The sequence below is a fragment of the Eschscholzia californica genome, unplaced genomic scaffold, assembly GCF_041429995.1.
Source record: "Eschscholzia californica isolate CP2 unplaced genomic scaffold, dmEscCali1.0.p SCAF_3, whole genome shotgun sequence".
NCBI classification, from domain to species: domain Eukaryota; kingdom Viridiplantae; phylum Streptophyta; class Magnoliopsida; order Ranunculales; family Papaveraceae; genus Eschscholzia; species Eschscholzia californica.
Genome location: NW_028238420.1, coordinates 52,285,287 through 52,354,564, shown reverse-complemented (window position 1 = coordinate 52,354,564; position 69,278 = coordinate 52,285,287). Strand labels below are relative to the sequence as shown.

General features: G+C 36.3%; 8 protein-coding genes across 16 annotated transcripts; 5 read left to right on the top strand and 3 right to left on the bottom strand.

The window, feature by feature from the left end:
- Positions 1-1,602: 1,602 nt before the first annotated feature.
- JAC1 (J-domain protein required for chloroplast accumulation response 1) lies at positions 1,603-7,424 on the bottom strand. Of its 3 annotated transcripts, none has more exons than XM_086672091.1 (9): positions 6,544-7,424; positions 4,731-5,488; positions 4,227-4,639; positions 4,004-4,115; positions 3,764-3,843; positions 3,509-3,574; positions 3,349-3,426; positions 2,585-2,761; positions 1,603-1,848 (listed from the first exon to the last, which is right to left on the bottom strand). In XM_086672091.1, the coding sequence occupies exons 1-9, from the start codon at positions 6,987-6,989 to the stop codon at positions 1,810-1,812; spliced, it is 2,169 nt and encodes a 722-aa protein (XP_086528217.1). In that variant the 5' UTR covers positions 6,990-7,424; the 3' UTR covers positions 1,603-1,809. The 3 variants fall into 3 exon arrangements, with proteins under 3 accessions (XP_086528217.1, XP_086528215.1, XP_086528216.1); XM_086672089.1 differs by having other exon boundaries at positions 1,603-2,394; positions 6,544-7,330; XM_086672090.1 differs by having other exon boundaries at positions 1,603-1,876; positions 6,544-7,330.
- A 7,579-nt stretch (positions 7,425-15,003) lies between these two features.
- On the top strand, positions 15,004-21,338 carry GBF1 (G-box binding factor 1). Of its 6 annotated transcripts, none has more exons than XM_086666863.1 (13): positions 15,008-15,128; positions 15,688-15,863; positions 17,135-17,241; positions 17,316-17,366; positions 17,625-17,723; positions 17,837-17,923; positions 18,100-18,275; positions 18,419-18,476; positions 18,905-18,953; positions 19,033-19,277; positions 19,813-19,890; positions 20,678-20,803; positions 20,938-21,338. In XM_086666863.1, exons 3-13 carry the CDS (start codon positions 17,182-17,184, stop codon positions 21,118-21,120), a joined length of 1,212 nt encoding a protein of 403 aa, XP_086522989.1. In that variant the 5' UTR covers positions 15,008-15,128; positions 15,688-15,863; positions 17,135-17,181; the 3' UTR covers positions 21,121-21,338. The 6 variants fall into 6 exon arrangements, with proteins under 6 accessions (XP_086522988.1, XP_086522989.1, XP_086522987.1 ...); XM_086666861.1 differs by lacking the exon at positions 15,008-15,128 and adding an exon at positions 16,198-16,278 and having other exon boundaries at positions 15,706-15,863; XM_086666859.1 differs by lacking the exon at positions 15,008-15,128 and adding an exon at positions 15,989-16,278 and having other exon boundaries at positions 15,814-15,863.
- A 4,190-nt stretch (positions 21,339-25,528) lies between these two features.
- LOC147551690 (RmlC-like cupins superfamily protein) lies at positions 25,529-28,176 on the top strand. Its single transcript, XM_086669224.1, has 5 exons — positions 25,529-25,952; positions 26,053-26,231; positions 26,305-26,385; positions 26,495-26,815; positions 26,888-28,176. The coding sequence occupies exons 1-5, from the start codon at positions 25,643-25,645 to the stop codon at positions 28,007-28,009; spliced, it is 2,013 nt and encodes a 670-aa protein (XP_086525350.1). The 5' UTR covers positions 25,529-25,642; the 3' UTR covers positions 28,010-28,176.
- A 111-nt stretch (positions 28,177-28,287) lies between these two features.
- Positions 28,288-32,342, bottom strand: LOC147551689 (putative protein phosphatase 2C 55). Of its 2 annotated transcripts, XM_086669226.1 has the most exons (5): positions 32,034-32,342; positions 31,151-31,540; positions 29,941-30,265; positions 29,510-29,659; positions 28,288-28,646 (listed from the first exon to the last, which is right to left on the bottom strand). In XM_086669226.1, the coding sequence occupies exons 2-5, from the start codon at positions 31,519-31,521 to the stop codon at positions 28,335-28,337; spliced, it is 1,158 nt and encodes a 385-aa protein (XP_086525352.1). In that variant the 5' UTR covers positions 31,522-31,540; positions 32,034-32,342; the 3' UTR covers positions 28,288-28,334. The 2 variants fall into 2 exon arrangements, with proteins under 2 accessions (XP_086525352.1, XP_086525351.1); XM_086669225.1 differs by lacking the exon at positions 32,034-32,342 and having other exon boundaries at positions 31,151-31,948.
- A 313-nt stretch (positions 32,343-32,655) lies between these two features.
- LOC147551688 (splicing factor U2af large subunit B-like) lies at positions 32,656-39,533 on the bottom strand. The gene is made up of 13 exons (XM_086669223.1): positions 39,027-39,533; positions 38,540-38,775; positions 38,135-38,248; positions 37,304-37,377; positions 36,629-36,696; positions 36,485-36,532; positions 36,265-36,324; positions 35,220-35,280; positions 35,014-35,126; positions 34,357-34,803; positions 33,992-34,133; positions 33,778-33,845; positions 32,656-33,072 (listed from the first exon to the last, which is right to left on the bottom strand). Exons 1-13 carry the CDS (start codon positions 39,114-39,116, stop codon positions 32,935-32,937), a joined length of 1,659 nt encoding a protein of 552 aa, XP_086525349.1. The 5' UTR covers positions 39,117-39,533; the 3' UTR covers positions 32,656-32,934.
- A 10,223-nt stretch (positions 39,534-49,756) lies between these two features.
- LOC147551687 (cytochrome P450 71A9-like) lies at positions 49,757-52,380 on the top strand. The gene is made up of 2 exons (XM_086671177.1): positions 49,757-50,899; positions 51,417-52,380. Exons 1-2 carry the CDS (start codon positions 49,979-49,981, stop codon positions 52,026-52,028), a joined length of 1,533 nt encoding a protein of 510 aa, XP_086527303.1. The 5' UTR covers positions 49,757-49,978; the 3' UTR covers positions 52,029-52,380.
- A 416-nt stretch (positions 52,381-52,796) lies between these two features.
- On the top strand, positions 52,797-57,205 carry LOC147551686 (cytochrome P450 71B34-like). The gene is made up of 2 exons (XM_086671842.1): positions 52,797-53,853; positions 56,204-57,205. Exons 1-2 carry the CDS (start codon positions 52,933-52,935, stop codon positions 56,813-56,815), a joined length of 1,533 nt encoding a protein of 510 aa, XP_086527968.1. The 5' UTR covers positions 52,797-52,932; the 3' UTR covers positions 56,816-57,205.
- Positions 57,206-58,429: 1,224 nt separating this feature from the next.
- Positions 58,430-64,387, top strand: LOC147551685 (4-hydroxyphenylacetaldehyde oxime monooxygenase-like). Its single transcript, XM_086671514.1, has 2 exons — positions 58,430-59,418; positions 63,505-64,387. Exons 1-2 carry the CDS (start codon positions 58,498-58,500, stop codon positions 64,114-64,116), a joined length of 1,533 nt encoding a protein of 510 aa, XP_086527640.1. The 5' UTR covers positions 58,430-58,497; the 3' UTR covers positions 64,117-64,387.
- The last annotated feature ends 4,891 nt before the right edge of the window (positions 64,388-69,278 follow it).

Sequence of the window (69,278 nt, the reverse complement as noted above, 5' to 3'; positions counted from 1 at the left end):
TCAGGCATGCCCAACAGCCCAAGCCACATAACAAGTGCCTATGGACTCGTTCAGGCTCTGACAAACAGGGTGGCGTGGCAAGCTCCCAGGTCGCTTTATTAACTCAATTGCTACTCCTGAATTTAAATCCATTCCCAACCTTCTCTGTATGCCTCTCAGTTTTTAATGAAAAGTCTAAAAAAACTGGTCCAAATAGGAAAAAAAAGTCACTGATATCAACTTTTAAAATTACTTCAAGTCAAACCCAGACACAGATCTCTGTATTGTTTTTCCCATCTGGAGATAGTCTTATTTTTACCCAATCCCTTTCTACCCTTTATTTTTGTCTGATTTGTTATAAAACGTTGACAACATATATAATTTTATTGTTAACAAGACTGACTATGTTAACTGTTGTCTTGACTTGTTATAAACTGTTGACGACATGTATAATTATGTTGTTATAAAAATAAAATGTTGACAGCATATATAATCGGTCTGACTTGTTATAAAATATTGATAACATATATAATTATGTTGTTACCAACATATAGCCAAAATATTATTTGTCGTTAATGGGTTGTCAAATACAAATGATAATATACATAACATTTTAATTTTTGCAAGAGACAAAATAAAAAAATGTATTAGACCAAATGTTTTTGTCGCAAGCAAAACAAAAAAAATGCAAAAACCATTTCTTTCTTCACAAGACAAATGAAAAAATGTTTTAGAAAAAGTTAGTGTCACTCAATGTGTTTGCCAAATGCAAAACATTTTCGCAAAACAATTTTGAGCACAAACGAATTTGTTTAAAAATTTATAAAATTATTCAGAGCAAATTAAGATTTGTTCAGAAATTTTCAAATATATTTTTCACGTTAATTTAGGCGGGAATTGTAGTGGAGAAGAATTCAAGTTCAAGTTTCATTTCGAAAGTAAAATTATACTTTTACGAAATGATTTTTTTCAAATATTATTCCTCATTGGGCCTAGTTTCCTATCATCTCTAAAATTATCCTCCCCTTTTAATTGGTACATCTTCATTTATTTTGATTTTTGTTGCAAAGGTACATCTTTATTTTCTTGCTAGTTTTTGCAATTTTCTGTCTCCCCCAAAACACAAATATGAGCTATAAGAGCATCTCCAATGCAACACACAATCTTAGAAACTCCGAGTGCCACGTATGATTTTTAGAGTTTTTTCTTAAAAATCATCTCCAATGCAACACTCTATTTGGATCTCAAAGATGACGTGTCGAGGGTGGAATAGAGATATCTCAATAGAGTGTCCTCTTGAGATATCTCTAATTGTCCAACTCATCAATATTTAATTTTCAACCAATAGAAATCAAGTCTTCTATATTTTCTAAAATAACTAATTATTTATTTACAAAAATAACTATGCCACATATGCCACATAAGTAAATAAGATAAGTTTAAAGTTTTGCATTGGAGATAAAAAAAAATTGAGGATCTCTATTAACGCCACGTAGGAGTGAGAATCTCAATTGGAACTTGACACATATGATGAATAAAGTTTTTTTTGAGTTTTGCATTGGAGATGCTCTAAATTCATCCCCATAATTTTGGGAAAAGAAAACCAAAAGTGAGAAATAAAAATGAAAAACTTCAGTTACTCCATATATAATTTAACGAATGGAAAAACACCTACTTAAATGTTCTTTAAACTCAGCTTGGCATGAATCAAATTTAATCTTAACACATCTTTTAACACTTAAAACTTGTATAAACCCTATATACAATTAACCACCAATATTGCTATCCCAGAGAGAAAATTAAAAATTATAATGAAGCATCATCCCTTTGTCAGAGTGAACCAAGTGAATTGTAATGTTCCCAAGCTTCCTGTAAGATAAAGTAGGTTAAATTTTGCCTGTTCAAAAGAAAGAAAACAATGTATCTGATAAGGAATAAATGAGTGAAGAATAAGTTTGATGTTTCTAATTAAAAACTGTCTCTAACAGCAGGTGGAAGAGGTTAAACAAAATTTCTCTTTTCATTAAAACAGAAAAGACAGCCCCAGTTCTCAGTTCTTCCCGAATATTACCAATAAATATGCATTAGTTTCTATGTTTGGTTATGTATATATATTTATATCTTATAGGTTTAAGAGAGAAAGGGAAGAAATGGCAAGCGAAACTGTATATTATTGGGGTAAAAAGTTATGACCCAAAACTTGAAAGAATGCGGGTGCTATATTAGGCCAGTTTTAGAACACAGAAATGAAATGAGATTACTAGGAATCCAATTGGTGATTAGTACCCTGAAGTGCATTAGGAATCGCACTTCCTGCGGAATAGGATACCTCCAGAGGGGGATTCCGAAATGCAGGGGGATGAGTGGGTACTGGGTTTGCGATTTTCTTTCCCTTGGATTCGTCAATCGAGTAATCTATAAACGAAATCAATTTGTACCAATCATATTCCCGACCAAATCAAACATTTAAGCAGAGTATTCGATTACTAGGAATCACATTATGAGATTGCTATTCCTTTCATGCGCGGAAACGTGGTGTTATAGTTATAAGATATCCAATTGTTTAATTATCAAGCAGAAAAATAACATATATATTTTCGTTTACCTGTAACATGTCGAAAACTTTTTCTGCTATATGTTTTTGATTTGGTGTAGCACCTTTTTGCTGCAGCTTATCTGGGTGCAAGCACAGTAAAGCTTTTTGATAAGCTCGTTTCACAGAGTTTCCTTCAATTATGTCAACTAGAGGCACTGGCTTCCATCCACTCTCAGGCCATAGAACCTGTGTTTCAGTATAAAACTATGTAATTGAACAACAAAAATTACTCAAATGAAAGAATCGATTCTTATATTATAAATGAAAAAGGAAAATAGAATCATTTATTGCCGCGTAAAGTAAGGTGGCCAATGTGCCATGTTGTGCCAAGCCCTTGTTCCCCAGATTTCGTAACTCTTTTTGGTTTTGTTTTTCTGGATTATTCTTTTTCTTTATACAACTATAATGTTTGTTATGTTAGATACTTTAGACATTTAAATTGATTTTCTTTTTGACTGATTTTTGAATTTTGATTTTCTTTTAGTTTGAAGTATTTTCACAACCCCCCTCCCACCCCCACTCCAATGTGCTTCAAATCAGCCAAGTATACTTCCATTGGCAGTGTCATAGGGGTCGTGCCGTATAACCCGTGCCCGATGAGTCGGTTACATGTCCCTGGGAACCTAAGATTCAAAGGCAGAAACAATACAGTTGGCACGGTCTGTGCCGTATCGGACCGTATTCGTGCCAACATGGCCCCTTGACCACCAATAATTAACAACATATATTCTAATTTTTAATAAAACCGCTTTTGAGACAGAGAAGTAACTAACGTATTGTAGTGTTGACAACAGCGACCGAATATTTCCCTGTTTCCCGTTTGACCATTTTCGTATCTTAGCATCTGAATTCTGCAATAAAAACACAATCCATCTTTCAGCAACAACTAAAAAGTGACACCATAAGAAAACAACTGAGTTTTTCCTGTATTACTTGGATTTCTTCAACATGTTTAGCAGTTTCTGAATGTTCATCGTGCTTGGGAGGTAGTTCTTCTGCCTGTTCGGTGTACAAAATTAAACAGAATCACCCAAAAGATACATAGGAGCTTAAGAGGTCACTTACTAAGATTTGTGTCGTAAACACGGCAACAAATCAAGTAACAATTGAAACTCTAACTAGAATTTAGAGAAGTAGCAGCTGGATAAAACAAAATGCAAATTAATCTATATAAATTGAATGACATACCAGGGAGTAAGGTTGAAGATCTTCGTAACGTGATTCATCCATGTTGTCAACAACAGATACAAAAACTTCAGGAATTGGTTCTGCCAAAAACGGATGATTTAGTGCATTGATGTATATATGAAATATTACATACCAATATGCACAATCAAGTTGAGTATTCGTGAGTCAAGAGAAATGTAGAATTCACAAACTTCTAAGCTAAAAAGGGTCTCAATTATAACTTGAAGTTATAAGACTAACCAGAACATGAGGTTGGGTTGCTATTTCTTTCAGGTGACGCATCATGAATTTTCTGGGGCGCTTTGTTTATTCCATCACGTGGTGTTTCTGCCTGTCTCATATCTTGATCCCCCTGAAACAATTACTAATATTTGCTGAGTTTCTTGATCAACAAAAAGTGATGGTCAAAATAAGAAGAAGGCGTATTAGTTCATAAATGTGTCGCTAAAATAAATGATTTTACCACAACTTGGGTATCAATTGATATTCTTTTGTTCTTCAGGTTGACCACCTTATCTTTGTTATCTGCCTTGGTTTCATCAACACTTGTTACACGATCCTCTAATTTACTTGCAACTGCACCTTTGACCCTGGTGGTCTCAATTGTAGCTTCATCACGAGAAAAGTGTTTTAGAGGAGATTCCTGATTGAAAACCTTGACAAATTCTTTAACCTTCCCCTTGACTTTGTTTCCAACAAGTTTGCTTTTTGAACTAGCAGCTGAATGATTCGAGCTAGAGATGGTCACTTCAGAAAGATTTGAGAGGTTCTGCTTCTCATTCTGTTTCTTCACCTTTTTACTGTCAGCATTTCTAGCTGACATATCAACTCTCTTCACTGTGCCTTCCTTCATTCCATCCTGTTTAACCATCTTTCCTACACACATACAAGAATTATTGAAACACCAAAATGCAGTTAGAAGATATCTAAGTGATTCGACAAAGTCAACTGAGTTGTTCTGAATTACCGTGTGAACTCCTTTCATCCTTGCCCACATGATCTGAAGGTTTCGACTCAGTTACGAGCGACTCTTCCTTAGGAACAGTGATGTCTCTCTCCGTAAACCTAGGTAAACCTATATCCATTACGACACCAGATGCACCAAAGTCAGGTCTAATGCCTATTCCTGCCTTGCGTGATGCAGAACTGATGATAGGCTCTGATTGATGTGCATCTTCAGCAAACTTAGATGAACTTCGTGTATCTTTCTTCATTGTATTAAGACCTGGTATGCCTGAAGTATTATCTTGGTTTTGGGAGGAAATCTCGATTCCGTGCACGACTGGAATAAATAATTTACTTTCTACCCATGCAGTGTTATCCTTTCCTTCTGAGATTATTTTGTTTCCTCCTCGAAGCTTCACCTCAATTGGTATTCCTTTGCTCGGCCATTTGTATATAGAGAAGTGAAATTGGTCATTGACATTGCTATTAACTACTGAACTACTCAAATCTTTTATTCCAGAGTTCTGCTTATCGGATTTGACAGCTTTAGATAGCCCCTCGTTCTTGAGATAAGATTCACGAGATGAAGTGGTTCTGCCACGAGAAGGAAGCACATCATTTCTCAAGTCTTGGCGATTTTGAACTATTGAAGATGAAATACTAGAGGAACTTAGTGAAGATGGACTACCAGGTCCACTTGAAGAACCTTCTTTGCTTTTAATTGTCTTAGTAGGGCTGGCAAATGCTTGGTCCACCCCTTTGGCTAGTTTTGCGGGAAGACTGAAAATTCAAAGTAATCCAAGTGAACAACAAGAACTCGATCAGAATATCACACAAATAAATAGTATGAAAGCAGCATTTGATATATACATGTACAACAAGGTAGAAACTATGAATAGAAAACGGTCATGACAGGCGTCGGTTGGTTTTGATTAAAGATAAAGACACAAGTTGCTATTAGCAAAGAATGAGTATCTGAAATGTAGAAATACCAACACCGGAAACCAGGGGCATTGAAAATCTTTCAATGGAAGTAAAAAAGTTGCAGGAAAAACAACAGAATTTCTTCTTTTTGTGAAATGAACAGAAGTACAGAACTTCGACCTAACTTAGTATATGTCAAAACTCCTTCACATGAATCAAAATTTTGAATCCAACAAATTTTACACTAACACTTGTGCTAAAGTAAGATTAATGTTTACCTTGAATAATATATAAATTCTATGAGAATAGTCCCATATGGACAAAGGGAAATCTCGTGACCAAGTAAATTATATTTAACGCCTCTCTACAAATTGCAAATTGATTTTGAGTTAAATGTCCACAAACTTAATAGGGTGTCAGAGATAGGCTAACATGTGATAGACAAAAAAGTCACATACGATTCACACCTTCTAAGGTGCAAAAAGAAGTGCTAGGCTCAAAGAACCACACATGTGGGGAGGCCGTGTGACCCAGTCCCACATGAACAAAGAGAAGTCTCGTAACCAAATGAACAATATCTAGGGTCTCTCTGGTCATAACCAATTTGGCCATTCACAAAGTTTATACAAACCATAACATCCTTCTCCCTTGGTGAAAATCAAAGAAGAATGCTATGAGTACAGATGCAGTATAATCTATTTCAAACAAGATTCAAAATCTGGAAATTTCAGATTTGAAACCCACTTTGATTGGGTGGTAACATGCAACACCAGGGCTCGAATCTTACTATCTCAAAGAAATTAGACAAATTAGAAACCTAGGTTCAGATTTTCTAAAAGGACAATATACAACATAGATGAATATAACTAACAAGATTAAACTCAATCAAGTATGAAACGGATATATATAACCTGAGTAATACAGGAAGTGATGAACCACCACCAAATGATTCAGATTGAGGAGGCAATGGACGAGCAGGACTTAGAATCCGAGAAGACGGATTCGAAAAGAAAGCATCTCTACTATGCCTACTAGGAGTTGTAGAAATCGAATTCTCATCACCTCTAAAAATATCATCAAAGAAATCATCTTTAGGGAAACTCCTTCGATTTAGATTTTCTTCTCCAAAAACTGGTTTCTCATTTAAACCAGACCAAGGAGTAAGAGATGAACTAGCTTCATCTTCTTCTTCTTCTTCACTATTACGCCATTCATGCATTGAAGAACGTCTTGGTGGACCACCAAACACATCATTGAAATCCATTTCTGAACTTTTTGATTGAATCTTAGGCGAACCAAATGATCTTCTAGGGCTTGATCCTAATAATACTTTTTCTCTAAGAGAAAATCTCTCCATTTCGATTCCAATAATAATAATCAAGTTAACTCAGCCCTGATTGGCGGGAAATTCAAGTTTCAGAGAACTCAGAACAAGTTTGAGAGATTGAAATTTATAAAATTGGGGTGAGGAAGAAGAGAGAGAGAGAGAGAAGGAGTAGTAAAAATATGGAGTTTGGGGAGAATAAGACGAAGGAAGTGGGGTTAGTTTAAGACTGTATAATTTGGATCCACAAATTGAAGATGCTTCAAAAATCTTGGATAAGGAGTGGAATTGAAGAGCAATAGCCATTTTTTTAGAGAGAGAAAGAGACAAGAGAGTTTGGCGCCCGATTTGCACAATTTTGCTATACCCACCCTCTTTTTCTGCAACTACACTTTTTCTTACCTCTAATTTCGTATGGCCGCATGTGTGGAGGGACCGAGGGACCATACTTGGTGTAAAGGGACACCTAAAAATGTTAGCTTTTCGACTTTGATGTCCATATGCCAATTGATTGAGGGACATCTCCGACGTCATCCCACCACCAAACCACTATTGCAGCCTCTACCGCCTCACCCCACCACCACCACCAGTTCACCACCACACTAGAAACAAAGGAATAAAGGAGTCAGAAAGAAAATAAAGAGTTTAGCAATAGTAATAGCAATTGTGTCTTATAATTAAATATACAATTCATGTAAATCGACCTCGGTCTTACCGAGTTTATTACTTCGCTATCTACACTTGGATTTAACACTTTTGTGACACTAGCGCCAAGGCCCGACCAATTGAACTTTTTAAGGGGCTAACTAGTTTCCATTTTTATTATAAAAAATTATACAAAATTAAAGATGGCACAACAAAGGGAATTCGACTCTACGATATCTAGTGCATGTAGCTTAGAGCCAACTGATTCACATCGTTTGTTTTATACTGAAATTATATGATGCAGGGAGATTTTCAGAAGAATTTCTGAAAATCTTATATATCATCAAATAGGTTATTTTAGTAGTTTCCTATTTTTTTTAGTAGAGAATTGTTAATTTTAGTAATTTTATATTTTTAGGAAACCTTCTAGGTTTCAGATTCTAGTATTTTATTTATTTAGAAGTTGTTATTAGTATATGATTAGGTTTAGGAAACTAGTATTTTATTTATTAGAAATTGTTAATTAGAGTCTGTTTAGGTTTAGGAAAACTCTAATGTCTATATAAAGGGGATTCAGTAGTTGTTTTATTCATTCAATTCAATCAATAAAATTTCAGTATTTTAGTATTACTTCTTATACTTTCGGTTCTATAGTCTTTAGACGGAGTTCTAAGACTTTTTCTGAGTTTTAAAAGTTTTAGACGGAGTTCTAATTCTTTCCGGAATTTTCCGCTGCGTTAGTTGGCATCAAGAGCGAGGATTTGCCTGGTTCGATATCATCTACGCGAAGATCACTTTAGAACACATCGATGGATTTGCCAAAGATGCATCTAAAGTTAGTTTAAAAAAAAAAAAAAATCAGATTATTATTAGTATTCTCTATTTTGTTATCAATCACTCAATATGGAGAATTACTATCATGGTAACAGTTTTTCAGTTCAAGTGTACCCACGTAGAGAGTATAATGAGTATAAGATCAACGAAGAAATACCAATTTTCGATGGGTATTCAACTATTGAAGAGTTTTTCGATTGGTTAGATAAGGTCGAACGACATGTCACTAATAAGTGTGCTACTATTCTCAATGAGCAGGTAGTTAAAATCATTGTTTATAGACTTAGAGGTAGTGCTGCAGATTGGTGGGATCAATTACAACTTCTAAGGAAGAGACAAGGAAGGGCTCCAATTCAGAGTTGGCCGTCTATAAAAGAGAACTTGAAGGAGTGGTTCTTACCTCTTGATTATCAACAACACTTGTTAAGGATATACCACAACTGTAGACAAAGGTTGCGTTCAGTGAGTGAGTACTATGAGGAGTTTTCAAAATTGGCTCAAAGAAACAATATGGAGAGCATTATAGAATATGAAGATGTTGTAGCAAATCGATTTTTAAGCGGATTAAAATTTAGTTTGCGAGAAAAAGTGGGGATAGCTACAGTATGGACTATTCAAGAGGCGTACAACTTAGCCCTAAAAATTGAAGCTCAGGAACGGGAATATAGGAAGTTTGGATTTCGGAGGGAAGAACAACCTCACTTAAACATTAAAAAGGTAAAAATAGCTCCCGTAGAGAATGTTGAACCACCACAAATTGTGAGCATAGAAAATTCAAGTAATATTACTCACGAATCAAAATCTAACATTATTGTGTTCACGGATAAGTCTCCTAATATCAATTTACACGATGAAGGATTTGTTTCTGAAGAAGTTGGTCAGAAAATTGAGTCAATTGAAGTCGTTCAAGACGTTGTTCAAGAAATTGAGTCAGTTGTTAACAAAATTGAGTTAAAGGAAGTTGTTCAGGAAATTGAGACAAAGAACGTTGTTCAGGAAATTGAAGTGGTTCAGAAAATTGAATCAAAGGAAGTTGATTCAAAAGAAGAACTTCGCAAGTTAGACTTTGATCCAATTGAAATTCCTTCATACGAAGATCCATTCTCAGAATTATGCGAATCTCAAATTGTTTCACATGGATTGACAAGTAATTTTATTCGAAAGTCTTCATCGAAGTTCATAATTTTCAATCACTATACTCATGATCTGTACAAGTTTATTTTTGGGCTGAAAAGTGAGTTTGGGTCAAATTACAAATATGGACCGAAAATATTCTATGTCATAATAAAATCGTCAGTCAAATCTGAAAGTTTGGAGCCCTTCCTTGTCTCTTCCTTAGAAGTTGTAATTGATCCCACCAATCTGCAGCACTACCTCTAAGTCTATAAACAATGATTTTAACTACCTGCTCATTGAGAATAGTAGCACACTTATTAGTGACATGTCGTTCGACCTTATCTAACCAATCGAAAAACTCTTCAATAGTTGAATACCCATCGAAAATTGGTATTTCTTCGTTGATCTTATACTCATTATACTCTCTACGTGGGTACACTTGAACTGAAAAACTGTTACCATGATAGTAATTCTCCATATTGAGTGATTGATAACAAAATAGAGAATACTAATAATAATCTGATTTTTTTTTTTTTAAACTAACTTTAGATGCATCTTTGGCAAATCCATCGATGTGTTCTAAAGTGATCTTCGCGTAGATGATATCGAACCAGGCAAATCCTCGCTCTTGATGCCAACTAACGCAGCGGAAAATTCCGGAAAGAATTAGAACTCCGTCTAAAACTTTTAAAACTCAGAAAAAGTCTTAGAACTCCGTCTAAAGACTATAGAACCGAAAGTATAAGAAGTAATACTAAAATACTGAAATTTTATTGATTGAATTGAATGAATAAAACAACTACTGAATCCCCTTTATATAGACATTAGAGTTTTCCTAAACCTAAACAGACTCTAATTAACAATTTCTAATAAATAAAATACTAGTTTCCTAAACCTAATCATATACTAATAACAACTTCTAAATAAATAAAATACTAGAATCTGAAACCTAGAAGGTTTCCTAAAAATATAAAATTACTAAAATTAACAATTCTCTACTAAAAAAAATAGGAAACTACTAAAATAACCTATTTGATGATATATAAGATTTTCAGAAATTCTTCTGAAAATCTCCCTGCATCATTATAATCACTAATAAACAAATCTGAAAAATCAACCTACGCACTAGCCCAAGCTAGTTTCTTCGTAAAGTCGCCCATGACCACCACCACGTTCTCTTTCGTCTCTCTCTCTCTCTTTATATATATATATATACTAGGGTATATCCCGTGCCCTAGGGCACGAACTTGTATCAATCAAATGTTACGAAATTTATTATTATATTTTATTGAGAGAGAGATTTTTATTAGTTATTATTTTTTTTGTTTCTTTTCTCTTAAATTAGTTAATATTATTTTATTAAGAGAGAGAAGATTTTAATTTCTTTCTTTAACCCTTGAAATTTATTTTGTTTCTTTTTCTTCTTAAATTAGTTATTTTATTTCTACGAAGGAAATGATTATTGTATTTTAAATAGGTAACTTTATTTCTACGAAGGACTATATTTTAAATTTTAGTGAGAGAGAGAGATTTTTGTTAGTTATTATTTTTTGGTATTATTTTTTTGTTTCTTTTCTCTTAAATTAGTTATTATTTTATTGAGAGAGAGAGATTTTAATTTCTTTCTTTAACCCTTGAAATTTATTTTGTTTCTTTTTTTTTCTTAAATTAGTTATTTTAAGAAATTATGTTACAAAATTTATTAGTTATCATTTTATTGAGAGAGAGAGAGAGAATTTTATTAGTTATTATATTCTTTTTGTTTCTAATAATTATTATTTTATTAAAAGAGAGAGATTTTAATTTCTTTTTTTAACCCTTGAAGTTTTTTTTTTTTTCTTAAGTTAGTTATTTTATTTCTAAGAAGGAAACGATTATTGTTTTTTAAATAGGTAACTTTATTTCTACGATTGTTAGTTATTTTATTATATTTTTTTTGTTTCTTTTTTTTCTCGTGCCCTAGGGTACGGACACTTGTATCAATCAAATGTTACGAAATTTATTGAGAGAGAGATTTTTATTAGTTATTATTTTTTTTGTTTCTTTTCTCTTAAGTTATTATTTTATTGAGAGAGAGAGAGAGATTTTAATTTCTTTTTTTAACCCTTGAAATTTATTTCTTTTCTCTTAAATTAGTTATTATTTTTTTCTTAAATTAGTTGTTTTATTTCTAAGAAGGAAAGGATTGTTGTTTTTTAAATAGGTAACTTTATTTCTACGAAGGACTATATTTTAAATTTTGAGAAGGGCTTCTAGACAATATGCATAATTAAAAAAGGATGTTTGTCCCAGTCATCGTTTTCCCTTCTGTTTTATATAATAGATATATATATATATCTCATTCTTTCTTCTTCTCTCTATGTTTATGTCTCTCTCGCGTTTTTTTTTTAATCTTCTTCAACATCTTCTTTCTTCTGTTCTAGAGTTGAATTCGGTAGACTTGAGCCGAAATTTGTAACAAAATCCAGCCCGAGTTCACTCATTTAATTTGTTTTCAATAGTTATCGCCCCCTTTGAAATTGGTGGACTTGAGCTGATTTTGATATCAAATCGACTGAAGTCCACTTACCTGATTTTAAGTTGAAAAAAATGCGAGAGTGTCTATTTTGAGAGGATGTGTTTGTATCCATTTTCTCGAATATGAGTAACAACAATAACCTGGATGTTGGGTTTTGAGATGGTGTATTTTAAGAGGGTCGACTCCTTGCTAAACCCTTGTGCATTTTTTGACGGATTTCTACGGAGCCTCAAGCCATGCTCACTTGCCCTTTAGTCAATTCTTCTTATTAAGTCAATACTCTGTGTGTAACCTAGGATTTAGTCGTCATAGTCGCGGAGCAACCGTTTGGACTGCAGATCGTAGTTGGTTTCTAGCTATACACCCACCACGATCCCTAAAATACCGAACTTAATGATCTTCGTTATCTTACTTCAGACTAAATGATCGCGCTGTCATCATATTGATCGAAGTACATCCCCTTTGCGACAGAACACTATTAGGAGGTGCATTTAAAGCTTCTCAAAGTAGGGGTGAACATCGGTTGGATAACCGACTTTTTGAGCCTATCCATAGTCGAATCCAAAGGGTTCGGTTATTCTAAGTTTCAATCCGAACCAATCCGTTCATGGTTTGGTTCGGTTAAAGGTAAAAATAATTTCAAGAACAAACTTTATTTTCAACTTTAAAACTAGCTACAATTATACTTAGAACGTGGTAAAAAATAGTATTATCTCACAAACCCGTAAGTCTACATGTACGTGATTAATTCGACATAGTTTATCAACATTCGAGGAAGAGAAAAAAAATGATAAACAATTGAATCATATATTCTCACATATATAATATATAGAAAGTAATAATAAATGGTTTGGTTCGGTTTCTTCGGTTATCCGTCAAACAAATCCATAGACCGAACCAAACCACTCGGTTTTCATATTTTAGTATCCAAACCAATCCGGATAACCATTGGATCGGTGTCCAAACCGGTCAAATCTGTTTGGATCGGATTGGTTTGGTCGGTTCAGATATTAAATGAAAACCCCTATCTCAAATAGGGGTGTTCGTTGGTTCGGTATCCGGTAATTTGGTATCATCCGTTACCAAACCGCTCATGGTTTGGTTAGTGATTTTTCAAACCATTACCAAACCATTCATGGTTTGGTTCGGTTACTAACCAAACCATCATAAGCGGTTTGGATACTACTGGATACCAAACCATCCATAAAACAATTTGTTCTCCATGATAATTGGCGAATCGAGTTACTTTCTTCATACACTGACTTATAAAATCAAGAAACACTCTTTAAAAATCTGGAGAAACAATCAAACTAACATAATACGTCGAAAAACGTTTGAAACATTAAAGACATGTGTAGGCCACCGACCGAAATATTATGTAGTAGCTAGTAATATTATCGATACATGAATTGTTTTAATATAATACTAGCTAGTAACATTATATTGTAGTGGTGTTGTTGTATTTGTATGAAATTATGGAGATATGATATATATATTTTAGAAAAAATATGTAAATATACAGTTATAAATATTAATTGAATTTAACTGGTTCGGTTTGGTTTTAATGGTTCCTAAAAATTACATCCATTTACCGAACCAAACCAGTTGGTTTTTGAAAATCTACAACCATACCAAACCACTCGTTGTTTGGTTTGGTTAGAAAACCGACTGGACCTGTTTGGTTTGATTGGTTCGGTCTATTTTTGCACACCCCTAATCTCAAAGTGTTATAGGTTGACTTGCAAATAAGTTGTCTTATTACCAACTTGATGTCCCTATGGAGTTAACGTCCGTGCCCCTATACACAAACTTGGGTCCCTATATTGGTTTATTCCCTTTTGCCCCCGTTGGAACCAATTCCTCATGTAACACCAATGTTGTTCAATGTCTTTTTCCTCCCTCTAGATATTTTTATTTATCTTACATATATCTTAGCGCCTATCGGGGATGCAAATCGTCTGTTTGATAATATGGGGCCAAAATTAGTAGTCGATCACATTTGAGAGTCAAAAGAATTTAACCTTCCTTATTCTAATTGGACTTCTTTTTTTTTTTTTTTTGTTGAAGGATTATTCTAATTGGACTTAACCAATGTCAAATTAAAGAATTATTTTTTTGATTTCCTGCATATGATATTGCATCTTAATTTGAGATATATAAGGATATAAGAGTGTAAATTATGAATCTCGAGATCAACCGTCTTCGGGATCAAGGGTCTTCAAGTGTTTACTGCTTAGAGCATTGGGTCATAAATCTTAGTAGAATACAAAATTAATTACTCCTACATGACAATATATTGTGGTAGGACAATGTCAATGGAGATATTGTCATAATAAGTTTCAAAAGCAGTAAATTCTGTTTTAAATATTGAGAAATCAAATTTGGATAGACAAATTATGTTGATGTATAATGAAATATTTATGACTTTAAAATCGATAAAAGAACTGATTCAAAATATATACTTGTATTGCTTGTAGTTAGTTACACATATACATCAAATAGTACAATCCAATGAATTGATGGGATAGTATGGTTGAAATCTTTTTTGCTATGATACATTTGTTTCCTATTCTTATTAAGAAACAAAATGTAATAGTGGGTGTTAACGTGTGGATCACAAATTAAATTACCTATAAATAGAGTTTAACATGGCAAGACACGCTACAATAACAACGCATTAATATAGAACATGCCACTATAGAATTTGTATTGCCTAACTATTTGATTGGTTTGGTATATTAATGTGACCCGCTAAGCCAAAATTAAATTAGACATGTCTACTTTACAGCTCAACACCCCACAGTTTGGTATGTTTGTTGGGTGCCAATAATAACTTATTATAATATGATAGAGACATAATTGGGCTTTTATTTATTCTTTTCAACATGTATTTTGACGAAACTACATCAAACTTGACCTTTATAGTCTTCTAATCAATCAAAATGTTCTTGTTTATCCATAATGCTCCAAGCAACAACAGAACAATAGTTTTTTTTTTGTTGATCTATGGAATATTATTAAGCAATCAGAGTACCATTACAATACATGGAAACTAAAAGGTAAGGTACAATTTTTCAAGTCTTAGATTTATTCTTCTTGCGCGTCCATTTAGCTAGTTTGTTTGCCTGGATATTGAGCGTTCTCTTGACATGAATGAATTTGACACTGTCGAGTCTACTCCTGATTTCTTTGATTCGTCATTCAAGGCTTTAATTATACATCCTCTAAAGTTTGATTTGGTGATTTGGTCAATGCTGAAACAATTCACTAAAGTTTAGTGTCAACTTACATTAACCTACCATAAATTTGTACACATTGTCTATATTTATAAAATCTCAGGACACTGAATATAACTCGCATACCGCTTTAATAAACAATTATCTTATTCTCGATAGTTATTTTATTAAATACTCGGAATAGGAACGTGCGAAAGTACTGTTTGATCATATTTTTATGGTAAAAAATTCATTTAATCTCGGTTATTTCACAAGAAATAATTCCAACAAATCTCATATCAGAACGGTAGTTATATAGTAGTTTCAAATTCTTTTGTCCGATATCATAACTTTGTTTAACAATGTCCAAATTTAAACCATAATCCTCTCTCTCTCTAAATAGGTAAATGCCATCACTCTTGTTCAACAAATTTTGGAAGCCAGATGCATCCAATCATATGATTATTCTTCATATAAAATTTTGAAATAATTTTATATTAGTTTAAGTTATCTAAACACTTGTCACTGTTTCCACCCAAGAAAATGTAACCAAACATGGCGGTATTGCTGGATTGTCAGGTACTACTCTAAACAAAACCCTAATACGAGTTTTAAATTGTAATACCACGGACTATTAAAAACATTCAACCACTAAAGATTAAAGGAAGTACACGTGTTAAGTATCAATTGGGTCTGTCATCTAGGTTTTAAACCCGGCGGTCATCTTCTCATTCCTCTCCTAACCCTAATTTTAGAGAGAGAGAGGGAGGGTGGAATAGATAAAGCAACGTGGAGAAGACCAGACACGTAGAGACAGTAGAAAACGGAGGAGAAACTAGAGAGAGAAAATCTGTAGTAGACGTTGATTTTAAGCTACTAGGTTTTATCTGAACCGTTAATTCAATTTTCTTAGTTGAGTTGTCCAAAACTTCTCCTACCTGGACCTCCACCTCACTCACTCTCTCCCTCTGTCGTTTAAACGCCATGAAAACAGGTCCGTCTTTCTCTCTCTAGAAATCTTCTGCTTGTTGTTGTTATAGCTTCTTTATTATATCTCAGATTTGTGTTTTGTTAGTTTGAATTTGTTTGATCCTTCTTATGAATTCAACCTCTTGCCCTAATTTGATGTTTTGATTTAAATAATAATATTATTATTTGTTTGATTAACAAGAATCGAGGTTGAAAATTTTATCCTCTAATTGAAAAATCTGTTAAGGATTTGGTTTATTAACCTAACTTTCTATTATCAGTTACTGTCGGAAATTATGAATCAACTTAAAATCAAAGAAGAATACAACTTTGAGAATTTTGAGATGCATAACTTTTAAATATGTGAACTCTAAGCAAGTTCCGAATTCAAATTCATGATACACATAAGGATGATTTGGGGGATAGATGGGTTGTTCTTCTAAACCCTAGATCTATACAAGTCGTTAAAAGGATTGATTTGTTTGTAGTAGGGTTTTGATAGACATATCAAGCTGTTTGTCTATCATATACAAAAAAACAGTTTCTTGAGTTGCAACAATTAGGGTTTTTTGTTTGTCACTAACTAATGTCTCCATCTGAATGTAAAAGGTGCCACCCTTTCCAATTCCTCCACTTATTTCAAGTACATATTATATTTGATTTCTCTAAAGATAGAACCGAGCTATTTTTGCTCCTTGAATAGCCTATGCACCGACGGGATCTAGATGCTTAAGAAAGCAGAAAACTGTACTATGCATGAACCGACTCTAGATATTGCCTCAATGATTCCCTGCTTCGAATTATTGTGGGATTAAGGCACTTCTCTTCTAGGGCTCATTAGTTATCATAAAATGGGTGGTTTGACACTGATGTGATCACAGATTGAACCCCCTGAGCAGTATTGAGGAGTTAAGTTTCTCTTTAAGAAATGGGATCTGGGGAACAGAATGCACAAGCAAAGCCTTCAACTGAGACTGCTTCAAATCAGGTTTTTTTTTTCTTCTTCTCTACGTTCGTTTGTGGGTGTATGTTCCGCCCTGTTCACCATGCTTACTGTTTCAGGAACCAACACCCGCGACGCCTCCATATGGTGACTGGTCAGCTCATATGCAGGTTAGTAGTTGTTCCTTCTCTGTAATGTAGAGATTTTTTTTTGGAACAAGAGAAAGAATTATATAATGATAAAATATTTTACCAAAGGGGAACGGAAAACAAACACAAGGACACCCAATTAGCCAATTTTAATAGAAAGAAATTAAAACGTTGTAAGAAATATCCCTTTTATATGGAAATGTCTTCAATTGTTCCTCTTTGCGTAACAGTAAAGTAACATAAGGATTATACCCGCTTATCACTTTGATCATTCAATAGGCATACTATGGCGCTGCGGCCGCTCCACCTCCATTTTTCCCTTCTGGTGTTGCTCCTTCCACTCCTCACCCTTACGGGCCCTACATGTGGGGAGGACAGGTGATTATCGTTAGCGAAAAGCAGATTTTTGTTTTGTTCATATTAATGATTGTATATGGTTCTAGGACATTTTCTGGAAGTTCATATTTGCTCTCCTTTGGTGATCTTTGCAGCATATGATGCCACCATATGGAACTCCGGTTCCATACCCTGCTTTATATCCTCATGGGGGACTATATCCTCATCCTGGCATGCCTGTGGTAATCATCCTATCCTGCTGGTTATTTTGCATTTTGATCAATATTCTTTTTTATTTTGGTTCATCATGCCATTTGTTCTTTGAAGTTGAACTACTTTGATAGGGTTGAGAGATAATAGAAGGAGTGAACCACATGATCCCCTTGTAAGTTATCGTACTTAACCATTTTGTCTACAGGCGCAGGAGGCAGCACCTACAACTAGAGAGACAGAAGAAAAGGCTTCTGATGGGAAGGAACGGTCTTCAACGAAGAAATCCAAGGGAAATTCAGGAAATATGAATGCAGCTGTTGGAAAATCTGGAGAAAGCACGAAGGCGACTTCTGGTTCCGGAAACGATGGTGCCTCACAAAGGTGGTGTCCGGTCAATTTTCTTTTCACAACTTCCAGCTGATATACACTTAGTAACCCTCTGCTGAGTTAACTTTCTAGATATTTCATTTCAGCTGTTTATTATTTTTGACCTTTTCGGTACTTGTATAACTATTTGCAAACAGTGCTGAAAGTGGAAGTGACGATGGATCTGATTCAAGTGATGAGAACACCAATCAACGAGTATGTTTATGCCTTATGTCTTTTTACTGCTGGTAGTTATAGAGCTAATCAAACCAAAGATGGACTTAGAAACTTGGCCTGGCTAACTAGTTTGGAGCTAACAAGCTGAGAGTCGAGCTTGATATAGGGCAAGTCGGGATCTGCTGAGTTACTCCCGAGTGGACCAGAGAACTCAGCCTTAATGGGTAGTATATCTGTATATGTATTTACCTCCATCCACGAGCAACTGTAATTTGCTTGAGAGAGGTACCAGAAGCAGTAGAATAACCTATTTCTTCCAGTTGCCCCCTTTGGTTAAACTGTGTCCTCTGCCACTATATAAGATCTAGTTGGATACCTTCTTGTAAGACACAATAAGAGAACACCTAATAGCGATACAAATGAAGTGCATAATCTGATTTATTAATATCGCCATTTTTTTTCTCCAGGAGTTTTCTACTACAAAGAAGAAAAGCTTTAACCAGATGCTTGCAGATGGTACTGTTTTCATTTCTAGAAGACATGGTTTAAATACTTTCAACTTAGTAAATCGTTTTAACATTTAATAATTTCTCAGGAGCAAATGCACAAAACGACACTGCTGAATACACTAGTTCAGCTGTTGGAAACCCTCCAGCTTTAGTCCCAGGGCAGCCAGTAGGCGCTATGCCTGGAACCAATTTGAACATAGGGATGGACTTGTGGAATACATCTGTTGGAACTGTACCTATGAGGACAAGACCAAATGCCCCAGGTGTCTCATCAGCTGCTGGCCCAGCCAAAATTGTTGGGCGAGAAGGAGTCGCATCTGAACATCTATGGGTATGCAGTTTAGAATTTATCTCTCAAGTCGCTTGTTATATCACAATATCACACTCTTTTTTATTGAATCAAGGAATGAAATTTCGGTACACATGGAAATGGAAATCTTTTGAAATATATTTCCTTGACAAGGCATTGTTAAGAGGAACTTAGTTAAAATTTGGTTTGGATGGAAATTTCAGTAGGGCATGGAAATATTTTTTATCATTTCGACTGAAATATTTCAAAATTTAATTCCTTGACAAGGCATTGTTAAGAGAAACTTAGTTAAATTTTGGTTTTGGATGGAAATTTCGGTAGGCATGGAAATGGAAATACTTTGATCATATCGACTGAAATATTTTAAAATTTAATTCCTTGCGTTTTTTGATTCAAGGTTAGGTTATTAATTAAGAGAAGCTGTATTTAGGTTTTGTTGTTCCATCGAGGATACCGTAAAGATACACTGATTACTGAAAAAGATCCCAAAAATAGCAGATCCTATTATTCGTTTATATATTTTGGGACAAAGATGTTGATTTTAATTCTTTATCAGGATGAGCGTGAACTAAAAAGGCAGAAAAGGAAGCAATCCAACCGAGAGTCAGCCAGGAGATCAAGATTGCGCAAACAGGTATGCAGATATTGTGTAAATATGTTATTGCAGACAACTTTGCTGTTACGTCATCTCTCTATCTTCTTTGATCCTTTATCAGTCCTCATCTTCTTAATAAAGATCCTCCGGATAGCAATATTAGGAAGATCTGGGAAAGCAGTTTGGTCTACTCTCTACATAGTACATAGTTTATGGGCATACCCAAAATGTACCTTTCCTTGATCAATCAAAGGTCTTATTATGACTTCGACAATATCAAGTCACTTTTAAGCCAAGACTCTGTTTTTTGTTTGAGTCTAGCATCTGCAAACCAAGAATTACACAGAAGGTACTGAAAGAGGAATAAGGCTTCGTAACATGGGGTTGGTAATGTGAAAATCTGGAAAACATTCTTAGTATATGTAGTGCAACTGGCGAATCTTTTCATTCTCCGATAATCTGTGCTAGATAAGCTTATTTCACATCACTTCTATCTCAAGAGTAGTAGGGTTAATAGTTAATACAAACATGAGATGCATCTTGTATTTGCACGGGTTGTGGAGAGTGCTTAGTTTTTCTTCGAACATGAATTCTGAATGTATATAAGGAAGAACACGACTTTTAAGTTCTAACAAAATTCGGAGTCTGAAAATTCATATCCTTCTTGAGTTGTGTGAAACAAGAACAGATTAAAGGAAAGCGTCGTTCTTCAGTGTAGGAGAACCTGAAAAGTTCTATTGAAACATATTAATCTGTTATGGATTCTGCAACTTATGAATACCTAATATATCACTTCACTTCCTTTTTTTTTGTATATATTTACCAGGCAGAATGTGAAGAGCTGCAAACTAAGGTTGAGAAACTGGGGAATGAAAATCACAATCTCAATAAAGAGCTGAAGAGGTTATCCGAGGAATGCGAGAAACTTGCAACTGAAAATAAATCCTTAATGGTTTCACCATAATCCCTTTTCTTTTTCAGAATCTGTCTATTGCTTTAGTATATTTCTAAGTCTACTAAACAACCATCTTTTCTTTTTTCCTTAAAAAGGGGTGATGCTAAGTTACCTGATTTGTTGTGAAACAGGAAGAGTTGGGCCATTTATATGGACCAGAAGTAATATCTGCCCTTGAAGGCGACAACAACACGATGCAGTCTATTAATGGTGACGGCAGAGGACAAGATACTTCAAGGGGGGATAACTCCGTCTCTAGTCATATAAATGGCAGTATATTTAACACCAACAACGTCGAGCCAGGTTCTAAATAGCCTGCATACCTTTTTTAATCTTTCTTCTTTGTTAACGTACTAATTTAGATATTTAATCTTTTGTTTCTGTTTTCGTTGACTACCGAACATGTATTTATGCTTTACATTTGCGTGGAGCCTTCTTTGAGTCTCGGTTCAATATTGTAAGCATCAACCTAGCTGAGAAAAATAGGATATCATTTGAATTTAATGATAAGATATTTTGTAGGTTTCTTTTTTGATGGTGTGAGATAGAAAGGATTTGATTTTGATTCTCAATGTTGTACTGGTCTCTCTCTATATCTCTCTCTCTCCAACTTACCTTTTCTCGGATGATGAAGATCCTGTTTGCATCGTGTCAGGGTGTCAACTATCTAATGAAAATTTTGTCATATTAAGTACAACATAGTTGTATTTTATCTATCTATCTATCTAATATATATATTATGTCTTGAAGTCCCATCTCAAAAAAAAACAGAAGTACTTGTCTTATTGTTTCCTGTAGAGGCTGTGAGAACAAGTTCGACACGTGGTGCACCTGAAAAACACCTTAATATAAGGTGGGTGTTCTGCGGGAACACGGAAACCAGACTATTTGGGTAGAAGAATCTTGTTTTGGTGAAATATTTTTTCTCATCTTCTTCCTCTCCTTTTCCCTCTACCACCACCAATGGCCGGAAATGGTTGGTTGTTGGCCACCACTTCTTTCTCTCTCTTTCTCTCCCTTCCTCTCTCTCTCATGATTTTTTTTGTCTGTATCCTTTCTGCTGATGGAAAACCCTCCACTTTTCCTTTGTTGGAGTCCCTAGATAGAGAGGGAGAGGGAGGGAATCCCAATCCTTGCTTTGGGTTTCAGACGGATCAATCTACCTTCGGGTACGAATAGATGTTTGGTGGCAAATGAGATTGACCTCAATCTCCTCCACCGGGTGCTAACAACAATTTTTTCAAGTGCATGCAGCCGCACCTTGTTGAAATTGGTACTAGTATGAACTAACAAAATCCGTTAAATTCTAGTAACCTCTGTGTACCATCAGATGGCCAATGTGCATAACCCTAATCAACATAATGAAACACAATGAAATTTCATATGGAAAAATTTACGTGACAGTCTCCCAGTGGGACAACGTATTAGAAAATACATTTGTAATGTCTTGGACTGTCCATCGTGCAATTACCCGAGATATTGAAGCACACGTTACTTCATTTTCCTTTGCTAAAAATATTTGGTTTTATTTTAATATGTTCGCCACTAACATCACATCTATCAAGTAAAGAATTAATTCTTAACAAGAAAAAAAGAAAAAAGTAAAGAATTACTTTCCTCTTGGAAAGAATTATATGATGCATATAATAATAACTAGATCACTTTTCACGCTACGGTACTTTTGTTCATTTGAAAAGTCAGATACGGTGGATGCTTTCAACAATAAACTATAATCTCACCAAAACAAGTCATTGCTCAGATGATGTATTTCCCTACCTTTAAAGATGCACAAAATAAACCACGGAAAATACTCAAAATATTGTTGTAGTTTCTGCCAATTTACTTTATGTCAAGCTAAATACGAGTGTCTCTTTTCTAATGCTAATGGGATGATTAAAACAAGTTGTATTATTTATGATCATCTTGCACATTTTATTGCAGTAAAAAGAACAACACCCGGAGCCTGAAATACTGAAGAAAGTGAAGCTAAAGCTACCCTAAGTAGCATTCAATAGCCACCCAAACGTAATTATACTAGCACATTCATGTAGAAAGTGACAACCTCACACTGATAAACCATCTTCACCATGCAAGAAAGACAATCCAGTTCCAGTGTCAGTCCTTGGCACACTTTAGAAAAATTAAGAATGTAATTGATAAATTTCATAGCATTATTCTTAACAAAAAAAAAAAAAATTCATAGCATTAAATTTTCCCACATTCTTCTAAGAAAGGCCAAAACTAGCCGACAATTTGGCAAAATAGACTGGACCACATAATAGTAATAACATTTAAAAAGTTATTTCTCATTCACAACACTCTTATTTAAAAGAGTTATTTCCCTAATAGCCCCCAATTTTGTGACTGGTTTCCTGCCTAGCCTCATACTTTATCAAAAATACTCAGATGACCCCTTTTTCCAGATTGCGTTATAACACCGTTAATTAGTCATCATCTCTCTGCCACCTCATCATCTTCACCGGCGAAGGTCGGCGGCAAGCGACCTTCAAACATTAAATTTTTTTTCTCAGAGATAGAGAGGAGAGAGAAAATAATTTTTTTTTCATCATCTTCGCCGGTGAAGATGATGAGGTGGCGAGAAGATGAGGTGCAGAGAGGGGAGATGAGATGGAGGAGAGAGAGATGATGACTAGTTAACGGTGTTATAACGGAATCTAAAAAAGGGGGTCATCTGGATATTTTTGATAAAGTAGGAAGTTAGGCAAGAAATCGGTCACAAAGTTGGGGGGCTATTAGGAAAATAACCCTATTTAAAAATCGCAATTTTTGGGAAGGTCTAAAATATGGACCTGAATAACACAATAAGTATAATATTAACACAAAATAGGCCAAAAGCCCAACAACAATATAAATTTCGTAATGCATCAAACGAATCATTTTTTGCATACACCATTTTCTTGGGTCACCCAAATAAATTATTTTTTGCATGACATCGTTATCTTGTTCTGTTAAACAAAAATTAAATAACTCTATATTTTGTTGCACTACAAAATAAACTTATTCTTACACATTCATTAAACACACAACATATCGGTGATACATTTACGTATTTGCACGACTCAAAAACATATATTCACTAAACCTTGAACCCATTATGTAACCAACAAGGCTACACAATCCGTCTCTTGAGACTCCCACTTGGACCGCATGTGAGAGAAACAAGAGTTTCTCTCTCCACGTGACTGGACATGTGAGACTCGAGAGGAAAGAGAAACAATAAGTCTAGACAACCCGTATTTGGGGACTGCCCATTGAACCGTGTAGCTGAGTTGGACTAAAAACAAACTACTTTTAATGGGCAGTAATCAAACTATTACTAGGCGGTATACAAACTATTGATGGGCAGTATTGCCATGTGAGGGAGAGAGAAAAGTATTCCTCACGATTGAACAGACCGGCTCTTCCTTTCCTGGCCGTTAATCCTTAAGACTTTTAATCTCACCCTATGATTTTTCAAGGGTTGATATTGAAAGTCTCAATTAAAGATCAATTAATTGAAGGCAAATTTTATAAATAATATCCAAATTTATTAAAGATAATGTATTTTCCAGTAAAGACTTAGTGAAAAAAAGTTGACTCAGTGTGTTCAAAGAAAATGTCCAATATGAGGGTGTCATTCGCCCACTTTTTTTTTTCTTCTTTTTCTTCCGGCAAATAATCGTGGACCGGTGATCTCCGGACATGGACGTTTTAGAAAGAGTCGACAGAAAAGATAAAGAAAGAAAAAAAGAAGAGCGAAGGAGGAAGAAGAATAATAAGAAAGAAAAAAATTAAAGTCGTCCGTCAGAGATCAACGACCGACGATTATGTGCCTTTCCCTGGAGAGGGAAGAAGAAGAAGGAAGATGAAGAAAGTTTTTTTTTGTTATGGTCGTCGGCCGGCAACAACCTAACGGCGTCAATTGTGACGTTATATTAAACATAAGTTGAGGAGGCATTGCCTTTTTTTCATTCATACATTGTTAGTTGAATGTTGTCATGGTTTGAGTTGAAAATTAATGTCAATTGATGTTTTTATTCATACATTGTTAGTTGAATGCAGGAACTATATTGTTAATTGATGCTTTAATGTCAACACTTGGTGTTCAAGTGGTTTGAAGTGTTCACATAAACTCCAAAAACCTGGAGGTCCTAGGTTTGTTTTTCGTGGGAGGTGGAATCCATTATTATTGAACTTAGATTATTAAACGTATAAGTAATAAGTATGTCGGAGTTTAAGCCTCTTTCATGTCGTTGGGCTTTAGGCCTCTTTCATTATAACGACACGTAGATCGTAATCGATTTGAAAAATAAATAAATTGATCTTTAATTGAGACATTCAATCTCAACCCTTGAAAAATCAAACCGTGAGATTAATAGTCTTAAAGATTAACGGCCACGAAAGAAAGAGCAGGTTTGTTCAAATGTGAGGAGTAGTTTTCTCTCTCCCATAGTCCCATCACATGGCAATACTGCCCATGAATCGTTTGAAAACTGCTCACTAAAATGTTTGAAAACTGCCTACTAAAAGTGATTTTGTTTTTAGTCCAACTCAGCTACACGGTTCACTGGGCAGTCCGCTAATACGGGCTGTCTAGACTTATTGAAAGAGAAACAAGAGTTTCTTTCACATGCAGTTCAAGTGAGAGTCCCACGTGGACGGGTGAGTATACTTTCTTGACCGGGATGATTCATCAGTAGACAGGTGGAGTATTCGAGCTCCAACGTGTACTGGGAGAGGACACGCGTTCCTTCACCTTCTCTTTTATAGCTTACTTCTTCATTATCATATACCAGAAGATTAACACAGAATTTAATTGCATGCCAAGTGAAAAAGATGAAGAAAGCTTTAATTTTGATAGTATTCTCTACTCTTCTTCTCTTTCTAATAAATTTTGAAATCATCAAAGCTTTGAAATTCAAGGATGTATCCTCTTTTACTACTTCATCATCTTCCACCAAGGGATTGCTGATTAAGAAAGATGAGAGAGAAACAGTGACTGTAACTGACTCAGGACAGATCTCATCTCTTCAAATTAGTGATGGGTTTAAAAGAAATTACCATCTTCAGTTCATCACCTTGGAACCCAATTCACTCTTTCTTCCAGTTCTTCTCCATTCTGATATGGTCTTTTATGTTCATACAGGTCTTTTAATTTTCATGAATTTATTTAAATTACCCAAAATGTCTTCTGGGTTTAATTTCTCTCTCTCTATCAATCTCTGAAATGGTGATTTTGAGTACAGGGGTTGGGAGCTTGAGTTGGATTGATGAAGAAAAGAAGAATAAGATGAATTTAGAGAGAGGTGATATAGGTAGAATTCCTTCAGGGTCTGTCTTTTACATTAGAAGCAGCTTGGAATCTTCAAGAGAGAAACTAAGGGTTTATGCCATCTTCACTGATACAAACATTGATAATCCTCAGGTATTCTCTCTATCTCTCTCTCTATCATCTTTACACAGTTTTTTGAGTGATCAATGGTGTCTGGTGATTGCAGGATCTGTCTATAGGGGCATACTCAACTCTAACTGATCTAGTTCTTGGATTTGATAAGAAAGTTAATCAAGTAGCTTTTCAGGTAAAATGGGTTTTGATTAGTTTAGTGATTGGTGACATATTCTCTCTCTCTCTCTCTCTCTCTCTCTCTAGATTAAGTAACTGATATGCAATGGTGGTGTAATTAAAAGGTTTCAGAAGAAGTTATAGATGAGATTACAAGAGCAACAAGGCCTAAAGCAATTGTACACATGACATCCAAATCAGACAAACTATCATCTCATCATCTGGATTGGAAAGCTGGTATCTTTGAAGCCCTAATAGGAACAGGTGGTTCTGAATTTTCAGATGAAGTTAGCAACAACAAAAAGAAAAAGACCAAGAATTTCAATATTCTAAATAAGAAACCAGACTTTTCAAATTGTAATGGATGGAGTGTTGCTGTCAATAGCAACGATTACCATGCACTTAAAGGTTCTGATGTTGGTGTTTTCATGGTGAATTTGACCAAGGTAAGTTGCTTCTTGTTGTTGCTCTCTCTCTCTCTCTCTAAGAACTGAACTGTCTGTATGTTTGTGATGAAGGGATCAATAATGGGTCCTCATTGGAATCCAAGAGCAAGTGAGATAGCAATAGTAACACATGGGCAAGGTATGATCAATGTGGTATGTTCCAGCATAACAAATGAGGCAGAGTGCGAGAGCATGAGATTTAAGGCAGAAGAAGGTGATGTTTTTGCTGTTCCAAGATTCCACCCAATGGCTCAGATGTCATATAACAATGACTCATTAGTTTTCATGGGATTCAGCACAAATGCAAGGAAAAATCATCCTCAATTCTTAGCAGGAAAGAGCTCCGTTTTTCGGACAATAGACTCGGATGTCTTGGCTATGTCATTCAATGTTCCTAACACAACATTGGATTCATTGTTGAGTTCTCAGGCTGAATCCATTATACTAGAGTGTGTGTCATGTGCTGAGGAAGAGGAGGAGAAGATGAAGGAGGAAATTCAGAGGGAAAAGGAAGAAGAGGAAAAGAGGGAGAGGGAGGAAGAGGAGGCCAGACGACGAGAGGAGGAAGCCAAAGAGAAGGAGAGGGAGGAGAGGAAGAGGGAGGAGGAAGAGAGGAGAAAACAAAAGGAAGAAGAGGAGAGGGAGGAGGAAGAGAAGGCCAGAGAGGAAGAGAGAAGAAAGCAAAAGGAAGAAGAGGAGAGGGAGGAGGAAGAGAGGAGAAAGCAAAAGGAAGAACAGGAGAGGGAGGAGGAAGAGAGGAGAAAACAAGAGGAAGAACAGGAGAGGGAGGAGGAAGAGAGGAGAAAACAAGAGGAAGAGAAGGCCAGAGAGGAAGAGAGAAGAAAGCAAAAGGAAGAAGAGGAGAGGGAGGAGGAAGAGAGGAGAAAGCAAGAGGAAGAAGAGGAGAGGGAGGAGGAAGAGAGGAGAGAAGAAGAAAGAAGACAAGAGGAGAAGGCCAGGGAGGAAGAGAGAAGACAAGAGGAGGCAAGAAGAGAGGAAGAGGAGAGAGCAAGAGAAGAGGAGGAGAGGGAAGAGGCAGAGAGAGCAAGAAGAGAGGAAGAGAGAGAAGAAGAGGAAGCAGAAAGAGAAGAGGAAAGGGAAAGGGAAAGGGAAGAAGAAGATGAAAGGAGACAAGAAGAGAGGGAAGGTGATGTTGAGGCAAGAAGGGTCCTGAGGAAAATGAGGATTGTATGACCCATTGAGGAGGAGGAAAATGTTGAGAAACTGTTAGCTCTCTTCTTTTCATTTCATCTATCTGGTGTTTTTTCTTCCTTGGTTTCTTCAACTTCAGGAGTTTAATACCCTTTGTTGTATAAATAGTAAAATAATTGAATAATCCTTGCTTCCCCTCTTTTCATACACTCGGTTCCCTTTTAGGTTTTCTTCTCTACTAGAGTGGAATAAATTTCAGTTGATTTTTCCTTCTGATCTCTCCTCAATTTAGCAGAGAAGATAAGACACTTTTGAATGAAGAAACAACAAACACAGAATTGATTTTCAAAAGAGTAGAAATTAAGAATCATACATTAGAAATAGAGGAGGTTGAGGTAGTGGTGATATGAGAGACAACAACAGTAATGTCATCAAGTTTTCCACCATAGTATTGAAATCCAGCTTCCTGAGCGGCAGTTGAGAATGGTGTTTGCCTCTTCTGGTCTAGTGCTCTTTCTCTTGCCAGTGCTGCTATCTTCTGAGCTATTACCTGAGTTTCTAACCCTGCCCTAATTGAATTCACAACCACTTCTGTGATTTCATTGTTGAACAAATTATCAAACAACCCGTCTGTTCCAGCAACTATCACATCCCCTGGAGCTACAGCTATGTTAAATACCTGAAATTTTTATCAGTTCAAATAGTAAATACCTGAAATTTTTATATCTTATAACAGAAAATGCAACTCAATGTGTATACATGAGGAAACAGGATTCCCTTCGAAGAGATCCAGCCTTATTTTGATCTATCATCTACTATAGTATGCTCGCTTTAACGACTCAGCTCTGGCTTAGGAGTCAGCAGAGTCGATCATTCACGGAGCCATAGCTGAGTTCCTAGTTGTTCTTGGGTAAGTCCTTTACTAATTAGAAGTTTTTCTCCGCCGATACAGTTGATTCGTGCATCAGGGCGCCTAACTATGTACTTATGTAGTTCATGCCCAGAACGAGAGAATGGAATGTGAATGTCAAGAATTACACTAAATGGTGTTCGGCACGCAAGAATGAACTGCATTACCAGCAAACTCTTTGACAGGGAATCCCCAAACCCAGGGTGTGGATAGGATTGTCATTCTCTTTTCTACCTAATCGGCCATAAAATAATCTACTAATATTAATCTCTATCAATCCTATAAGTCAGAAAGTAGAGTAATACTGTGATTATCCTAATCACTGCTTTCCCTGAAAATTGTATTCATTTCCCGTGTTTCCCGTGCTCCAAACATGGCATGTAGTTTTACATTCTTTCCGATGTTTTTATGTTACACTCGTCGGGAGTAAGCAGAGTCAAGCACAGAAGCACAATCAATTGTTGATCAAGCTTCAGATTAACCAATTCCTAATTAGCTTGCGCAGTCATTGGCAGATCCAGCTGAATTCCAAGTTGACGTTTTTTGTCCACCACATTATTGGGTGGCTAAGCTAAAGAGTGTACGAAAGGAAACAACAGATCATTGAAGGGGACAAAATAGACGTCCATTACCTGTCCAGAGCTCGGCAAATCACTGGAATTTCCACTCTCTAGTTGATAAGGGAAATTGAAACCATGCTGCTGCTGCGGGGAGCTGAAGATCGTACTTCCATCTCTTACAACTCTAAATCCACTATCACCAAGATTAATCGCATGGACAACCTGCATTGATGTACACCTCAAAAAATCAAACACCAGAAAATAGTTCTAAGAACCAGGCAAGTAGTTCCAGAACAGAACTTGTGCTTAGGATCAACTCTAAAGGAAGAGGAAAAATTAAATTTCCAGTTTCCGGAGGAAATGAATGAGTTAATTGAGAAAGAACTGGGACATTGAAAAAGCAAAAATGTTGTACGAGGAACTAGTCTTGACAGTAACATAAAGTAGCAAAGTCTCCTCGCTGTGGATTAAAGTTAGAAAAATAACATTAAGTAATATCGAACCTGATCTGTCAAAGCTATGATGCACGCCGTTGACGATCCCTTGGCTTTGGTGCTTGAATGAGCTTTCTCTAAAACCCTTGCTGGGTCTATGGACCCTTTAGGCTCACTCGAAATAGCAGCCACTGAATGGGACATTAGTTCTCTGGCAAATAATCCTGCATCAATACCCACCTCTGCCCAGCCTCCAACACCATCTGCAACACCTATAGCTTGCTCATCTGTGCAGATAAAATGGGCATCCTCGCCACCAGTTGCTTCCTTATCAGGATGTGGTAAGTAGCATGATCCTGAAAGCAACTTAAGAGATCTATTGCCCGAAGTCTTCCTGTAGTCAACAATATCAAAATAAGTTAGTATCAACGATTGCTAACTATTGAACCATAAAGGATAAATTAATCTTCTACATATCCCAGCCCAACTTTCTTTCATGTAATCTTGCAGAGAAAAATGGTACACTAGTCATTCCCGCGAGTGAGGGCAACAGAGAACCATTTTGTAGATCATCTTAGGGACACATTGAAAATATTATTTATACCTACTTAATTCAAACACGAGTACCAGCTTAAAATTCGAACAGTTAACTTGGGGACATGACATCTATCTGTTTTTAAGGATACATTACATCATGTCATTAAAATCATGATTACAGACACTGATAGATCATAAGGATATAATAACCACATAACTGCCATGAAACAACACTATATGGCCTCGAGAACAACCTAGATAGTCCATGAAACTAACCCTAAAAAGGTCATCAAAGTACTAATTAGTACTTTATTTACGCCTATAACATGGGATAATTTACGAGGGTAAACTGCATTCCTCATGAATCGCCCACAACCTCTTGGAATTTCAGAGGAGGGGGACATACGTTAGGCTGAAGGGGTACATTTGTTAGGCTAAAAGGGAATGTGCAACATGATATCCATCTTGAAAGATATAACAAACATAAGAGTGATCTTATCTTCCAAATGCAGTTATTTTGGGGACATAGTGATACTGTAGAATTTTACGAAGAAAAGTGAACTCTTATTGAAGAACTTTGCCATAATAAAAGCCAGTAAAACAAGCTTCCAAAAATGGCAATACATTATATTAACACATGCATCTTTAAATAACTTAACATTCATGATTCTAACTATCATACTCCAGCAAGCAACTAAAAGAACACAAAAAGAACACCAAAAGACAAAAGACAGAAACATACTGCTCATTTGAAATTGCAGAATCGGCAACCTTTTCCTCACATCCCGAGCTATGAAGGATCGCATCAGGAGAAGCTCCAACGGAGTTACATGTCGTAGACGAACTATGGAATTCCTTCCACCCTAGCCCCGTGAATGGGTTGTAGTTGCAACTCCTTCTCATTGCATCGAACAAGAAATACCCATAAACCAAATGATCATTAGACGTTCTTCGGTTCCTCAAGCTCATGCTTGCTCTATTACTACTAGCAAGACTTCTGTTGTTGTAAGAAAGACGGGTCTGCTTCGTACAGTTTGAGAGAGGGCCATTTCTCAAAGTAAACCTATCTAAACAATAATCACCCAAGACAGCTTTTGAACCAGTAGCCTCCATGGATACCTGCTTCAATTGTCTACCAACAAAAAATTGGGTAGCGTTAGAATGCAAGTGATCAACATGATAGTCGTTTAGATGGGTTTGTGCTTCCACAACAGACGAGTAGTTCTTCCTCTCATTAAGAAGTTTACAATCCAAATTTGCACCCAAAACTGGATTAGGCCATAAAAATGAATGCACGTCCCCAAGGTTTGCAATCATTTGAGAGAGACACAGACTATACCTACCCAATAACAATTTACCACCTCGTTGCCCTAAACCTAGGTCGTTGGATCCAGACTTGAAAGCAAGATTGAGCTGGGAAAGATATGATGGCATCTTGACAATCTCATGAACTAAAACAATCAAGTTCCTAATTCAGTTCTAGGTACAAGGAAAAGGGTAAAACAACAAAATGACTCAATAAACCCTAATTAATGAACATCTTATAGAGAGTAAGAAAGAACAATAGAAATGGTAATTGAAGAGCAAAATTTGAAATCAGAAGACAGTAAGCTAAATGTGCGCACCTGATGAGATATGAGAGATATTAATCTGGTTGAAACCCTAACGAGTTAGAGAGACAGCAGCTCGACCATCCGATTGGATCACAAAACGCACATCTCTCTAGTTTTTCTTTTACTTAATAAAATAGTGGAAACTTGAAAGTTCCCGCGAGCTTCACTCTCAGATAGAACGAATGAGGAAAGCCTAAAAGCCAGGGGCCAGGGGTGAATATTAGTTGGATAACTGACCTTTTGAGCTTATCCATAGTCCCATTCAAAGAGTTGAGATCCGAACTAATCCGCTCATAGTCCGGTTCGGTTGTTCGGTTGCGGCTACAAATTTCGCTCGATTTTGACCTTTTCATACTTAAATAAAACACAACGAAGAAGTTTGAACCTTTGGATCAGACCCATTATGGATGGGGTTAGCTGTTGTAGTAAGTAGCTACCAAAATTCCATATGATTGGTCGTTTTTCTTTCCATTGATCAAATATTAGACTTAGTTCCTATTTGCCCCTTGATATATTACCAACTCACCTTTTTGACACACGATCGCTTAGACGAGACACAACTTCAACCAGAGCCAAAGCACATAAGAAAATGAGAAAAAGGGTAGTAGTATTTAATCCTACTTTTACATGATAATTTAGACTAAGAAAACAACCTTCAAGTGAAAATCCTTCATACAAGGCAGACTCCTAATAAGAAAAAAAAAAGGCAAACCAAAATAAATATCTTGGACATAATTTTCACCAATTACAAGAGTATATGAGCAACAAGTACTAGAAGGTGAATCTTTAGGGTTTTAACTAAACACTGGAAGCTGCTTAACCAACTCGACTGACAAAAATATCAGCTTGTGGTGAGGACGAAGAGAACTTGAGTGGTCATGGCCGGATGAGGTGATAGTTGTTATGATGTTAACTACGCATCATAAACCCCCTCAGAGAATTTGTTCTCTGGATAGAAGACAGCCAAAACTTGATTTCCGCCAAATTTCCTTCCGTTCAGCATTGATCGGGCTTTGCTTGCTCCATCCACATCAGTGTACTCCAAGAAAACCTATGGGAGAAAGACAGGAATTAGTTTGAAATAATGACTTCGATAAACTTCATTCCAAGAAAAAAAATGACCACGACATGTTAAACAAGAGAAACATCGTAACAGAAAGGGGGGATGACTTGAACCAAATACACTTGATATGCTCATAATCTGATCTTCTACAGAATTCAGTGCATTCTGAACTTCTAATCCTATCAAATATTTCCAAACAAGCAACTGACTTTTTTCTTCATGTATCGACCCCCATAAAGGATTTCGAAGTCTTCATCTCCTAAGCCCTAAGCTAAACTCAAAGTTAATCAAATCTACTATCACCTCAGTAGTTGATCTTACTTATCTAAATTTGGTTGTGTTTTAAAGTACAACAGATGCTTCATTGTTAAAATTGAAGCAAGCATTTGATAAGGCTAAAATGTAGTACGAGGATGGTTTACACGTTTAGGAAAAATAACCGCAATAAAAAAGCATCCCTTGAATGACCATACATTGTATTATCTGAGGCGCATTGTCAATTTCGTACCAAGAAAATGTGGTTTTTCTTAACCTAAAACATGAAAACCCTTCCCAAGACAAAACTAATCTGCAGTAGCCTTAAGCAGGAAGTGAGTACACATATATTGATAAGAGAAGGCCTTTTATTAGCAACTTTTCCTTCATACTCGAAAGGAAATGAAAAAAGAAATAGAACTTGAGTTTTGTACTAACCTTTCCAACCCCAGGAGATGGTTCACCATTCGGATTTGGACGAGGGATTATAATATTCGTCAGTGTACCTACACAATAGTTTAGGAAAATCTCAGGCACAACAATGTGAAAGACTGAAATCAACCGAGCCAAATGATACAACTAACAAAATGAAGAAACAATGTGCAGTCGATGTGTTGTAGTAGATGAATTACAGTTTAAGTAAGATATTTACCATATTTTCCACCTTCTCCTCTCATATCTTCTAGTATATCTTCGTATTCATCGTCATCTTTTAGTTCATCTGCAGTAACCACCTCAGTCAGGCATACAACTTTGGTAGGAAGGGCACCTGCTCCAGCTTGGAATAAGAGCCTCTGCAATGGAGATGACAGTGAATTATATAGCAGGAAAAGCATTGAAAAACTACTGGAACCACTTACAAGTTTCAGAAGTCAGAACACTTTATTATTTTTAGAAAGAGTTATGCAAAATGCAACAATTCCCATAACGCTGATCATACTATTATCAATGAATTGTAAAGGGAAAGAAAAATATATGTATATATATGAATGAGTATATCATATAAGAATTCCTAACCTGCAATGCCACTTGTTGCTGTGCCTGCATTAAGACATTTTCCTGCTCAGGTTTTGGCTGGGAAGCACCCTGGTTTGCTCGCCTCACAGTAAGTGTCTTATCTCCCATTTTTATTCCGTTCAGAGCAGCACAAGCAATGTCAGTTACTGCAAGATCCTGGTAGACGCAGAAGGCATAGCCTTTTGAGTTTCCAGTTTCCCTGTCCTTGACCAGATCAAAACCTCGAAGGGGACCAAAAGATTCTAGCAGCTCCCTTATCTGTGATTCTGTGAAGTAGTAAGGAAGCCCACCAACAAAGATTCGATCAGGACCCTCGAGTCCACCAGCAGAACCTGGTGTCAACCCCACAGCTGCTAGGTTCAAATATGGGTTGGGTTGACTTGGGCCGAGTGCAGCAGCAAGAGAAGGATTATAATCAGTGGGCCTCCTCACTTTCACTGGTCCACCCTGAATGAAAATTGAGCACAAATCACATCAATCATCAAGTGATGGATAGAAGCAAAAGCAACGTAGAAAGATGAATGAAGTTGCAGCTAGCTAATCATATTCAGCTTAATGTTCGAGACTTCCAGCTTGAAAATAATAGAAGTATTCATCCTTCATTTCCATAGAAGGGAAAGTATAAGCTACATGCAAAGATAAAAAGTGGCAACTGACCTCAAAAATGATGCCATCCAAGGCCATTGCATTACTGGCCTCCTCAACAGACCTCATCTCCACAAAAGCGAACTTCTTATCATGGTTAATATATACGTTAACAACAGAATCCCCTGGATAATGAAATGCAATAAGTGAACAAATAATCCTCTGAGCAAGTGAGAAGAAGTTCATAAATAAGCCAACAGGGGAAAAACATCACAGACCTGGGCCGGCAGTATTTCCACCAATTGCTGACATAACCTGACTGAAAAAGGTTGCCACAGACTGCAACATAGCATATGTGAAGTTAGTTGACAACAAAGTCAAAATATAAGATTGAAAACATATCAGATAGAGGCAAAGTAACATAATCAGGATTGTAACAGATAGGGTTAAGTAGAAAAGGTAAAATAGTTCCAGAAAAAAATACAGAAACCCATCACAAACATAAATCAATAAGGGCTACCGGGTTTCACGTATGAACTCGTGAAGTAATAGAACAACCCAATCTTAGCAACCAAAGCAAAACTATTTTTTCTTTCAAGTTCTGTTTTTGTTAGTGTAATCCAATTGATGAATAAAGTTTGAACTTTTAAGCTAAACCTAATCCATCTTAAACTTTTAAAAACACAAGCTGGCGAACTATCAAGTCCTTGTCGACACCAGCATCAATGGCTGATGTTACCAAATAAAACAGACTAGTCACGTAAGATGTTGTGGTGAAACTATGTATATTCATTTGAAGTCCTATTCCAGGACTTGCACACAATAATTAGAATCAAAGAGTTAAGCTCTACGAATAATTGTTCTTCCTGCCAAGTTTTACTATTTACTACAAAAATTTTCCAGGTTTACAAACGAGCCTCATAAACCTGATGTAATTCAATATTGTAATTACCGGTGATGGATCAACTTGGCCATCCAGATTCCACAAGTTAAACGTGATTTGCAACACCATAGTTCATCTTAACAATAGAATAATAGAAAGTTGGGTTGAGTTAAATCAAATAATCCTGCTGACACTTAAAACATGGACTCAGGCAATTGATGGGAACAGACATTGACGATAAATATAGCTTACCAGTCACCTCAGGCCCATCTAATAGTACATTGTCCGGAAGATATTAAAACAATGTATAACTAACATGAACATGTCATATCCAGAAATATTAAATATTTAAGATATTAATTTGCTATGTGCAAACTTTTCTACATGGATAAGAGCAAAAAAAAGCTTTCCAGGGTAAGAAAGAACATGGGATGGAAAACCTGTTCGTTGGCTGTAGGAGAAAGGCCACCAACATAGACCCGCCGAGCATGTCGTGTAGCCTAACATTTAAAAACAATGTCAGATATATAAATATACAGACACACACAGATATATATATATATATATATATATATATATATATATATATATATACACACACACGCATATAACAAATAAAGGCCTGAAAGAATTCTTAGCATAGGGTTTGATCCACCTAACCTGCTGAGTCATCGCCTGAACTGGCATGATGGGAAGCGTCGGGAATGGCTGATGAACCAAAACATATGATCAAACTCGAATAACCAATAGAAAATATGTGCATACAACTAACAGGAGAAAGAAACGAAGAAATAGATTGAATACCTGTCCAGATGTTAAATTTAACATGTTCGGAAACATTCCGGGAATTGGAGTGGTTGCAGACATTTGACCTGCAAAAGGTAATTAAGTAAAATGAGGGCACATAAAAAAATTATGCTGGTATTATTCAATTAATCAAGTATGAAGAACGACATCCAGCCTTTTTACTCGTGTATGCTCATTCATCTAAGCATGTGTAGCTTCTTTTAAGGATATTATTACAGATATGAAAAGAATATACTATATCATTTTGAAGGCTGGAAGGAATATTCGCAAGACTACCAAAAAAAGCTACAGTTGGCCGGTTGAAGAAGAACAAACCGGTTGCACTGATTCCTCCTTGTACATAAAATCTACAGTGGTCGGCTCACAGCAGTGGGACAAGTAGCCCAAGGTTGCCTTCTTACAAGAACATATAGACAAAAAATGGAAACAACCACCAAAAACAAGAAAACAACCAAAAGAGGCTTTCAGATTAAGAATTAATTGACCAAAGAAAAGAAATAAAAACAATTCAGCAAGTCGGATATTTAAGCTTAGTTAAAACCGCAAATGAAATGGTAACAACGGATAGGGCTTACCCAATTTACACCATGCAATCTGAAACCAAACTAAACACAGAAGAAATGACAGCCAGAAAATCAGAATTAGATAGGTAGGCATCTGATGTACACATACCTGGAGCAGCAGTAACACCAGCAGCTAGCATTGCAGATGCAGGAGGCGCCATGTCAAATCCACTAATACGTTTGCTGTCAATAAAAAAATTGTAAGTAACATCATATCAGGAACAAAGACACAGATTTTCTCGCCAGAATGGGCAACCACATAGAACAGAAGCACGGAGACAAATGTACCCTTCTTCCTCAAGTGGATTCTATAACCAAAATGGGCATGCGATAATGTTTAGAAATGTGTCTCTTAGGGAAAAAAGTTACATTATCCATCTCATAGTTATTTATCATAAGACACCCGTTCAAAGACATTCATTACTCATTGACTTGAAACAGAAAACATAATGCCACTACAATATCCACTCCAACATAAGAAAACAGAAGAGATTCCATAAGGATGTATTCTTAGAAGTCATTGCCTAAACCATACACGAACTTGCAACTTGCAAACAACATCTTAGAAAAAGATAAAGACTAAAAGATGCATAATTATATAATTAGCACTCGACGACAACAACTGCACAACCCTCTATAATTAGCACCCAACAATTATATTCAGCTTCCACATGCATCTTTCATAAATGCAACAAAACAGGCATTTATGCAAAGACATATTGTTGGCTACATAGTTCAGTGTTTAATTGGATACCATGTTCTCCATACAAAAATGAATCTAAATAACCAAGGAAACCTTCAAATGCAAGAGATGCAAGAGAACCAAAACAAATTATGCACTACCAATACATGCTGACATGCAACAGTTTGGAAGTACAAGTACCATAACAGTCTCATTTGATCGGCTGGATACAAAAAAGTGAGTTACGGAACAGTTTACCTTTTTGATCGTGATCGAGAACGAGATCTTGACCTATGAGATGATCGACCTCCTGAGCGCGATCGAGATCTACGTCTGTGTCGCCTCTCTCTGTCTCTGTCGTAATCTCTACGCCTAACAAGCAGCATGAAATCAAGAAGTGAGTTATCATATAAAAGGTCTAAGTTAGAAAAGAACAGATTCAATATTTCAATCTACAGAAAAATCAACTAGGAACAAAACTTCTGAGTAACAAGTGTGCTAGGAACTTGAAAGGTCCGAAGTATACAAATGTACATCACATTCATCTGTTAGAGAAGTATAGAACACTACAATGAACTTCTAAACATTGGGTGTTCACTGACAAGTGAGCCTTTTATACGTGCAAACAAATATGTTCAAATTGAAAATCCATGAGATTATCACCTCTCATAATCACGGCTCCGACTCCGACGATAATCAGCATCTTCGTCTCTGTCTCGCTCCCTCCTATCACCCCGATCATCATCTCGGTCTCTGTGATGATGTCTACGCTCTCTATCTCGTTCCTTATCCTTGTCTCGATCTCTGTCTTTGCTTCTTTCCCTTTCTCCTTCTCTTCCATTGTCTCTTTGCCTCTCCCTGCTTTTCGAAGATTTCCTCTCATGATCACTTGAAACATGCTGCAATCAATAAAATATCAGTTTAACCATCGAAATAAAACCAAAAATTCATAAAAACTTGATCTTTTTACTCGTTCGTTCCACTCAATTTGTTTTCCCCAATTTTTTTGCCTCCCGAACCTAAAATCTTCGCCAATACCCCGAATCTAGTAGGAAAAACTCTGGAAAATCACTGAAAATTCCAGAAAATTACATAATCATGGAAGATCAAATAAGAAAGGCGATTAAATCAAATAAGAAAGAAGAAGGACCTGAGATTTGGAATCACTGTGATTTTCAGGACTTCCATGAAGGCTACCCCGTCGTCGAGAAGGGCTGTAATCGTCGCCGTTTTCCGGCATCTTTTTCTTTCTTTTCGTTTTTCGCTGCTTCTTGCTTCCCTACTTTCTCCCTTTTGTTCCCCTCTGCGGATATGTTTATGAAACCCTTAAACAGGGATTTTAGCCTTCGGCACAGATATTTCCGCCCAAAGTCGGTTTACTCGACGGGAAAATAGTCAAATGACCTAAGTGCCCAGCTTCCTACCTCGTTCAAATTGTCGGATGATTTGGGGAAATAAAGAAATTTACAGAAATACAAAGTTTAAGGTTGTTTCTTCCAAACACCAACCACTTCCAATTCTTCATCCATCTTCTTTGCCAACACCATCAACTTCGGCGACAATTAACTTCAGCAAAGGGACCAACACTAACTCCAACGACTATCTCTTTCTTGACCCCTCTCTCTTTTCTCTTATATCTCACTTTTCTTTCTCTCCCTCTCTTTGTAGTTTGTACTATCTTCTTATGTTCCCGTGAAGGAGAGGTCTCAAACCGCGTCAGAAAGGTTCCCAAGTTTCTTGAAGGTTTTGTCCCAAAATCATGAAGAGTAATTTGAAGTTCAGAGGCAACAATCTCTTTATCCTGAATGATAACCTAAAGTCATTTTTAGACATCATCACAATCCAACGATATACAAGTCTCGATGAAACATTCATCAGTCACTCACATATGAATATTCCTAAATAAGTTATATTGTTCCTCCACTTACATTTCTAATTATGTAAATAGCTCTTAAGTAAAGTCTATAAATCACCTCCAAAATCTCATTCTCTTGCATTTCTTTATGTGTCTCTAAGTTATATTGTTTTGGTCTTCATAGGTGTCCAACAATTCGATTTAGTTCTGTTGGAAATAAAACTAGACAAGAGAAGAAAGAGATGGCTAAAACTCTTTACTCTATTAACTTTCTTTCTCACTTCTTACTTGAAACAAATTACAAACTTGGGTATTTATAGATGTCCAAGTTAATACTAAATTAGTTTTAAGTAAATGCAAAAAAACTGTTGACTTTCTAAATACCATACCATAAGTAACTACTCATGTAATAATACTATGACTTAAATATTTTAATTTAGTGCATAATAAAAGCATAAAACTTCTCTTGTTTCACCTTCCACCATTATCTTCAACAAAAAGCAATTGATTCCAATTTTAATTTGGTTTAATATCCATCAATGCCTCCCATAAATCAAATTTTCTTGTAACTCCCATACTCGCAATATTTCTCTTGAAAGCTTCTCCACTCAAAGGCTTTGTGAACACATCTGTCAATTGATACTTTGTCATGCCATACTTGACCTTAGTACAATCTTCTCCTTGTTTTTGTTTATAACCTTGCTACAAGCCTAGCCTTGTACTTGTGGATAGAGTCATCCCGATTCATCTTTGTTTTATAGACTCATTTTGCACCAATTAAATTCTTGTTTGGAGGCAAATCAGTAAGCCCCCATGTTTCATTTTTTTTAATTGATTTTATTTCTTCATCCATGACTATTTGCCACTTTTTTTTCTTTAGATGCTTCATCATGGGAAATTGGATCTTCACCTGCAAAGAAAGCAAAAAATATAGCATTATTTGGATCGATAGGATTAGTTGAGTCATAAATTTCCCTCAAGCTCTTTGTCTTCCTTGGCGGTGTACTTTGAGACGAATCATCATTTATTTGAATATTAGAAGATGAAGGGATTTCACTACCATTCTCATCTTCAAATATAGACCAATTAGGACCTTCACTTTTTTATTCAAAAGTACCACTTTCATCAAATCGAACATCTCGACTAATCACTATTTTGTTTGTTTCTGGATTGTAAAATTTATAGGCTTTGCTCCTCTCACTATATATAGCCTACAAAAATACATTTATCTGATTTTGTCATCCAATTTTTTTCTTAGTGCATCTGGAATGTGTGCATAAGCAACACAACAAAAAAATTCTCAAATGACCCACATTCGGCTTAACTCCATACCGTGCTTCATGAGGTGTGCAATTTCTCAAGTTTTTAGTAGGAGACATGTTAATCAAATAAACTGCACAAGAAACTGCTTCAGCCCATAAATCTTATTGCAAATATTTTTCTTAAACATACATCTTACCATTTCCACGATTGCACGATTTTTCCTTTCACTCGCACCATTTTGTTATGGTGTGTATCGTACAATCAACTCATGCCTTATACCATATTCTTTGCAATACTTTTCAATAGGAAGACACTCACGTCCCCTATCAGTTCTTAAGATTTTGATTTGTAAACCAGAAAATTTTTCTACCTCCGCTTTAAATTCTTTAAAAGCTTGGAACGATTCAGATTTTTCTTCCATCAAATATACCTAAACTTTTCTTGAAAAATCATCGACAAAAGAGATAAAATATTTGTTACCTCCATTAGACTCCGGAAATGGACCACATAAATCTGAATGTACCAGTTCCTATGGCTTTTTTGCTCTCCAAGTATTTTTTCCGAAAATGGTTCTTTATGTTGCTTACCGAGTTGGCATACCTCACACACTTCTTTTGTTTCATAAATCGAAGGCAACCCATCAACCATATGCTTCACTTTTAACAATTTCAAGCTTTCTTAGTTCAGGTGTCCATACCTATCATGCCACAACTTACAAATTTCATTGTTATGAACAGTTGAAAAACAAGACTTGTTAGCAATTTGGAGTTCAAGAGGAAACATATTATTTGGTGTTACTCCAATTTTTGCAACAAGTTGATCTTTTCTTGATAAGAAACAATTATTGTCATGAAACTGGATATCATATCCTTTCCTTAACAAATGACCAATACTAAGCAAATTATTTTTCAAGCTAGGAACATAATAAACTTCCGACATTTTTTCAATACTGCCAGATTTTGTGTGAAAAGAAATTTCACCAATACCTCTTATTTTATAGCTTCTAGCATCTCCAATTTTCATCTGTCCACTGTCTGATTCAATTAATTTTGAGAATAAATTTTTGTTACCTGTCATATGCTTACTAGCTCCACTGTCCAAATACCAAACATTATCAGTTACATTAGTATCATGATAACATGCAAGTAACAAAGTTTCTGGATGATCTTTTTCATTTGCATCATCATTATTTTCATGCATAAAACCAGATTCATCATAGTTATCTTGTTTATACCGACATTCTTTAGCAGTATGACCAGGTTTATGACAATTATAACATTCAAAATATCCTCTACCTCTTCCTCTTTGATAACCACGACCTCTACCTCTATTATAATATTGATTTTCGGTAACTTCTTTAGTATCAATGTTGTTTGAGTAAAAATTACCTCTTCCTCTACCACGAAAACCTCTTCCTCGATATTTTTTACCTCGACCACGGTAAAAACCACGGTCTCCCGTATTTGAAATTTGGGTTTTAAGAGCTTGATCGGGAAGAGTAAGATTTCTTTGGTTAATTCTAAACTCATGTGCTTTTAGAGTTCCTTGTAAATCTTCTAAAGAAAGTGAAGAGAGGTCTCTTGATTCTTCAATAGCCACTGATGGGCCTAAAAATAGGTCTATTCCCGCAAGTATACGGGGTCAAGTTATAGTAGTTATAATAAGATCGAGTATCGTCCCAAGAGATAGGTAGGTAACTTCAGATATTGAATGCGGGTTTAACCCAATAATCAAAATGTCAATAGCTAACTTAGACTAACACACACACACACCCCACTCATAAATTTGATTTGATTTGCAAGAAATAAGAAAACAAATGAAACTAACTAAACTATCTAAGAGAGGGAGAAGATATCTAAGGTTATAAAATCCACCACATAATTTCACTTTATAAAACAAGCACTTAATTACTTAAATCTCTTTTGTATTTACTCGGGATCCAATATAATGAACTATTTGGATTTCGGATGATATTCTAGATAAAACAATTTATAATTACTAATTTCTAATTGTCTTCCTTATAAAGATTCGGATCACTTAACTATTATTCATCATCTAAAAAGCATACTCCATCTAACAATTTAACGAAAGTATGAAATATCTAATTATGAGGCATGAGTAATGGAAAGAAAATCCAATCCATATAGATAAACAATCAATAGACATTAAAGCACATCAAAGGATTTAATTAATCAAGAACAAGTATTATAAAGATCCAAAATGGGTTTCATTTACAACCTTAGATGACTAAATTAACTATACATGGAATCTAGAATAACATTCATTGACATTGTAAAATAAATGAAAATACTAAGAAATTAATGGAAAGAAATCACCAAGAATGTTCAAAATCCATATTCCCATGTATCTCCATTTTATCCAAGATTTGCTCCATTTATGCTCAAGAATTTTACTCCAAGAAATCCAAGTAATAGTTATTTTATTGCCACCCAAATAAGAAAAAAGAAAGAGAAGGAAGAAATTAGATCTAGAAAGAAGTTGGAAAGAAGAGATGAAGAGGGTAAAGATGATAGAAGAATATGGAAGGAAGAAGGAGAAGACTATTAATGGAAGAAAGAATAGTGGTAGAGAAGTAGTAGAGAAAGATAGAAGAAGAATGGAAAAGATGGATTTAATAGTAGAGAAGAAAGAAAGAAATAGGTAATAGAGAAGAGGGATTAGGTAAGAAGAAGTGGTATGGGAATAGAGAAGAAGGGATATTGAGAGGGTTTGCAAGTCTAGGTTTTAATGGAGGAGAAAGGTGCTATTTATAGATGGGTTAGGGTTTTTGTTGGGTTAAATGGTAAAAAAAATGATAAATTGGGGGTATTTATGGAATTCAAGGGATTAGCTGGTCATGTTTCGGATGCTAGCATGTAGCCGGGTATAAGATAATCGGATGAGACGGTTCAGGAGCCGTTAGATTTTGGAGCGCTCGGATCTGGACTATCAATAGAGAGCCACGTGGCCAGGAGCATGAATTTAACAAGCTTCGGGTGTACGGGATAAGTGATAAAGGCTGGGACTCACAGCAGCCATGCGATCTACAAAACACGGAAGGTAATGGTCACGATTAAAACGTGGCCACGGGACTACCGGATTAAGTTGCTACGGTTTACACGGAAGCATTAGATTGAGAAGGACGCTCAGTAACCGTCGGATCTTCATGACGCGGCAGGGAACGACCAAGATTAAAATGTGGGCTCGGGATCATGGGAGCTAAGTGACTTCGGTTGCACGGGATCATAAGAAATGGAGCAGAATCTCAGCAGCCGTTGGATCTTGATGACGCGGGAGGTTACGGCTGCGATTAAAACGCGAGCAAGGGACTACTGGATTAAATTGAAACGCGCTACACTGGATCGTGCTCGATGGCCACACTTCGCTGTTCCCCGGGTATACACAACTTAGATGCAATGGCCTCCAGACTTCGCCACGTGTCCGGCGCAATACCGTATGCCCGAATTCTACCGAGAATATCCCACCAAGTCAACAGCATTTGACCCAACTTTGACTTTGCCTAGTTCACTCATCCGGACTCCGATTTGACTTCCGTTTTCTCCTACGGACTCGTCTCGACCTCTACTTTTCAACCACGCACTGACCTTGGCCAAATTACCAGATTGTCCTTGACTCCAAATGACCAAAATACCCTTTATGCATCTTTTCCTCGTTTTTAACCGTTTTTTACACCTAACTCCACAAAACACACCTAATCAAGAAAATCAACCATTTTATTATAATAAAGACTCGAAACGAACTAACTCGACTAAATTAAACGACTCAGATGGGACATTTTCATGACCCATCAGCCACCACTACAAAATCAAATTTTTGTGGTAAACTACGAAGAAGTTTTTCAACAATTCTTACATTTTCCAAAATTTCTCCATTAGATGCCATTTGATTAACGACATAGTTTACTCTTGTAAAATAATCAGAAACATTTTTATTTTCCTTCATTTCTAATTTTTCAAATTCCGATCTCAATGTTTGGAGACGTACCTTTTTTTTACCTTTTCCTCACCTTTGCATGCAATTTTAATAATCTCCCATGCTTGCTTTGAAGTTTCAGCTTTAGCAATTCTTTCATAGACTGACTTCTCAATTGCTTGATAAATATGGAACAATGCTTTGTTATCTTTTTTCCTGTTTTCATTCAACAAATTTTTTTTGGACTATCGTCAGAGCCGCTTCATTATCAGGAATGGTGAACCTTCCTCAACAAAAGTCCATAAATCCATCGATTTAAGCAACACTTTTAAATTGTTGCTCCAATGATCATAATCCTCTCCATTGAAACGAGGAATTAGTGTACCATATTGTTACTACTCCTTGCCATCTCTCACACAACTTTTTCTCATAATTTTTTTTTCTCTCAATTTTTTTCTCACTAAATTTTTTTTAACCTTGCTCTGATACCTCTTTGTTGGAAATAAAACTAGACAAGAGAAGACGGAGATGGCTAAAACTCTTTACTTTATTAACTTTCTTTCTCACTTCTTACTTGAAACAAACTACAAACTTGGGTATTTATAGATGCCCAAGTTACTACTAAATTACTTCTAAGTAAATGCAAAAAAACTCTTGACTTTCTAAAGACCATAACATAAGTAACTACTAATATAATAACACTATGACTTTTTTTTTTTTTTTTTGATGAAGAGAATAACACTATGACTTAAATATTTTAATTTAGTGCATAATAAAAACATAAAACTTCTCTTGTTTCATCTTCCACCATTATCTTCAACAAAAAGCAATTGATTCCAATTTTAATTTAGTTTAATATCCATCAAGTTCCAAGGGTAAAAAACATTTCAACTTTTCTATAACCCCTTAGAGACCAAAATAGAATTAAACCTAAAAAACTATTTTTACCTCATCTCTTTTTCTCCCCTTTATTTCACCACTTCTCACTTTCACTTCAACAGTTCAACTCTCTCTCTCCACCTCATCCTTATCTTCTAGCAAAAAGTCGTTGACCGACAATTTTAACCTTTTTTGCCCCTGACCAATTTACTTTTTATTATCTTTTTAGTTTCTTCTTCTTCTTGATTTCTTTTCTTTCCTCTCTTTCTTCTCTCGCCAACGACGGGAAGGATCCTCTTTTGTTGGCGGTTCGGTAAACACCATACGAAGAAGAGATAATTCCATTTTGGTTCCTGAAGGTGTATCTTGAAAAGAACGATCGAGTGGCGAGAGAGACAGAGAAAGAGAAAGATGAAGTGCAGGTGAGAAGTGACAAAATAGAGGAGAGAAGGAGAGACGAGGCCGAAATAGATGTTTCAGATTTTTTAGGTTAAATTCCATTTTGTTCGTAAGGGTGTTTTCGGAAATAACTTTGGTGTTGTAAAGAAACAAATAACATTATAGGCAGTGGCGGACCCAGAAATTTTATTTAGTTGGGGCACTTTTATTTATAAAAAACAACTTTAAATTGGCAAAAATCTGGATATGATGTTCGACCAATTGATTATGTCTCTTATACCTACACTCTCAGCTTATTTGACTAGTGCTAACATGTTAGTTGCATTAACTATTGTCTTAATAAAAATAAATATTCTTATATACATATGCATTATACAAAAAATAATGTATGAATTTTATGTTAAAAGATTGAGAGTCCTTGTGTTGAAAAATGATTGCCACTTTCTACGTTCTTAAAGAAATGGGTTATTTCCCTAATGACCCCCTACTTTGTGACCAGCTTCCTGCCTAGCCCCCTACTTTACGAGAAATGCCCATATGGCCCCCTCCCGTTATAACACCGTTACTCTCTCTCTTCCATTTCTTTTCTCTCTCCTCCAACATGTTTTCGCTCTCTGCCACCTCGTTAAAACCTGCCAACTTATCATCTTCTCCGGGAAGGTCGCCGGCCGACCAATTTTCCGGCCGGCGACCTTTAAACCTAAAAAAAAAAAAAAAATTCATCTCTCCTCTCTCTCTCTCTAAAAAAAAATAAAATTTTTTTTCTCACCTCCCTCTCTCTCTCTAAACTCCGACGAAGGGGGTTACCCTTCGCCGGAGGACCTTTAAGGTCTGCCGGAACAGACCATCTGCCCGAGCAGATCTGGAAGGTCTGCCGGAGTTTAGAGAGAGAGAGGGAGGTGAATTTTTTTTTTTTTTTTTTTTTAGAGAGAGAGAGAGAGAGGAGAGATGAAAAAAAAAAAGTTTAAAGGTCGCCGGCCGAAAATTGGTCGGTCGGCGACCTTCCCGGAGAAGATGATGAGTTGGCAGGTTTTAACGAGGTGGCAGAGAGAGAAAACATGTTGGAGGAGAGAGAAAAGAAATGGAAGAGAGAGAGTAACGGTGTTATAACGGGAGGGGGCCATATGGGCATTTCTTGTAAAGTAGGGGGCTAGGCAGGAAGCTGGTCACAAAGTAGGGGGCCATTAGGGAAATAACCCTAAAGAAATTAAGAAGAAAGAGAGAAAACGGACAAAGTTAAAAGCAAATAACTCGAAATATAATATATATGTAGGAAAAATAAAATAGAAAAGGAAGACATAATAATAATATGAGAAAAATAGGTACGACAAAGTTTACGAGAAAAATAATCGAAGTAAAAAAAAACCATATAGGAACTTATTTGAAAGTATGCAGTCATAAAGGGAAAATACAAGGATCAAATGATGATGAATTGAAAGCTAGGGGCCACAAACAAATTAGCCATAAAAATTAAAAACACAAAAAAGAAAGGCTTGGAGAGTCGAACTCATGCCTCATACACGTTAACCTCTCCCTCTATCCACATGGCCAAGCACCATTCTTTATGCACGTGCCCCCACGGGTTCCTATGTGGGTCCGCCCCTCATTATAGGTGTAAATCCATTGTAAAATTTGTTGTTGTAACTTTCTCTCTTCTCTGAAAATGCTTTGGTTGCACAAGTAGATTTCCCTTCGAGTTAAAACATGCGTGAACGGGTTGAACAAGAGAATCACAAGTATTTCTACTTTAGAAAAGACTTCATCCAAGGTTAATTGGAAATTGAAAAATGGGTGTTGGTGTATCTCCATATTAGAAAGGAAGAAAGAAGGGGGAAAATGCAACGGAAAAAAGGCGATGAATTCCTCACTATTGGCAAACAAAAAAACTTAATGTATAGTATTCCCACAAAGAAGGAAAAAGAAACAAAGAGAGAGCAAGGAAAAAAGTGACTACCCAAAGAAAGGGTTTGTCCACCTGGTGGTGTGAATGAGAGAATCTCTTAAGAAAGGGAGACAGAAAAATTAGCAAAAAATATCAACAAAAAGAAGACCCAAAAAGCAGGGTTGAGTTAAAGCAATTAAATTCTGAACCTCTGAATCCAAGTGATCAAGTTCAATAGGTTGTGAAGAGCCTCTGAATCTAAAATTGATCAAGCTCGTATCAACAAAAAAAAAGGTAAAACATCTGCACGAAAATACGACCAAAGTTGTCGTTTGAGCACACCAGGTAAGGAAACGAAAAGTGGGATATTTATTCTTTTTATGAAGATTATGGAGAAAAAATAGTGATTCTTATTTCCTTCAAAGATGTCCTAAGTAAGATATTACAAAAGTCCCATTGCTCATTTAAAAATATGCTTCCAGCTATAGCGAGCAAATGCAAACAAAAATATTAACTCAATTTTGTTTGCATTTACTCGCTATAGCTGGAAGCATATTTTTAAATGAGCAATGAGACTTTTGTAATATCTTACTTAGGACATCTTTGAAGGAAATAAGAATCACTATTTTTTCTCCATAATCTTCATAAAAAGAATAAATATCCCACTTTTCGTTTCCTTACCTGGTGTGCTCAAACGACAAATTTGGTCGTATTTTCGTGCAGATGTTTTACCTTTTTTTTTGTTGATACTTGATCAATTTTAGATTCAGAGGCTCTTCACAACCTATTGAACTTGATCACTTGGATTCAGAGGTTCAGAATTTAATTGCTTTAACTCAACCCTGCTTTTTGGGTCTTCTTTTTGTTGATATTTTTTGCTAATTTTTCTGTCTCCCTTTCTTAAGAGATTCTCTCATTCACACCACCAGGTGGACAAACCCTTTCTTTGGGTAGTCACTTTTTTCCTTGCTCTCTTTTTGTTTCTTTTTTCTTCTTTGTGGGAATAATATACATTAAGTTTTTTTGTTTGCCAATAGTGAGGAATTCATCGCCTTTTTTCCGTTGCATTTTCCCCCTTCTTTCTTCCTTTCTAATATGGAGATACACCAACACCCATTTTTCAATTTCCAATTAACCTTGGATGAATATTTGTGTAGGACTCAAAATTGAACTTTCGGCTCTGATACCACTTGTAGGGGACGATATTTGGGAGGAAATATCTAGATAAGATTTATAATAAATTTAGACATATAGTAATATATTTAACTATATTAAAATTTGGAGATGTACGGGCTAGAAGCCCGTACAGAGCTCCTTCAACTCTTACAACTTACTTTATAAGTTCTTCAATTCAATCTCTAATTTGCTTCTCTTGTGCTTCCTATGCTTCTTGTGTTCATACCCACATCTTACCTCTATTTATACTAAAGATAGTGCATACTAGTAAAGACTAGAAATTTCCACATTGGGACTTACAAAGAGTTAATATAATTTTTAGACTAATCTTTTAGTCAAACTTCTCTAGACTATTATTCTCTAGATATTTCTACTTTAGAAAAGACTCCATCTAAATATTTCTCCCGATACAAAGAGTTACATAGGAAATTACAAATTACTAATTTCCAACCGATTTCCCTTCTGAGTTAAAACATGCGTGAACAGGTTGAACAAGAGAATCACAAGTAGATTTCCCTTCTGAGTTAAAACATGCGTGCACGTGTTGAACAAGAGAATCTATGGTTCAATCAACTACCCCATGAACACTAGGACAAGATGAGTACGTAAATATAGAATTTAAAGCTAGGAAAAGATGTTTGGACATAAGAATATAAATATATATCATCATCTCTCTAAGTGGCAGTACTGAGACTTATATTGAACAATAGCTCTAATGGAGATTTACCAAGACAATTCTTCCTGGTTTTCTTTCATCCTTCTTCTTCCTCTAATTCTTCTTCCTCTATTTTTGCTTCTCACTCATAAAACTAATAAAGATAGGAAGGAACACAATCTTCCTCCTAGTCCTAGAAAAATTCCTATCATAGGTAACTTGCACCAACTTGGTCTGTTGCCTCACCGTTCACTGCAGAAACTCTCTCAGAAATACGGTCCCGTAATGCTTCTTCAACTTGGTCAAGTACCCACAGTAGTAATCTCCTCGGCCGAAGCAGCAAAAGAGGTCTTGAAAACATATGATCTTGATTTTTGCAGTAGACCTCCTTTAGCTGGTCCTAAACGTCTTTCGTATAACTTCTTAGATATTGCTTTCGCCCCATATGGAGAGTACTGGAGACAAATGAGGAAATTATGTGTTCTTGAAATTTTTAGTATGAAAAGAGTTCAATCTTTTGCAGCTATTAGGGAAGAAGAAGTTGCATCTATGATTGATTCTCTCGTTCGAACAACTTGCTTGAGTACTAGTCCTGTTGATCTTTCTCAAAAGCTTATTTCACTAACTGATAGAGTTGTTTGCAGAATTGCTTTTGGAAAGAGTTATCAGAGAGAATCTGAAATGGGTAGATTTCAAGAAATGTTATGTGAAGTTATGATAATGTTTTCTAGTTTTTCTGCATCAGATTTTTTCCCAAATAAGGTAGGTAGGTTCATTGATATATTGTCTGGACTACATGGAAGACTTGAGAAGATCTTCCATGAGTTTGATGATTTCTATCAAGGTGCTATCGACGAACATCTTGATCCAAAGAGGATGAAAACTAATCATGAAGACATTATAGATGTGATGTTGAAACTAAAGGAAGATCCATTTAGCGCAATTCGTCTTACTAATGATCATATCAAGGGAGTTCTTGTGGTTAGTTATGCTTCCTTTTTCCATTATTATATCTTTCTTTTAAGTTTTATATGTGGAATCAATTTCAGCCAAGTTTCACCACCCTATCCATTAAGTTAAATCTATGCAGTACAAGCCTTGGCTAAATGTAAATCCAGTGGAAAACTTAAGGGCACACCCCCTTAAGGTCTTTGTTTTTTACCTATTAATATTGAATTTTTTGGCCAACAACTTGTAGCCCACTCGTTAAGTGCATGTACTCCATAATGCGGAGGGTCCAGGTTCGATCTCATGGATGTACAAATCCATGAATATTGAACTTGGGTATATTTCTATAGACTTAGGCCATTTCATTTCGTTGGGCTAGGCCATTAATTCGGCGGGCTTTAAGCCAGTAGCAATTTGGCAGCTATCGTGCTTATCACATATCTATCAATGCCTTTGTCAATATTCAAAAAAATATTGAACTTTTTGTGTTATGGATGCCCATTTCTAGAGAAAATTGATAATAATAGCTCACTTGTAATTGAATTTTCAGAATATATTCCTTGCTGGAGTGGACACATCTTCAATTACTATGACTTGGGCAATGGCAGAACTGGTTAGAAGGCCTGAATCAATGAATAAAGTACAAGAAGAAATTAGGAATTATGTTGGGATGAAGAAAGGGAAGGTTGAAGAAGCAGATCTTAATCATTTTCATTACCTCAAGATGGTAGTGAAGGAAACTCTAAGACTTCACCCACCGGCTCCACTTTTGCTTCCACACGAAAGCATGAGGAATAGTAAGATCCTCGGCTACGACGTCTGCTCCAAAACAAGGATCCTTGTTAATGCATGGGCAATTGGTAGGAACCCTAATCACTGGGAGAAGCCTGATGAGTTCTTTCCTGAAAGGTTCATCAATAGCTCAATTGATTTTAGAGGACAGGATTTTGAGTTGTTACCATTCGGAGCAGGTCGAAGAGGTTGTCCTGGTATTAATCTTGGGCTCTCAATGGTAGAGCTGGCACTGGCAAATCTACTATACCGTTTCGATTGGGAATTGCCACAAGGGATGAAGATAGAAGATATAAATATGGACGAATCATATGGACTAACTGTCCACAAGAAAACTCCTCTTTTACTTGTACCTATCAAAGTAGCATAATTGGCAATCTATCAAGAGGTGGATCTAGAGATCGAATTGAACTAGTTTTGATCAAATGTTCTCCCCATTGGCTTCTTCCTCAACATTGGGTGCTGCCAAGCAGGGACAAATCTATCAAGGGTCAACCGGATATATATATATATATATATATGTAAGGATATTTTCAATCATGTTCTTCTCTAGTTTCTTATTCTCCATTCTGTAGCTCAGTAGCTGTCTCATAAGCTGATAAGCTATACTTTATTATCTACTGAAATGTACTTTAAAAGAAAATCACTTTCACCTTTGGGATCGGTCTCGGTTCCAATGTAACTAAGTTTTGTACACTATAAGTAAGTGTCTGTTTTTTTTTCTTTCGTTTGTTTTTATATTTCTATTTGAAATTGTGAAACTCTTTCTTTTCGAAAATTTGAATTAAATTACTTTAGAATATAATTAAGATCGTAATGAAATTTACATATGTAACTCCTAAGATCATTCAAAGAAGATTAAATAACAACAAGTTGATTGGAAGAATATTTTTTTTTAAGATTGTCGTTTTTGAAATATGATAAAATATACTAATATAGTATTTTTTTTATTGAATCGATTTAGAAGGTATTCGATATAGTAAATTAAAACATAATGATTAAAATAGATATCCTTTGAGTTATTTATTTTATGTAAGTTTTTCTTTTCTAAAAGTGCCCCCAGAAAGAAAAATTTCTGACTTTCCCACTGGCAACATGAATACCCAAATATATAATTTAAGGCCAGGAAAAGATGTTTGCAATTGGAATATAAATATCATTATCTTTTTAAGTGCTTTCAACAAAAAAATTATCTCTTTAAGTGGCAGTACTGAGACTTAAGAATTATCTCTTTTAAGTGGCAGTACTGAGACTTATATTGAACAATAGCTCTAATGGAGATTTACCAAGACAATTCTTCCTGGTTTCCTTTCATCCTTCTTCTTCCTCTGTTTCTTCTTCCTCTGTTTTTTCTTCTCACTCATAAAACTAATAAAGATAGGAAGGAACTCAATCTTCCTCCGAGTCCTAGAAAAATTCCTATCATAGGTAACTTGCACCAACTTGGCCAGTTGCCTCACCGTTCACTGCGGAAACTCTCTCAGAAATACGGCCCAGTAATGCTTCTTCAACTCGGTCAAGTACCCACAGTAGTAATCTCCTCAGCTGAAGCAGCAAAAGAGGTCTTGAAAACACATGATCTTGATTTTTGTAGTAGACCTCCTTTAGCTGGCCCTAAACGGCTTTCGTATAACTTCTTAGATATTTCTTTCTCCCCATATGGAGAGTACTGGAGAGAAATTAGGAAATTATGTGTTCTTGAAATTTTTAGTATGAAAAGAGTTCAATCTTTTGCAGCTATTAGGGAAGAAGCAGTTGCATCTATGATTGATTCTCTCGTTCCAACTACTCGTTTGAGTACTAGTCCTGTCGATCTCTCTCAAAAGCTTATTTCACTAACTGATAGAATTGTTTGTAGAATTGCTTTTGGAAAGAGTTATCAGAGAGAATCTGAAATGGGTAGATTTCAAGAAATTTTGTATGAAGCTATGGCTATGTTGGGTAGTTTTTCAGCATCAGATTTTTTTCCTAATAAGGTAGGTAGATTCATTGATATGTTGTCTGGACTACATGGAAGACTTGAGAAAACTTTTCATGATTTTGATGAGTTCTATCAAGGTGTTATCGACGAACATCTTGATCCGAATAGGAAGAAATCCAAATATGAGGACATCATAGATGTGATGTTGAAACTAGAGGAGGATCAATTGGGCACAATTCGTCTTACTAAAGATCATATCAAGGCAGTTCTCATGGTTAGTTATTCTTCCTTTTCCCAATATTATATCTCTTTTATGTGTGGAACCAATTTTACTATTTTAGCCAAGCTTGAGGACACTCAACTCTAAATCTTACAGTGCCACATAAGATTTTTTTGAGTTTTTCTCTAAAATCCATCTCCAATGCAAAACTCAACATGAATCTCTAAAGTGATGTGTCAAGATTCATTTTAGAGATCTTTAAGAGGACACTCTAAGTTTAGAGCATCTCCAATGCAAAACTCAAAAAAATCTCCATTCGTCCTCTTTGTCAAGTTCCAATTGAGATTCTCACTCCTAGGTGTCGAAAATAGAGATCCTCAATTCTTATGTCTCCAATGCAACACTCTAAACTCTTTTATTTTACTTACGTGTCATGGTTATTTTTGTAAAAATATAATTAATTATTTTGGAAATATACGAAGACTTGATTTCTATTGGTTGAAATTTAAATATTGATGAGTTGGACAATTAGAGATATCTCAAGAGAACACTCTGAAAATAGAGTGTCCTCTTGAGATATCTCTATTCCACTCTCGACACATCATCTTTGAGATCTTAGTTGAGTTTTGCATTGGAGATGATTTTTTAAGAAAAACTCAGAAAATCTTATGTGGCACTCCGAATTTTTAAGATTGAGTTTTGCATTGGAGATGCTCTTAGAGTGTCCTCTTGAGCTTCTCTAAGTGCCACATAAACAAATCAATAATGGTGTGTTTGGATGGCGGAATCATGAATCCGCGGATTCATGATACATTGGGATTCATGATTTCACGGATTCATGAATCCAAGTAATATCTTTTGGCTTGTTTGGCAACTAAGAATCCTATGATTTATTATTATTTGAGTATTTTTAAACGTCTTTAGAAAAAAATATGATTTTTGAAAAGAATAATGATTTTGAAAAAAAATAATGATTTTGTAAAAGGAAATATTTTTTTGTTGGTTTTAAGTTTGAAATTTAGGTTCATTACTCCAAAATCCTAGCAAATCCTAGGGGGTATGGTGAGATTTTGGTCCAATGCAAATTTTGGAATTAGGAATCCTTAGGATTCAAGAGTCCTAGGATTCTTGGTAGTCAAACAGACCAAGGATTCATGATTCCTACCAAATTCTACTTTTGATAGGAATCCTACTTAGGAATCCTGTAACCAAACACACCATTAGTTTTAAACTACAATATAGGTTTTTAGAGTTTCTCTTGAGTTGTTGCATTCGAGATGGTTTTGAAATAGAGTGTCTCTAAATGGCCTAATAGGAAAGATACCATTTAGATATCCATTTTTCACACTTAGAACTTTTAGAGTTTTTCTTGAGTCTTGCATTGGAGATGCTCTAAGGCCTTGGCTAAAAGTAATTCCAAATAAGGCCCTTACCAGAATAGATATAGTCCATATGTAGTTACAAACATTAAATCTAGTGGAAAACTCAAGGTTCTTTTGTGGTAGTATATTGCAAACTAGTATCTTTCATTTGTGTGTGGAGGATGATTCATGTACCGCCCAAGCAGACTGCAGACCGCCTACATGACGACCTTATATAAAGCCTGCAGACCGCCTACATGACGACCTCATATAAAGTGAGGGACAAATTGTCATTTCATGTCCCTTATCTTATAAACCACATACGACATGCGGTCACGTGGGTGGTACCTAGGTCATTAGTATGGTAAAGTTGTATGTGACCTCAAATGACCATATGTCACGACCCTAATGCTATCCCCTGTAAACAAAACCGTATATATGTGTATAGGAACATGTATTTATAAGAAAAGATTTGTTTTTAAGCAATACAAACCAAATTTTATGAAATTAAACAGTAAAAAGAGTAGAGTTATTTACGTTTTGTTTAATGTATTGAAATAATGATGTCATTCAAAAATGATTTATTTGGTAAATCTGAAACTACGGTGTTATTAAAAAAATGATTTGCATGTAAAAACCAGTTTTCTTTTTTTACAATTTTAAGCGTTTTACCTATTAACATATATTTTTTTAAATCGACTACGATCTACGTTAGTTATTACAAAGCATTAATACATCATTAAGATGTGATTAGCACGACAGCCACCTAAGTTAAACCATTAAGTAAAGAGGTCTAAAGCCCGACAACAAAGAGCCTAAAACTCGACAATATCTACTTAATTTAGTGTCTAAATTACATGAGATAAATCTTGGTGATAAACTGCTTCGACCGAGACTCGATCCCAAGACCTCATGTGCTTAAGAGGGATCTCCTATCACTACACTAAAGAGTGGTGGACTTTTACCTATTAATATTGAACTTATTGTGTTAAGCCTTGGACTCAAAATAGATAATAACAACTCATTTATAACTGAATTTTCAGGATATATTCCTTGCGGGAGTGGACACATCTTCTATCACTATGACATGGGCAATGGCAGAACTGGTTAGAAGGCCTGAATCAATGAAGAAAGTACAACAAGAAATTAGAAGTTTCTTGGGGATGAAGAAAGGGAAGGTTGAAGAAGCAGATCTTAATCATTTTCATTACCTCAAGATGGTAGTGAAGGAAACTCTAAGACTTCACCCACCAGCTCCACTTGTTCTTCCACATGAAAGCATGAGGGATAGTAAGATCCTCGGCTACGACGTCTGCTCCAAAACAAGGGTGATCGTTAATGCATGGGCAATTGGTAGGGACCCTAGTTATTGGGACAAACCTGATGAATTCTTTCCCGAAAGGTTCATCAATAGCTCAATTGATTTTAGAGGACAGGATTTCGAGTTGTTACCATTTGGAGGAGGCCGAAGAGGTTGCCCTGGTATTAATCTTGCACTCTCAATGGTAGAGCTGGCATTGGCAAATCTACTATACCGTTTCGATTGGAAATTGCCAAAAGGGATGAAGATAGAAGACATAAATATGGATGAATCATTTGGACTAACTGTCCACAAGAAAGCTCCTCTTTTATTTGTACCTATCAAAGTAGCATAATTGGCAATCTATCAAGAGGTGGATCTAGCAAATTGAACTAGTTATGGTCAAATGTTCTCCCCATTGGCTTCTTCCTCAACATTGGGTGCTGCCAAGCAGGGACAAATCTATCAAGGGTCAATGGGATATATATACATATATATATATATATATATATATATATATATATATATATATATAAGGATATTTTCAATCATGTTCTTCTCTAGTTTCTTATTCTCCATTCTGTAGCTCAGTAGCTGTCTCATAAGCTGATAAGCTATACTTTATTATCTATTGAAATGTACTCTAAAAGAAAATCACTTTCACCTTTGGGATCGGTCTCGGTTCCAATGTAGAGTTCTACAATCTAACAATTGATCTGGGGCTCAGGCCACCAATTTCAAGTTACCATCTAAATGATTGAGATAATGTTTGTCAGACACTATTTGGAAATTTGATTCTTATATTTACCAAGTGGAAGTTTGATGCCTTTGCAAGAAAATTACTGGAAACAAATAGAGATAAAACATTTTCTTAGTTGATATGTTTATGAAACCCTTAAACAGGTGTAAACCCACTGTAAAATATGGTGTTGTAAGTAGGGGTCGGGTTTTGGTCAGGAAACCCGGAACCCGCCCACGACTGTTCGAGTCCAAAGGGTCCGTGACCGTCTGATGCCCGAAGCAGTCCGTACCGCCCGACCGAATGAGCTTAAGCGGACGGGCGCGGGCATAGGTTCTTAACCGATGATCTGACCAAGTCCGCCCGCTTATATAGTCTGCCCGATCGAACCCGTCCATACCCGTTCTTTTATCCTACCCGTTATACCCGCCCACCAATATGATTGATTTTGAGCCTTTAAACTTGTAGGGTTAGCTGCAACTGTCAGATTTCAAAAGTAAAAAATAAAAATATAACCTTAGAAATCATTATTTTCAATCTTGTCTTAGCCTCTCTACTTCTCTAGTATCTCTCTCCTCCAAAATCTCAATATCTCATCAGTAATCTTAGAATCTACTATACACCGATCGTCATCCATGAGAAGAAGAATAAAACCGATTGTAATCCATGAGAAATCTCAATGATTATATTTTAATTTTGTATTCATTTATTTTTTGGAATTGTAAAGTGAGAGTTGTATTTAGCTACTAAGCAGTTTTTAATTTCGAATAAAAAATTATTTATTTGTTCATTAGTGACCGGCACCCGACCGACCGATACCCGGTTTGCCCGACTATCAAAACGGTCACGGACTGACACTTTGTTGGAGAAAAATCCTAAATGTCTGCCTGTTTTGTCCGGATGTCCGAGTAGACACGCTGGACTTGTGCCCGTTCCGCCCAGACCGTTGAGTTAGTGTATGTTTCCCGCCCATCCGGACCGATTCCCACCCCTAGTTGTAAGTAACTTTCTCTCTAGAAATGCCTTGGTTACACACGCAGATTTCCCTTCGAGTTAAAACATTCGTGCACGGGTTGAACAAGAGAATCACAAGTAGATTTTCTTGACAGAGTTAAAACATGTGTGCACGGGTTGAACAAGATATTAACTATGGTTGCACCAACTACCATGAACACTAGGGCAACATAAGTACGGAAATATAGAATTTAAGGCCAGGAAAAGAAGTTTGGACATAAGAATATAAATATCATTATCTCTTTAAGTGGCAGTACTGAGACTTATATTGAACAGTAGCTATAATGGAGATTTACCAAGACAATTCTTCCTGGTTTTCTTTCATCCTTCTTCTTCCTCTAATTCTTCTTCCTCTGTTTTTTCTTCTCACTCAAAAAACTAATAAAGATAGGAAGGAACTCAATCTTCCTCCTAGTCCTAGAAAAATTCCTATCATAGGTAACTTGCACCAACTTGGTCAGTTGCCTCACCGTTCATTACGGAAACTTTCTCAGGAATACGGTCCCGTAATGCTTCTTAAACTTGGTCAAATACCCGCAGTAGTAATCTCCTCAGCTGAAGCAGCAAAAGAGGTCTTGAAAACACATGATCTTGATTTTTGCAGTAGACCTCCTTTAGCTGGTCCTAAACGTCTTTCATATAACTTCTTAGATATTGGTTTCGCCCCATATGGAGAGTACTGGAGAGAAATGAGGAAATTATGTGTTCTTGAAATTTTTAGTATGAGAAGAGTTCAATCTTTTGCAGCTATTAGGGAAGAAGAAGTTGCATCTATGATTGATTCTCTCGTTCCAACTACTTGTCTGAGGACTAGAGCCGTCGATCTTTCTCAAAAGCTTATCACACTAACTGATAAAATTGTTTGTAGGATTGCTTTTGGAAAGTGTTATCAGAGAGAATCTGAAATGGGTAGATTTCAAGAAATTTTATGTGAAGTTATGATAATGCTTTCTAGTTTTTCTGCATCAGATTTTTTCCCAAATAAGGTAGGTAGGTTCATTGATATATTGTCTGGACTACATGGAAGACTTGAGAAGATCTTCTATGAGTTTGATGATTTTTATCAACGTGCTATCGACGATCATCTTGATCCAGAGAGGATGAAAACTGATCGTGAAGACATTATAGATGTGATGTTGAAACTAAAGGAAGATCCATTTAGCACAATTCATCTGACTAAAGATCATATCAAGGCAGTTCTTATGGTTAGTTATTCTTTCTTTTTCCAATATTATATCTTTCTTTTATGTGTGGAGCCAATTTTAGCCAAGTTTGAGCACCTCATCCATTTAAGTTGAATCTATCCAGTACAAGGCCTCTTTGCTAAAAGTAATTCCAAATAGGACCCTTATCAAAAACAAAAATGATTTGGGGACTTCCTGAGGCATACTCTCCCTGGTGTACTCCCTCTCATAGGACAAGAGCATTTTGGCTTTTCCAGTCTAACAAAAACAGTGGAAAGACCAAAATTACTTTGTGCTGTGAGGGGGAGTACACCTGGGAGTATGCCCAAGGAGTCCCCCTATCAGCTAGCTCTGTACCAGAAAAGATATAGTACATATGTAGTCACAAACATTAAATCCAGTGGAAAGCTTAAGGACACCCTTAAATGTATAAAGATCCGTCGTCTGGTTGTATATTATACTGCTAAGCTTTTATTTTAGTGATACACATTCATGAGTACAGTTTTAGTAGTATCCTGAACAATTTCATATTCAAACGGGTAAAGTCAGGGTCTAGGGACCCCAAAATTAGGGCCCCCCAATTTATATAACGTTATAGGATAGTATTATTATATGTGTTATTTTATGCACATGTATATCAAATCTGTTTGGGTAGTAGAGTTGGCAGAATAGTTGAATAATGAATCTAAGGTCAAGTATTCGACTCCTGTGACTAATTTTTTCCTGTTAAAAACAACCTAATTGGTAGGAAATTTAAGAGACAAAGGCATAACATTTAAAATTAATAAACTACTCATGGAAGCCTAAAAGACACCTAAATAAAAGAAAAATCAAATTAAACACATATTTTTTTCGACTTAAAGTGCAAGAGGCCCCGTCGATACGTTCGCCTAGGGTCTTCCAAAAAAAAGGGCCGATACTGGGTAAAATACAAGATAACCAAATTTCCTTGTACCAAAAGGTGTATATATTTCTTATATGAATCATAAAAAGATCTATTGTGACGATCATAATGCATAATAACAAAATCCTATTTGTCCTTCAATTTGGATACAAAATCGTTTTTTTCCTAAATCTTTTGTTTCTCGTCATAATGCGTTATAAACTGAAATAATACGTCATGAACAAACACAATACAATAGTTGTTCATTATACATTACAAGCAAAAAAAATAAATGCAGCTAGTGTATCAAAATAAATTTGTATTCTTCCATTTCCATTTGACAAGTTTTCAACGCTTTGTTACCTATTAGAGGTAAGCTTTTATCGTAAGTTCATCATAAATGTGACTTCGAACTAGAGAGAGATTGAATCGATAAAGAAACCGAGTATATCATCATCTGATTAAGTTCATTTGTAGTTTTTCTCTCTAAAACAATAATTGTTACATTAATCACAACCAATTCAACTTTTCATTTGACGCTTTCGTTTGTCTGTTTGTAGTATTACATAAAAAAATCCGTGGAAGGTTCTTTGGATCTATTTTTTTTTGTCGAAACATGGTTTTTTTTATATATAGATTCATAAAATTTAGTATCTCTTCAGATCGAAATGATCTCTTTCTAGGGTTTTTTTGTCGGGAGATGCTAGAGTGCCCAGCTCGGTGCCCACTAAAATGCTCTGGATTCACTAAAAGACAAGGTTTTCTCAAAGTTTGACTACGGTGGGGACCGCTTTTATTTCTAAATGAAGAAATTTAGGTATGTTAGTGGGCATTCTAGCTGGGCACTCTATCATTTCCCTTTTTGTCTCTAGAAATCCCTTATTTTTCACAACAAGAAATTGGGTTGAAGGCCCAATTTTTAGATTTTTTTTTGGTTAAAAAGACATCTCATCTTTTTAAAGAGCTAGGCCCCAAATAACTTTTCAAAATGTTATTGGAGGACAATCTTGTAGGCACTCACATTTTTAAGGTCAGAAATATCCTTTGTCTAATGAAAAATACCAAAAAAAAACAAATTTCTAATAAACTAGGAAGTTGTTTTCTACCAATGAAAAAATCAAACGAGCGTGGTGGATAGGACGATTTTTCCGAGTTGATTCTATAAGGTCGAAAACGATTTCCTGATTTTTTTTTTATCATGAATATATTTTAGGTTTTTGTAATTGGCTCTCTTTAATTGTTATTTGAAGATGATTTTGGAGGTTTTGAATTAGTTTTTTGTGAAGAATTCTAGAGAGAGAAAGTTGCAATTTTCAAGTTTTCAATCTTTAGGATTGAAGTAAGTTTTTTGCTATGTTAGTTATGATGTTTTGATGTTTATGTTCAAACTTATTTGTGGGATTTATATGGAAGTTGTGGAAGTATAGTTGATGTAAGGAATGTGTTTGATAAAATGCTTGAAAGATCTTGTTGCTTGGAATGCAATGTTAGTTAGTTATACAAGATTTGGGTTGGTTGAAAAGCTATAAAGTTGTTTGATGAAATGCCCGTGAGAATGCTTGTTCTTGGACAATCATGATAAGTGCTTATGTTCAAATTGAAAATTTCATGAAAGCTTTGGAAGTTTTTCGAAGAAATATAAAAAGATGGTGTAGAGCTTATAAAATGACTATTATGATTTTGTAGGGGTTTTAGCTAGTTTTTTTATACAACATTCTATTAGACAAAATATAATAATTTGTAACAAAGTCAATGTTAAATCAATTCAAAAGCTAATTTGCAAACTATTTGCAAGGTGCTTGCAAGGCTGTGCAAGTTGTTTGCAAGACACTGCAAGCTCATTACAAGCCTCTGCAAGGTGTTTGCAAGGCAGTGCAAGGTGTTTGCAAAGCTATCCACAGTGTTTGCAAAAATCATGCAAGGTGTTTGCAAGACTCTCTAAGGTGTTTGCAAGGTTATGCAAGGTGTTTGCAAGGTTATGCAAGGTGTTTGCAAAAGTCATGCAAGGTGTTCGCAAGGCTCTGCAAAGTGTTTGCAAGGCTCTGCAAGGTGTTTGCAAGGTTATCTAAGGTGTTTGCAAAAACCATGCAAGGTGTTTGCAAGGTTCTGCAAAGTATTTGCAAGGCAGTGCAAAGTGTTTGCAAGGCAGTGCAAGGTGTTTGCAAGGTATTTTCTTAGACTAGGGTTAGGTTGGTCTTTTCACTGAAATAGAAAATTACATAATTGCCACCAGGGAGGTGAAGCCTAAAAAACTTTGATGTATCTTTTTTAACCAAAGTCATAATTTCTTGGGGAATTTTGGCCAAATTCCCCTATGTAGAAAAGGCGAGGAGTAAAAATGTCACTCTCGCCACTCGGACCTTTGATCTATTTTTTCCAGGCCAAGATTCTCGGACCATAGGGTGGATTTATAGCCCAAGCTCCAAAATGTACCATGAATTATCTAAAATGTATACCCCTAGTGTACTGTGTATTATAGTTTATATGTGGTAGTACATCGCAAACCAGGTTCCTTTGTGATAGCATATTGCAAACCAGTACCTTTCAATCGTGTGTGCAAGATGATTCGTGTACCGCCCAAGCTGACCACCTACACGACGACCTCATATAAGACAAGGGGTAAATCGTCATTTCATATTTATGATTTATTTGGTAAATCCCAAAATAAGATGTCATGTGAGAAAATGATTTGTTTGTTGAATCTCAAATTTTTAAAATTTTTAAGTTTTTTACATATTAATGTTGAACTTATTGTGAATATTGAACTTATTGTAAATGTTATCAAGCTCTATTTTTTTACATATTAATATTGAACTTATTGTGTTATCAAGCTCTATTTTAAATTTTAATAGATATCTATTATATTAAAACAGATCAGTCGGTTATCCAGGGGATAAGTCTGACCGTCCATTTTATTTTAGAGATTTACCTTTGATTAGATCGAACGACTGATATAAAATCTTTTTTAGTGTAATTTGACTTAAAAAATAAGGGTATTAGTGTAAACAATTTATTATTTTGAATATTCGGTTAGACTTCTAAGTCAGTTCAAAATTGTATAAATACGGTTCTCCTTCTCTACTCTTCAAACACATGGTTATCACTCTCCCCTGCAATTTTATCTTATTTATGTTGTGATTTAAATTTATCGTCTTCTCGTCCCGTAGGACGGGAGGGAACCTAGTAATAAGTTAATAACAGCTCAGTTATAACTGAATTTTCAGGATATGTTCCTTGCTGGAGTGGACACATCTTCTATCACTATGAATTGGGCAATGGCAGAACTGGTTAGAAGACCTGAATCAATGAAGAAAGTACAAGAAGAAATTAGGAATTATGTTGGGATGAAGAAAGGGAAGGTTGAAGAAGCCGATCTTAATCATTTTCATTACCTCAAGATGGTAGTGAAGGAAACTCTAAGACTTCACCCACCACTTCCACTTATGGTTCCACATGAAAGCATGAGGAATAGGAAGATCCTCGGCTACGACGTCTGCTCCAAAACAAGGGTCATTGTTAATGCATGGGCAATTGGTAGGAACCCTAGTTACTGGGACAAACCTGATGAATTCTTTCCCGAAAGGTTCATTAATAGCTCAATTGATTTTAGAGGACAGGATTTTGAGTTGTTACCATTCGGAGCAGGTCGAAGAGGTTGTCCTGGTATTAATCTTGGGCTCTCAATGGTAGAGCTGGCACTGGCAAATCTACTATACCATTTCGATTGGGAATTGCCAAAAGGGATGAAGATAGAAGATATAAATATGGACGAATCATATGGACTAACTGTCCACAAGAAAACTCCTCTTTTACTTGTACCTATCAAAGTAGCATAATTGGCAATCTATCAAGAGGTGGATCTAGAGATCGAATTGAACTAGTTTTGATCAAATGTTCTCCCCATTGGCTTCTTCCTCAACATTGGGTGCTGCCAAGCAGGGACAAATCTATCAAGGGTCAACCGGATATATATATATATATATATGTAAGGATATTTTCAATCATGTTCTTCTCTAGTTTCTTATTCTCCATTCTGTAGCTCAGTAGCTGTCTCATAAGCTGATAAGCTACACTTTATTATCTATTGAAATGTACTTTAAAAGAAAATCACTTTCACCTTTGGGATCGGGCTCGGTTCCAATGTGAAGTTCTACAATCTAACAATTGATCTGGGGCTCAGGCCACCAATTTCAAGTTACCATCTAAATGATTGAGATAATGTTTGTCAGACACTATTTGGAAATTTGATTCTTATATTTACCAAGTGGAAGTTTGATGCCTTCGCAAGAAAATTACTGGAAACAAAAAGAGATAAAACATTTCTTAGTTGATATGTTTATGAAACCCTTAAACAGGTGTAAACCCACTGTAAAATACGGTGTTGTAAGTAGGGGTCGGGTTTTGGTCAAGAAACCCGGAACCCGCCCACGACTGTCCGAGTCCGAAGGGTCCGTGACCGTCTAATACCCGAAGCAGTCCGTACCGCCCGACTGAAAGAGCTTAAGCGGACGGGCATAGATTCTTAACCGGTGATCTGACCAAGTCCGCTCGCTTATATAGTCCGCCCGATCGAACCCGTCCATACCCGTTCTTTTATCCTACCCGTTATACCCGCCCACCAATATGATTGATTTTAAGCCTTTAAACCTGTAGGGTTAGCTGCAACTGCCAGATTTCAAAAGTAAAAAATAATAATATAGAACCTTAGAAAATCATTATTCTCAATCTTGTCTTAGCCTCTCTACTTCTCTAGTATCTCTCTCCTCCAAAATCTCAATATCTCATCAGTAATCTTAGAATCTATGTTATAACTAAAAGTCGCGGAAGCTATCGAACCTATCCTAGAAATTGATCCGATTATGAAGATTAATCGAAAAGCTATGCCAAAACTAAATATGCAAACAGAATTAACGAGGTTCGGCTTTAAAGCCTACGTCCTCGAACGAACAAGAAATCTTTATTGAAGGATAGATGAAGACGACTCACACAACCCGCAAGTTCGTCCCAAGATGGTACCGTATAGTAATAACCTTCTATACTAAATCTTCGACGACCGAGAAATTAAACACCACTCAAAACTATGAACAAAATTTCTCTCTCACTTGCTCTCTCTCTAGGTCTCTAAAGAAGAGTTGTTGTTGAGTAGTTGTGTTGGTGTGTTTTACATTGGCACTCAAACCCCCTATTTATAATAATATAAGTCGGTCCAATTTGATTAATTAGAAACCAAACTTCAATTGGATTCTTCAACCGACTTCAATTGTGAAAGCACTAACCGACCATTGTGTGTGAGAATACCACCTCTCACAACTAAACCGCCTCTCACAACTAAACCGCCATAGGTTTGAAAACCGCCTCTTACAATTCTCCACCTCGTACACAATTTGATATACTTCAAATTTTGGACGAACACCAGGATACTCCTTGTAAGATATATCTGCTTCTTGTAACTTCATCTGACTGCGCCATATGACCGTGGCTGCCTACGTACCCTTTTACAGGATCAAGCCTACCGTAGTTCTACCAACCCTTCACATAGAGATTACCTTATCGCCGTTACGCCCTTTCGGGCAACTTAACACGAGCCGATTTGTAGCAATTCCAGGCAATGCTTAAACTTGCTACATGTCACCACTTTAGTCAACATGTCCGCGGGATTCTCATCTGTGTGTACCTTCATGAGAAAAACATCACCTTCCTCTATGACATCTCGTACAAAGTGATACCTGACATCGATATGCTTAGTGCGAGCATGATGAACCTGATTCTTCGCCAAGTGGATCGCACTTTGACTATCACACCATAAATCTACGCACTCCTGCTTAATCCCTAAATCATCCAGAAGACCCCACAACCACAATGCTTCCTTCACACCCTCGGCCATAGTCATATACTCGGCCTCCGTAGTAGATAACGCAACTGTAGATTGTAACATCGATCGCCAACTAACTGGAACACCATGTACCCTAAATACATAACCAGTAGTAGATCGTCTTCTATCTAGATCGCCAGCATAATCCGAGTCAACATAACCGCTTACCTGACATGTGTCTCCACCAAAGCACAAACCCGTATCAACGGTACCCTTCAAGTACCTCAACACCCACTTCACAGCTTCCTAATGTGTCTTCCCCGGATTTGCCATAAACCTACTAACCACACTGACCGCTTGTGAAATATCAGGACGAGTACACACCATAGCGTACATTAAACTGCCAACTGCACTAGCATACGGTACACGATCCATATGATCCTTCTCCACGTAGTAGTGGGAGATTGTTTTCCCGAGAGCCTGAAGTGTGATGCCAAAGGTGTTGACATCGCCTTCGCATTATGTATCCCGAATCGAGAAACTGCTCGTTCGATGTAACCTTTTCAAGTAAAGTTTCTTACTTGACCGCTCTCTCTTAATCTCCATTCCCAGTATCTTCTTTGCAGCGCCCATGTCTTTCATCTCAAACTCTTGACTGAGTTGAGATTTCAACTTATCAATATCCACCATGCTTCCAGAAGCAATAAGCATGTCATTCACATACAAAAGGAGATAAATAAAGTCACCTTCGCGAAGCTTCTTGATGTATACACAACAATCATAGTCACTTCTGCGAAAACCATGCTTTAGCATGAAAAAATCAAATCGTTTGTACCATTGGCGAGGGGATTGTTTCAATCCGTAAAGAGACTTCCTCAAACGACATACTTGATTTTCTTTACCCTCAACCTTGTATCCCTCAGGTTGAGCCATATAAATTTCTTCTTCAAAATCACCGTGCAAAAGGCAGTTTTAACATCGAGTTGTTCCAGCTCAAGATCACTGTGAGCAACAATACTCAATAGCACCCGAATAGAAGTATGTTTCACGACCGGGGAGAAAATCTCATTGTAGTCGACCCCTTCTTTCTGTGCATAACCCTTGGCCACTAGTCTTGCCTTATACCTTGTACCCTTGATTTCGGAAGAATCCTCTTTCTTCTTGTACACCCATTTACAACCAATAACAGAATTCCCTTCGGGCAATGGGACAACCTCCCATGTCTTGTTCTTGTGAAGAGACTCCATCTCTTCTTGCATAGCAACCAACCAACTCTCTCTTTCCGCCGCGGTAATAGCTTGTTTGAAGGTGACCGGCTCGTCGTCTTCCACCGAGAGTGCATATTCAACCAGAGTTGTCTGTCCATAATGCCTAAGAGGTTTGTCTGACCCTAACCTCTGTACCGGCTTATATAACCGTTTCGGCCTAGTGTGTACCGAAACATCCTGTTGTTGTTGTTGTTGTAAAACTTGTGTACCTTCCCCTTGAACCTCCTCATGATCGGGTTCATCAATTTCCTCATCCTGAGTATTATCCTGATGCTCCACCTGATCATGATTCCTAGAAACCCGTTGGTCTCCGGTTTCTACTTCCACTACTTGAGCTTTAGTAGACCCAACATCACCACAACTAGGCACCGTAGCTTTCGCCATAGCTACAATGAATGACTCATCAAACACCACATCTCTACTGATTACAAACTTCTTGTCTTCCGTACACCATAGCCGATAACACTTGACTCCTGTAACATATCTTAAGAAAATTGCCTTCTTTGCTCTATTGTCAAGTTTGTTACCTTTAACATGGTAATAGGCCGTACAACCGAAAACCTTAAGTCTCCTGTAATCTGCATGTTCACCTGACCACACCTCGTAAGGTATGCCGCCATCTAAAGAAGAATGTGGAGACTTGTTCACAATATAACAAGCTGTAGCAACAGATTCTGCCCACCATTCTACGCCTAATCCCGAATTGGAGCGCATACATCTAGCCTTCTCAAGTAGTGTACGGTTCAATCTCTCTGCGACTCCATTCTGCTGAGGTGTGCTTACTACTGTCCAGTGCCTCACAATGCCTTCCTGATTACAAAACTCCTTGAATGCCCCATCCGTGTACTCGGCCCCATTATCCGACCTTAACGTCTTTAGCTTTCGACCAGTTTTGTTTTCAACCATTGCTTTCCACACAGGAATGTGTTGAATACCTCATTCTTATGCTTCAGAAAATAAAGTCAGACAAATCTCGAATGATCATCAACGAATGTAACAAAATACCTGGAACCACTCTTGGAAGGTAACTTTGCCGGTCCCTAGACATCGGTGTGTACGTAGTCTAAAACCTCTTTGCTCTTGTGCTTGCTTGTAGAGAACGTCACCCTGTGTGCCTTCCCGAACACACAATGCTCACAAAACTCCATGCAAGGCTTCTTCATGTCCTTCAACAAGCCTTTCCCGCACATCAAAGATAGACCCTTTTCTGACATATGCCCAAGGCGCATATGCCAAAGCCTCGTACTAGCCATTGGATCCCTTCCACTGATTCCTACTGCTACATCTCCCGTAATTGTTGTCCCCAAAAGTTTGTATAAATTACCGTAACGAGTACCTCTCATTACCACCAAAGAACCCTTAACGACTTTTATGGAGCCATTCTCTATAATTATCTTACAACCATTCCGCTCCAACACACCAAGGGAAATTAGATTTTTCCGCAAATCGGGTATGTGTCTTACGTCCGTCAATGTTCTCACCACTCCATCGTGCATGTTGATCCGTATTGTTCCGAGTCCCACAGTTTTACATATACTATCATCACCCAGTATAACTGTACCACCATCTATACTCCTATAGGTAGTAAACCACTCCCTATTTGGACACATATGGTGTGACGCCCCTGAATCAAGCATCCACTTATCGGAGATCTTCTCAGACACCTCTGTCACCGAGAAACATTCGTCAGGGTCTTCTGACACATATCCCGCCTCTTGCATCTCTTGTTTCCCCTTGTAGTCTTCGTTCTTTTGCTTCAACTTGCTCTTTGGACAAGTCGCTTTAAAGTGGCCAAACTCACCACAACTAAAGCACGTTTTCTTGAAAGAGCCTCTTGATTTCCCGCCCTTTCCCTTTCCCCTTTCGTTACTCCTCCCCCTCGTTACAAACAACCCTTGTGTTTGATCCTTGTCTACTC

Coding starts and splice junctions, on each gene's coding strand:
- LOC147551690 (XM_086669224.1), top strand. CDS start 25,643: ATGAAGAAAGCTTTAATTTTGATAGTATTCTCTACTCTTCTTCTCTTT. Junction 25,953..26,052: donor GGTCTTTTATGTTCATACAG/GTCTTTTAATTT, acceptor TTTTGAGTACAG/GGGTTGGGAGCTTGAGTTGG. Junction 26,232..26,304: donor CAAACATTGATAATCCTCAG/GTATTCTCTCTA, acceptor TGGTGATTGCAG/GATCTGTCTATAGGGGCATA.
- JAC1 (XM_086672089.1), bottom strand. CDS start 6,989: ATGGAGAGATTTTCTCTTAGAGAAAAAGTATTATTAGGATCAAGCCCT. Junction 4,116..4,226: donor CAATTGATACCCAAGTTGTG/GTAAAATCATTT, acceptor TAATTGTTTCAG/GGGGATCAAGATATGAGACA. Junction 2,762..3,348: donor TGTTGTCAACACTACAATAC/GTTAGTTACTTC, acceptor ACTGAAACACAG/GTTCTATGGCCTGAGAGTGG.
- LOC147551689 (XM_086669225.1), bottom strand. CDS start 31,842: ATGCCATCATATCTTTCCCAGCTCAATCTTGCTTTCAAGTCTGGATCC. Junction 29,660..29,940: donor TCATAGCTTTGACAGATCAG/GTTCGATATTAC, acceptor ACATCAATGCAG/GTTGTCCATGCGATTAATCT. Junction 28,647..29,509: donor ATTTGCCGAGCTCTGGACAG/GTAATGGACGTC, acceptor TAAAAATTTCAG/GTATTTAACATAGCTGTAGC.
- LOC147551686 (XM_086671842.1), top strand. CDS start 52,933: ATGGAGATTTACCAAGACAATTCTTCCTGGTTTCCTTTCATCCTTCTT. Junction 53,854..56,203: donor ATATCAAGGCAGTTCTCATG/GTTAGTTATTCT, acceptor CTGAATTTTCAG/GATATATTCCTTGCGGGAGT.
- LOC147551685 (XM_086671514.1), top strand. CDS start 58,498: ATGGAGATTTACCAAGACAATTCTTCCTGGTTTTCTTTCATCCTTCTT. Junction 59,419..63,504: donor ATATCAAGGCAGTTCTTATG/GTTAGTTATTCT, acceptor CTGAATTTTCAG/GATATGTTCCTTGCTGGAGT.
- LOC147551687 (XM_086671177.1), top strand. CDS start 49,979: ATGGAGATTTACCAAGACAATTCTTCCTGGTTTTCTTTCATCCTTCTT. Junction 50,900..51,416: donor ATATCAAGGGAGTTCTTGTG/GTTAGTTATGCT, acceptor TTGAATTTTCAG/AATATATTCCTTGCTGGAGT.
- LOC147551688 (XM_086669223.1), bottom strand. CDS start 39,116: ATGCCGGAAAACGGCGACGATTACAGCCCTTCTCGACGACGGGGTAGC. Junction 38,776..39,026: donor ACAGTGATTCCAAATCTCAG/GTCCTTCTTCTT, acceptor TATTGATTGCAG/CATGTTTCAAGTGATCATGA. Junction 38,249..38,539: donor CGGAGCCGTGATTATGAGAG/GTGATAATCTCA, acceptor GCTGCTTGTTAG/GCGTAGAGATTACGACAGAG.
- GBF1 (XM_086666862.1), top strand. CDS start 17,182: ATGGGATCTGGGGAACAGAATGCACAAGCAAAGCCTTCAACTGAGACT. Junction 17,367..17,624: donor ACTGGTCAGCTCATATGCAG/GTTAGTAGTTGT, acceptor ATCATTCAATAG/GCATACTATGGCGCTGCGGC. Junction 17,724..17,836: donor CCTACATGTGGGGAGGACAG/GTGATTATCGTT, acceptor TGATCTTTGCAG/CATATGATGCCACCATATGG.